Source organism: Saccopteryx leptura, chromosome 1 (assembly GCF_036850995.1).
Source record: "Saccopteryx leptura isolate mSacLep1 chromosome 1, mSacLep1_pri_phased_curated, whole genome shotgun sequence".
NCBI classification, from domain to species: Eukaryota; Metazoa; Chordata; class Mammalia; order Chiroptera; family Emballonuridae; genus Saccopteryx; species Saccopteryx leptura.
In genome coordinates, this window is record NC_089503.1 from 288,495,251 (window position 1) to 288,567,339 (window position 72,089).

At 36.6% G+C, this 72,089-nt stretch overlaps 6 protein-coding genes and 1 pseudogene across 6 annotated transcripts; 6 read left to right on the forward strand and 1 right to left on the reverse strand.

The window, feature by feature from the left end:
* Positions 1-27,602: 27,602 nt before the first annotated feature.
* TAS2R42 (taste 2 receptor member 42) lies at positions 27,603-28,550 on the forward strand. Its single transcript, XM_066361163.1, has one exon. It carries the CDS (start codon positions 27,603-27,605, stop codon positions 28,548-28,550), a length of 948 nt encoding a protein of 315 aa, XP_066217260.1.
* A 2,277-nt stretch (positions 28,551-30,827) lies between these two features.
* On the forward strand, positions 30,828-35,974 carry LOC136388349 (taste receptor type 2 member 42-like; annotated as a pseudogene).
* A 4,539-nt stretch (positions 35,975-40,513) lies between these two features.
* SMIM10L1 (small integral membrane protein 10 like 1) lies at positions 40,514-44,193 on the reverse strand. The gene has a single exon (XM_066355602.1). The coding sequence runs from the start codon at positions 43,769-43,771 to the stop codon at positions 43,565-43,567; it is 207 nt and encodes a 68-aa protein (XP_066211699.1). The 5' UTR covers positions 43,772-44,193; the 3' UTR covers positions 40,514-43,564.
* A 6,714-nt stretch (positions 44,194-50,907) lies between these two features.
* On the forward strand, positions 50,908-51,852 carry LOC136388350 (putative taste receptor type 2 member 33). Its single transcript, XM_066360249.1, is given in 1 exon segment — positions 50,908-51,852. A coding segment is annotated over 1 exon segment (945 nt).
* Positions 51,853-53,920: 2,068 nt separating this feature from the next.
* On the forward strand, positions 53,921-54,821 carry LOC136389357 (taste receptor type 2 member 19-like). Its single transcript, XM_066361164.1, is given in 2 exon segments — positions 53,921-54,103; positions 54,105-54,821. Coding segments are annotated over 2 exon segments (900 nt in total).
* Positions 54,822-63,880: 9,059 nt separating this feature from the next.
* On the forward strand, positions 63,881-64,875 carry LOC136388351 (taste receptor type 2 member 19-like). The gene is given in 2 exon segments (XM_066360250.1): positions 63,881-64,787; positions 64,790-64,875. Coding segments are annotated over 2 exon segments (993 nt in total).
* A 2,062-nt stretch (positions 64,876-66,937) lies between these two features.
* Positions 66,938-67,840, forward strand: LOC136389358 (taste receptor type 2 member 66-like). The gene has a single exon (XM_066361165.1). It carries the CDS (start codon positions 66,938-66,940, stop codon positions 67,838-67,840), a length of 903 nt encoding a protein of 300 aa, XP_066217262.1.
* Positions 67,841-72,089: the final 4,249 nt, after the last annotated feature.

Below are 72,089 nucleotides of genomic sequence, written 5' to 3' on the forward strand. Positions count from 1 at the left end.
CAAAATCAGGATCTGAAATACCCTCAGTTCCAACCCATAATAAACCATATGTGAAGTTCCGTATGTGATTTAAAAATTAGTTATTCATGTAGCAGTTTAAGCAAAATCTGTTTCAGCTAACTGCTAGCTCAGTATGAGTTCATAGTGTGGGCCGATCTGTAAGAAAATAAAAAATCACACTTAGTGTGGAATAACAGAGTATAGTAACTAGGCTATTGGAGTTTGGGTAAATCTGACTCCGAAGGAAGGTTCCATAGTTCCATCCTCTCTGCATGTTTGCAAATCTTTTCCTGAGATGATCATGAATGGACTCTGTGTCTTCACAGAGATTCACCTGGATAGGTTTTTATCATTCAATATCATTTCAAGATAATGGAAGGTGAAATCCAAATTTTCTTTTCCCACTTATGGTCAGCAACCTCACTGTGCAAGTTTCTTTTTTAATACTGATTCTGTGATGCCCATTGTTAAAATGTCATTTAACCCAGTGGTCCCCAACTCCTGGGGCTGCGACCGGTACTGGTTCTGGGCCATTTGGTACCAGTCTGCAGAGAAAGAATAAATAACTCACATTATTTCTGTTTTATTTATATTTAAGTCTGAATGATGTTTTATTTTTTAAAAATGACCAGATTCCCTCTTTACATCCATCTAAGACTCACTCTTGATGCTTGTCTTGGTCACATGATACATTTATCCGTCCCACCCTAGGGTGGGAATGATAAAAAGACCGGTCCGTGAAAATATTTTCTGACATTAAACCGGTCCATGGCCCAAAAAATGTTGGGGACCACTGATTTAACTCAAGAACCTTTCCTCACTTTTTCCAGTAATGGTAATGAGTAGTTACTAATGTACCATGACAGAATAAATATCAGAAACAGTAACCAGATAGAACAATATGAGCACCAGAAGAGGAGTTACATGAGCTTCCTGCCAAGGATGAAGGTCAAGGTTAAAGGAAAGTAGAAAACAGTTTATAGCTTGGAGCAACATAAATTCTTTAATCCCTGTTAAGACTCCCAAGCAATCCTTATTCTATTCATTTGTGACATTTTTTTTCTTCTTTGTTTTTTCATCTGAAATATTAAAATATGTTGACTGATACCTTTTTATCCCGAATGATCCTTCAATAATTTATTTTTGAAAGGGGTTTCTATTAAAATGAAGTACAGAGTTTTACTAAAATTATTCTAAAAGGAATTTCTATTAAAAATAAACACAAATTATTATTATTTTTTTGGTGGTTATTGAGAGGCAATGCAGTGAGGGTTTAAAACTTCAGCACAGTAATAGAGTCCTATTAATAAAGACTTGTAGGTTAATTAATTCAGAACATTTTGTTTGTATTAACATAACATATGAAATATATCTGAGCTTGTATTGAATATAACTGCATGGTAATGTCTTGTAATATTCTAACCAAATGCATTTTAACAACCAATTGATTATGTCATTTAATAAACTTTACTATTTAGGGTAAGAGATTGCTTGCTTGCTTTTTTCCCCCTGTAAGTTTCTTTTATTGTTATTATTCCATTTTTTTGTTGAAATGAATAATAATTTATTTGCAACCATCTGGAATTTATTTCTATGGCATGAGGTAGAAATTTAATTTTTTTATGCAGAGACAGATTGCTTAAGATATTTATATATCTATGAGTGTTGATAATTAGCCAACAGTTACTGACTTCTCCTCTAGACTCAACACAAATCCCCTGTGAGGGTGGTTTTTCCCTCTTTCCCTACCATTCCATTTCTCACTCATGTTTGATTACTATCAGCTAGAATTTTATTTCTATGTTTAAAAAATTATCTTTATAATCTTGGATATTATTTCAGATTTCTTTAAGTTTTACAGTCATTGTATTAGTAATTTTTGATTCAATTATTATTTTTACTGCTTTCTCTCCTTATGATTATTTTCTTAGTTCCTTTGTGTTTAAGGGAACAAATTCTTTCAAAAATTATTGCAAGTCTGAAATGTTCTTGTTAGCTTTAACAATTAAATGTTAGAAGTCTTAGTTTATGAAGTTATCCTTTTAGGCCCTGCCTGAGTGGCTCGGTGGATAAGGAGTTGTCCTGGCTCACCCGAGGTTGCAGGTTCGATTCCTGATCAGGGCATGTATGAGAAGCAATCAATGGCACAACTACGTGGAATAATGAACTGATCCTTCTCTCTCTTTTTCTCTATAAAACAAAAACAAAACAAAATGAGAAAACAAATTTCCAGGCTCTATTACAGACATATTAAATCATCAGTATCTATAGGACTAGAAGTTTTATTTTCAACAAATACCCAAATGATTTTATACACTTTAAAAATTAGAGTAACTATACAATTAAACTACTATAAAAAAAATCAAAACTAGTAAACTGCTTTCTTGCCCACCATGAAACCCAACTTATAATTTAGTAATTAATTATTGACAAACCTTTCTAACAACTTGAAAATGAAAAAAAAATTTCCAAAATATTCTTAGGTTTAAAAAAGAAGTGAAATCACTGACTATGCAAGCATTTACATAAATGGGAATCCTTTTGTTTTTTTATTTTTTAAAGATTTTTTAAATTAACTTTACAGAGAGAGGACTGAAAGAGGAGAAAAAAGTGAGCAGTATCCACTCACAGTTGCTTCACTTTAGTTGTTCATTGATTGCTTGTCATATATGCCTTGATCAGGCAAGCCTAGGGTTTCAAACTGGTGACCTCAGTGTTCCAAGTCGATGCTTTATCCATTGTGCCATAATAGGCCAGGTGGATTTTTTTTTTGTGTGTGTGTGACAGAGTCAGAGACAGAGAGAGGGACAGATCGGAACAGACAGACAGAAAGGGAGAGAAAGGAGAAGAATCAATTCTTTGTTGTGGCACCTTAGTTGTTCATTGATTGCTTTCTCATATGTGCCTTGACCCGGGGGGGGGGTGGTTTGAGCTATAGCAGAGCAAGTGACCCCTTGCTCAAACCAGCGACCTTGGGCTCAAGCTGGTGAGCCTTGCTCAAACCAGATGATCCTGCGCTCAAGCCAGCCACCTTGGGGTTTCGAACCTGGGACTTCGCATCCCAGTTTGATGCTCTATCTACTGTGCCACTGCCTGGTCAGGTAGGAATTCTCTCTTTTAAAATCTATGGATTATACCAACATTTTGCTCATAAAAATTCATAAAATCAAATATTTTTATTACCAAATTCAGTAATGTCAATATTAATTTCTAGGAAATAGCAAAAAAAAAAAAAAAAAAAAAAAAAAAAAAAGAACAAAATAAATCCAATAGTAACAGGCAAAAATATAAAGCTAAAATAAAAATAAAAAGAAAAACAAAAATTTAAATTGTTATTTGCAATAAATAAATAAATAAAATAATAAACCAACCTAATTAAGAAACCATGATTGATGAAATAAAAACAATTGAAAAATAATATCAATAGTAAAACCCTATACAACTCATTTAAAAATCTGAATAAAACAGACTATTAATAAAACATAATTTAACACAACTGAGTCAAGAATATATGATTGACTTAAATAGCCCTATATCCACAAATAAAATTAAATAAGTTGTTCAAAAATTTCCTTGGTTACAAAGGAGAATTCTACATAATTTAAATGTTAGTTCATTTTAATTTTCAAGGAATAGGCTATTTAAACTATTGTACAGCATAAATAAAAAGAAAAATGTATTTATCACTTTTTTTTTAGATTTTTATTTATTCATTTTAGAGAGAAGAGACAGAGAGAGAGAGAGAGAGAGAGAGAGAGAGAGAAGGGGGAGGAGCAGAAAGCATCAACTCCCATATGTGCCTTGACCAGGCAAGCTCAGGGTTTTGAACCAGCAACCTCAGCATTCCAGGTCATTGCTTTACCCACTGCACCACCACAGGTCAGGGAAAAAAAGGAAAATTTTATACTTGTTTCCATAAAGCTACCATTATTCCAACAATAACATATTCTGTATATGCAGAGGTATTTAAGTTATAAACATCATAACTAAAATAAACATTTTTTGTATATTTAGTAAATTCCTGAGTTTTTATAAATAGTTAACAATTAAACATAACCTTGTTGTTCTTTAGTCATCTGACATAACCATTAAAAATCATTGTGCAGCCTGACCAGGCAGAGGTGCAGTGGATAGAGCATCCGACTGGGATGCAAAGGACAGAGGTTCGAGACCTCGAGGTCGGCAGCTTGAGAGCAGGCTTATCTGGTTTGAGCAACGCTCACCAGATTGGACCCAAGCTCTCTGGCTCCAGCAAGGGGTTACTCAATCTGCTGAAGGCGCACAGTCAAGGCACATATGAGAAAGCAATCAATGAACAACTAAGGTGTCGCAACGAAAAACTAATGATTGATGCTTCTCATCTCTCTGAGCTCCTGTCTGTCTGTCCCTATCTATCCCTCTCTCTGACTCTTGCTATGTCTCTGTAAAAAAAAAAAAAAAATCATTGTGCATAAGATTTGATCAATAAAATGAAATATAACACGTGTTAATATTACCTTTTGATCTGAATTTTCTGAAATGATAGAAAGTACTTTTAGAAGAATAAATTATATAACATTTCTAAAAAATAACAGATTAGTTGTAGATTAGAAATTTATGAAGGTTTCCTAAAGGTAGAGAAAGCACAGGCTACAGAGTCACAGAGAAACAAGTTAGAGGAAAGCTCATTCTGAAAGCACATACAAAACAAAGTTAAGAGATGAGAATGGTTCTGAGTGTTCCAGGATTATAGCTGGAGTGGAAGGTGTCCCTGTAGAAAATGTCAGGATTATTGAGATAAACTGTATTGCTGAGAGTCTGAGTCTTCAACTCTCTTCCTTTCCCATGAATGCTGAGCAAAGGACCATAGTACACTTATCACCAATTTAAGACGCTTGAGTGTGTTTTCTGTCCTAACTCTTAAGAGGCAGCCTAGAGCCTAGGTCCCTAAGATTATAGCTCTAAAGACGGAGACAATTGTTTTGCAAACAATGATAATGCCTTTTGGAAATGTTTTGGAAGTAATAATCGGTGTACAGAAATGAGTATAGAAACTCCAAGGTCATTTCAGCTTTAGTCACAATCAGTGGGTGGTGGAAGACAATCTAAAAGGACTTCTAACCAAATCTTTTAGTTTTACAAATAAGAGAGCGAGCATTTTCAGAAGGTTTGGGAAGGAGATTGAAACCTTGTCAGAATTTTCTAAAGAGGTCTTTCTTTTTTTTTATGATTTATAAGAAAGCATCAGTAAAGAAAAGGTCATAGACAATGCTTTTTAAAAACACTCCTACATTAGATTCTAAAGTTCCTTAAAATATAGAATCTATTATGTGACATGAAGCACACTGTAGTCAATATTGTAGTACAACTGAGAATACAACTATCCTTTATTGTTCAAGCTTGGACATGCCAGATAGATCAGATTTCAACACTGAAGTTGATCAGCGGAAATTCATTCTGCCAATGATAATGAACATCAATTATGGGAAACAAGGGTGTTTCTAAGGCATGACATTTCCTTGTTGGGAAAAGATGGCATTAGACCCTGATTTCAGACCTGTGGTTGAAAGGCTGCAGGGCTGGTCAGTACCCACGACAAAGAAGTGAATGCCTGATGGCATGTCTTATGTATCTTAGACCTTGAGACTGTTAATGTCCTCAAAGTAAACCATGCAATAACTGTGGTGATTTTGGGCCTATTGAAAACTAGGAGCAAAAATTGCCCTTTAAAAATAAGCAATCAGATGACCATTTCAACACATCAAAAGTCCTAGAGGTCCTTCAAAGTCTTTTCTAGTTTAAGAACTATTACACAGCATTAACTATTACCATATTAGTTTCAGTGTCTTGCTTGTGCGAGATTTTTTATATGTCTGAGTGTATATGGATTCTTGACTTACTGAAAAATTAGAGGCACATAAGGGATGATGGAACATTCTCACATTACAGAAATGGTCTCAGAATAACAGTATAATACCACTACCAACAATACAATTTCTGGCAGCAGTTAAATTTTATCACTTTTAGCATATGCTTTCCCCATTTCCCCTGATATTATTAATAGTTTTCTTATATATACACTATCAGATCATATAATCATCACTTTCTGTCTTTTAACTTCCACTTATGTTTAGTTCTACAAGCAACTGTATGTTTAATGCTCTACGAATACTTGTCCTGATCTTTTCTAGGCATTTTGGTTGTCTGAGACTCATTCTTCAGGAGCACATGGAAAAAAAATCCCCTTAGCTAATATTCATTTATTTATGCATTTTACTGGAATGTTAATTTTGCAGAATAAAATTTATATTTTCCTTCTTTTTGCATAGTTAATATGTTACTTCATTTTCTTTTGGCAAAGAGTGTTATTGTTGAAAATTCTTAGGATGATCTACTTTTATTTCCATTATAAATTGTAGTTTTTCAAAGATGCACAAGGCATATTTTTCTTTTTCTTTAAAGTCTAATTCTTATACTAAGATATAACCTTGCATTGCTTGTTTTGGGTTAATATTCTCAAATAGGTAAGTTGTTCTTTCAATTTCTACTTTTAAACATTTTCTTAATTTCAGGAAAATTTATTGAGTTAGTGTTTTTAGAATTTGTTTTATTACCTTGCTGCTGTTTTGTTGTTGTTGTTTTTTTTTCCTTTAGGGACTCCTATTAACTATAGGATGCCTCTTTCTTGGCTATTTTAAAATATGTTATACTTTCTCTAAAATTCCTTTCTATTTTTTTCTTCAATCCTTTGTGACTTAACATTTTTTTCTTTTTATCTTTAATATCTTTTAAGGCATGAATTTTTATTTGTGTTCGTTTTTGTATTCCTTGTAGTTCAGACTTTCTTTATGAAGTTTTTTGTAATACTAATTCTTCTCTAAGTTCTGTTATTTCATTTATATTAGTAGGTTATGTTTTCTTTTTTTTAAAAAAATCTTTTCTATGGGCATGTCTTTTTGAAGTATTTTCATTGTCTGTAGGCATGGTATTCTGCTTCTTATCTTTTTTTTATAATAATTTTTGTGAGAGATTTGACTTACATTATTTAGCATCTTAATTAAATTTTGTATGAAATCACTTTCAGATACACCTAACCTTTTATAAGGAGGCACAGAGCAAGATAGCTTTTCTAACTTCACAAAGCTTCTTCTTCTGTAGCTTATAATATTAGAAAAGACAAGGGCTTATTTTATGAAGTTTCCTGGCTATGCCTCTGTCCTCCATTGTACTCGGGTATGCCCATCTCTTTTGTCCCTGTTCTATTCAGTTTTGATTTCTCTCTCATCAGTTTCTCCTTACTGTGGGGCTTTGTCTGTAAGGGAGCTGTAGGGGTTCAGTTTTGAGTGTTCATGGGGCACAGACTACTCCCACCCCTTGACACCTCACTCAGGACCCCTGCACCCAGCCATTAGTGGAGCAGGAAAAATCCCTCCACGTCAGCTCCTTTCACTTCTGTCCTCAGCTTGTTCTGTTCATTAACGGTTGGCTCTTGTCTCTAGGCTGGTCAGAAGCAGATTCCCTCTGCTTCCTACACTCAGCAGGGCCACAGAGTTCTTGAGGCTCTTGGTTGTTCGTGCTCACTCAGTTGTATTTTGTGTTCTTGGGGAGTCTTGCTACCTCGTTCCACTGTGAGTGTTTTCCAGGTTTTTTTTTTTGGCATGGTCTTCTAGTTGCTCAGGCAAGTTTTATATGGGAATTTGAAAATATACGAGAAATAAATCTCTGTTGCCACTATCTTTCCAAATTTTTAACAATTTTTTAATGAAATAAAGAATTGATTTTTTTCCAGCTTTATTGAGATATAATTGAAGTATAACATTGTAGAATTTAAGGTGTACACATATATTGCAAAATGATTACCACAGTAAGGTTAGTTTATATATCTTTCATCTCAAATATTCACAATTTTTTTTGGCTGTTGTTATTGTGAGAACATTTAAGATCTAATCTCTTAGCAACTTTCAAATATACAATACAGTATTGTTAACTATCATCATGTATATTAGATTCTCTGAACTTACTCTTCTTGTAACTGGGGGTTTTTACCCTTTGACCAACAACTCCTCATTCTCTATTCCCACAAGACCCTGGCAACCACCGATCTATTTCTGTGAGTTGGCTCTTTTAGAGTCCATACACAGGGTATGGCAAATGTAGGTTATAGTTGTTCATGTGGAAAATAACACAATAATTGATAAATGATAATACAAGAATAAACTCCGTGTTTCATGTACTCACAACTGTAAACTTACTTTTGCCTAACTCTGTATAAGTGAGATCATATAGTATTTATTCTTTTATGTCTAACTTATTTCACTTTGCATAATGCCCTCAAGGTTCATCCATGTCATTCCAAATGGCAAAGTTTTCTTCTTTTTTGTAGCTCAAAAATATTCCGTTGTATATGTGTGTGGATATATATATATAATCTCACAACTTCTTTATTCATCCTTCTACAAACTCTTAGATCATTTCCATGTCTTGGTTGCTGTGAATAATGTTACACTGAACATAGGGGTGCAGATATCTCTTTGAAATAGTGATTTTATTCCATTGGTGAGTCAGCTTAAAGCCTGTTACAGTGATATCCCATTAGTCACAGAGGATGTCACACCAGGGTCCTAGCAACTTTGCCCATTAAGGCTGTAGAAGTTCTCACATAAAGGATATATATATATATATATATATATATATATATATATATATATATTTGTAGAATCTTTAATTTTGTGACTTAGAATCTGTTTGTTCCATTTTAAAAAAATGTCCACAAAACCCAGCAGTCAGCTAAGTTCTAAATGCACTTTACCTTTCATAAGGGAAGAAACTGAGACTCAGAGAAACAGGTCAGTAGTGAGGAAGCTGGTTCCAATTGCAAGTACCACCCAGTGCTTTCCATGAAACTATACATTGTGTCCTGCTTTTTCACTCTTATGCTTTTGAATGGGGAAATGACATCAGAGTCCCCAGATGTGGAGTGAATAAATCAAAATGGGGCAGAGATCAAGATCTAGTGCCATTGAGGGAGACACAGTTCACTGGGTCTGATTCACCTGTGGGTGCCTGGATGATGTATTGATATCACTTGGAACACAAAACACAATAGAAAAGTGGCATTCAGGACAGAGAGAATGCTTGCTTCTCAGCTAAGAGGAAAGAAGTGAACACATTCAATTTAAAATATCTGCCTTAGGTCAAGATTCTAGATATCTGTGGAAGATAAAGCAAAAGATAATATGCAGAGGGTCGTGCTGAACAACGATAAGTGGCATAATGTGGGTGTTAAGAGTCCAGATCCTGGAGCGAGAGGGTCTGGGTTTGAAATCCATCCCATAATTACTAGCTTTGTGACTAATTTTTCTGATCACTAATTCCCGTATGTCAGGGTTTTTATTTTTCCACATCACCAAGCAGTTTCCCAACACCAGCTAGGTGTCCTACAATTCAACTGAGCTCTGACACTATCCACCCAGAGACAGTATCAGATGCCATAAGTTAGGGGTTCAAATTCACACAATAGCCCCCAGTTTAGAGGGTGTTACCGGACTAAGGGCTCAATAGGACATGAACAGGAGATTACAGCAAAGAAACTAGGGGTTTATTTTCAGAAGTGGCCCCCATCTGCAGTTTAAAACATAACCACAAGGCAACTAGTTTTTTACAAACATCACTTTGACATAATTGTAGTTGTTTTTAAATGTAAAAAATTACTATGTGATAAAAAACACCCTCTTATTTTGTTTAAGATTGAATCATGGCTTCTTTGAGTAGGCGTAAATGTAAGAATAGTCCTGACACCTTCTGTTATATATGTGGCTGTTACACACTTCAACGTCAAAGGCACAATATTTCATCATTTGTGACACGCGCATATATTGCCTATTTTCAAGTTCCCCTTGGCGATCAAGGCAAGAATTTGGCTCCTCATATTGTGTGTCATAATTGTGAGGAAATGCTTCGTGACTGGACAAAGAGAAACCGCAAAGGAATGCCTTTTGGTATTCCCATGGTTAGGCATGAACCTAAGGACCACAGCACTTAGTTAATAAACGGAGCCCTTAGTCCGGTAACACCCTCTAAACTGGGGGGCTATTGTGTGAATTTGAACCCCTAACTTATGGCATCTGATACTGTCTCTGGGTGGATAGTGTCAGAGCTCAGTTGAATTGTAGGACACCCAGCTGGTGTTGGAAAATTGCTTGGTGGTGTGAAAAAATAAAAACCCTGATTTATGGGAATTAGTGACTGTTATTTCTGTCTGATCTATACAAAGGGCATTGGCAAGAAAAAACGGCATATGATCGCATAGCCTAATATTCCTTCAGCAATACGACCTATCCCACACTCTGAGACATTCCTGGTTCCAGTTTTCAATGGTTTCATTTCTTCTAAGGATAAAGAAAGTGAACATGGTGATCAAGTGTATTTTGATAAGATGCATCAAGCAATTTTCCAACACTAGCTGGGTTGGAAATGGTTGTAGAATCTGAAGGGTCTTCTTCTTTTCTTTTATTAATTTATTTATTGTGTTTACATAGATTCTAGTGTCTCTCCAAAAGCATCCTCCCTCCCCTGTATTTCCTCCAACATCACCCTTACCTCCTCCTAATAGCTCCCTCCCCCCTTCCCTTCAGGTTTAATTCATTCCTCAGTTCACATTGTTCCTTGGATTGCTCAAATGAGTGAGGTCATATGATATTTTTTTTTCTCTGCTTGGCTTATTTCACTTTACATAATAGTTTCCAGGTCCATCCATCTTGCTGCAAAAGGTAATATTTCCTTCTTCCTCATAGCCTCATAGTATTCCATTGTATATATGAATCACAGCCTTTTAATCCACTAATCCACTGACGGACACTTGGGATGTTTCCATATCTTTGCTATTGTGGACAATGCTGCCATAAACATGGGTGTGCATTTCTTTTTTTCAGTTGGTGATTTGGTGTCCTTGGGATATATTCCTATAAATGGGATGGCTGGGTCAAAGGGAAGATCCATTTCTAATTTTTTGAGGAATCTCCATACTGTTTTCCACAGTGGCTGCACCAGTCTGCATTCCCACCAGCAGTGCAGGAGGGTTCCCCTTTCTCCACATCCTCGCCAGCACCAATCCTGTGTTGTTTTGTTAATGAGTGCCATTCTGACTGGTGTGAAGTGGTATCTCATTGTGGTTTTCATTTGCATTTCTTTAATGATTAGTGATGTTGATCATTTTTTCATCTGTCTATTGGCCATCTGTATGTCCTCTTTGGAGAAGTGTCTATTCATTTCTTGTGCCCATTTTTTGATTGGATTGTCTTCCTGGTGCTGAGTTTTACAAGTTCTTTATAAATTTTAGTTATTAAACTCTTATCAGATGTATTGTCGAATATGTTCTCCCATTGTGTGGTTTGTCTTTTTATTCTGTTCATATTGTCTTTAGCTGTGCAATAGCTTTTTAGTTTGATATAGTCCCATTTGTTTATCCTGTCTTTTATTTCATTTGCCTGTGGAGATAAATCAGCTAATATATTGCTGCGATAGATGTCGGTGAGCTTACTGCCTATGTTTTCTTCTAAGATGCTTACGGTTTCATGACTTACATTTAAGTCCTTTATCCATTTTGAGTTTATTTTTGTGCATGATGTAAGTTGGTGGTCTAGTTTCATTTTTTTGCAGGTAGCTGTCCAGTTTTTCCAACACCATTTGTAAAAGAAACTATCTTTACACCATTGTAAGCTCTTACCTCCTTTGTCAAATATCAGTTGTCCATAAAGGTGTGGGTTTATTTCTGGATTGTCTGTTCTGTTCCGTTGTTCTGTATGCCCGTTTTTATGCCAGTACCAAGCTGTTTTGAGTACAATGGCCTTGTAGTATAACTTGATATCAGGAAGTGTGATACCTCTCACTTTATTCTCCTTTTTCCAGATTGCTGAGGCTATTCGTGTTCTTTTTTGGTTCCATATAAATTTTTGGAATATGTGTTCTATATCTTTGAAGTATGTCATTGGTATTTTAATTGGTATTGCGTTGAATTTATAAATTGCTTTGGGTAATATAGACATTTTAATGAAGTTTATTCTTCCTAACTATGAACACGGTATATCCTTCCACTTGTTTGTGTCTTCTTTGATTTCTTTTATCAATGTTTTATAATTTTCTGTATACAAGTCTTTAACCTCCTTGATTAAATTTACTCCTAGGTACTTTATTTTTTTTGTTGCAATAGTGAAGGGGATTGTTTCTTTAATTTCTCTTTCTGACATTTCATTGTTCGTGTATAAAAATGCTTCTGATTTCTGTATATTAATTTTATATCCTGCCACCTTGCTGAATTCATTTATCAGGTCCAGTAGTTTTTTGACTGAGACTTTAGGGTTTTCTATATACAGTATCATATCATTTGCAAATAATGATAGTTTCACGTCTTTTCCAGTTTAGATGCCTTTTATTTCTTCTTCTTGTCTGATTGCTGTGGCTAGGACTTCCAGGACTATGTTGAATAAGAGTGGTAAAAGGGGGCACCCCTGCCTTATTCCTGATTTTAGGGGAATTGCTTTTAATTTTTGTGCATTAATTATGATGTTGGATTTGGGTTTGTCATAGATGACCTTTATCATGTTGAGGTATGTTCCCTGTATTCCCACTTTGCTAAGAGTTTTGATCATAAATGAGTGCTGGATTTTATCAAATGCTTTTTCTGCATCTATTGAAATTATGTAGTTTTTCTTCTTCCTTTTGTTTATGTGGTGAATCACATTGATTGATTTATGAATGTTGTACTATCCTTGCCTCCCCAGAATAAATCCCACTTGATCATGATGTATCATTTTTTTCATGTATTGCTGGATCCAGTTTGCTAATATCTTGTTGAGGATTTTAGCATCTAGATTCATCAGGGATATTGGCCTATAATTTTCTTTCTTTGTGTTGTCTTTGGAATTCTGATTCCTGGTTTTGGAATCAGAATTATGCTCGCCTCATAAAAGGAACTTGGAAGTGTCCCTTCCTCTTGAAGTTTTTGAAATAGCTTGAGAAGGATAGGAGTTAGTTCTTCTTTGAATATTTGGTAGAATCCACCAGTGAAGCCATCGGACCCCGGGGTTTTGTTTTTTTGGGAGCTTTTTGATAACTGTTTCAATCTCATTTGTTGTCATCGATCTGTTTAGGTTTTCTGATTCTTCCAGATTGATTTTAGGAAGATTATATGTTTCAAGGAATTTGTCCATTTCACCTAGGTTGTTTTATTTTTTGGCATACAGTTCTTCATAGTATTTTCTTACAATCCTTTGTATTTCTGTGTGTTAGTTGTTATTTCTCCACTCTCATTTCTAATTTTATTTATTTGAGTCCTCTCTCTTCTTTTCTTGGTGAGTCTCATTAAAGGTTCATCAATCTTGTTTACCCTTTCAAAGAACCAGCTCTTGGTTTCATTGATCCTCTGTATTGTTTCTTTAGCCTCTATGTCGTTTATTTCTGTTCTGATTTTTATTATTTTTTTCCTTTTACTACCTGTGGGCCTTACTTGCTGTTCTTTTTCTAATTTTCTTAGATGTAGGGTTAGGTTGTTTATTTGAACTTTTTCAAGCTTCTTAAGGAATTCCTGTAGTGCTATAAACTTCCCTCTCAGTACTGCTTTTGCTGTGTCCCATAAATTTTGAGTTGTTTTATGTTCATTATCATTTGTTTCTAGGAATTTTTTTTATTTCTTCTTTGATTTCATTAACTCATTCATTATTTAATAACATGCTATTTAGTTTGCATGTGTTTGAGTATTTTTCAGTTTTTCTGTTGTGGTTGATTTCTAGTTTCATGCTATGTGGTCAGAGAAAATGCTTGATATGATTTCAATCTTCTTAAATCTGTTGAGCCTGCTTTTGTGTCCTAACATGTGGTCTATCCTAGAGAATGTACCATGAGCACTTGAAAAGAATGTATATTCTGCTGCTTTAGGATAAGAGGTTCTAAAGATATCTATTAAATCAAGTTGATCTAGTGTATCCTTTAAATCTGCTGTTTCTTTGTTAATTTTCTTTCTTGAGGATCTATCTAGTAATGTTAGTAGGATATTGAAATCTCCTACTATTATGGTATTGCTGATCTTGCCTTTTATATCCATCAAAGTCTGTTTTATATAATTAGGAGCTCCTATATTAGGTGCGTAGATATTTATGATGGTTATATCTTTCTGTTGGATTGCTCCCTTTATCATTATGTAGTTGACTTTCTTTATCCCTTTGTTTTAAAGTCCATTTTGTCTGATATAAGTATTGCTACCCCAGCTTTCCTTTCATTTCCATTTGCATAAAATATTTTTTTCCATTTTTTTACCTTTAGTTTATGTGTATCTTTTGTTTTAAGGTGTGTCTCTTGTAGACAGCATGCGTATGGGTCCTGTTTTCTTATCCATGCAGCTACTCTATGTCTTTTGATTGGATCATTTAATCCATTTACATTTAAGGTTATTATTGATATGTAGCTGTTTATTGCCATTTTATTCTTTAAAATATATTCCTCTTTTGCTGTGTTCTTTCCCCCCTTTGTTCTGTTTACATCAGGCCCCTTAACATTTCTTGCAGCCTTGGTTTGGTTGTAATGAATTCCTTGAGTTGTTTTTTTTTTGTCTGGGAAGCTTTGTGTTTCTCCTTTGATTTTAAACAATAGCCTTGCTGGATAAAGTAGTCTTGGTTGTAGGCTCTTGTTCTGCATTACTTTGAATATTTCTTGCCATTCCCTTCTGGCCTCAAGTGTTTCTGTTGAGGAGTCGGATGTCATCCTTATGCGGGCCCCTTTGTAGGTGATAGCCTTTTTTTCTCTAGCAGCTTTAATATTTTCTCTTTATCTCTTAGCTTTGCTATTTTAATTGTGATGTGTCTTGGTGTGGATTTCTTTGTGTTTCTCTTTAATGGAGTTCTCTGTGCTTCTTGAATTTGTGTGACATTTTCCTGCCTCAACTTAGGGAAATTTTCTGCTATGATTTGATTGAACAAGGTTACTAACCCTTGTTCTTCTTCTTGAGGAACTCCTATGATGCAAATGTTGTTTCTCATTAGATTGTCACACAGCTCTCTTAGAGTTTCCTCAGATTTTTTCATTCTCTTTTCTTTTTGCTGCTCTGCTTCAGTGTTTTCAATTATCTTGTCTTCTAAATAGCTGATTCGATCCTCTGCTTCATCCAACCTGCTTTTAATTGCTTCTAGTGTAGTCAGTCTTCATTTCAGATATTGTATTTGTCATTTCTGATTGGTTCTTCTTTGTTATTTCAATGTCCTTTTTAATACTTGTTATTTCTTTATTTATGTGCTCACTGTAACCTTCCATTGTTGTTCTAAGATCTTTCAGCGTTCTAATAATCATTATTCTAAACTCTGCCTCTAGTAGTTTGCTTATATCCATCTCACTCAGCTCTTTTTCTGAGTTTCTCTTGTTGAGTCATTTAGATTGCATTTCTTTGTCTTCCATTTAGTTTGTGTTGTCCTGGACTTCCTTGGCTGGGACCTGGGGGAGATCAGTGGGGTCACTGCCTGTGACTGGTTCTTATCCACTATTTGGGAGCTACAAGTTATCCGGATCTTGTGGGTATTTCTCCTGGGTCCAGGTGGCATTGTAAATATCAGCTGCACTCTTAGGTTTACTTTTATCTACTCTTGGCCTGGGAGAAGTTACTTTAAAAGTTCAAGTTCCCCTAAACTCCGCTTTCTATTGGCTTTTATTGCTGGCTACTTGTTGGGCTCAGTACTGTAACTTAGTGATTAGGTACAGTATTAGATGTGGTCTACTTCTTCGCCTCAGGTGGTTTTCTATCCAGACATTTTAGCTCCTGTTTTGTGGTCTTTCTACCTGGCCAGTGCTGCTGTTGCTGCTGGGGCTTTTGGGTCCAGGTGCTGCTGGCTCCAGCCCACCTCCAAAACTGCCACTGCCGTGGTCAGCCAGCGCGACCACCTGGATCACCTCGGGGACTGCCTCTGTTTGCTCAGCTCTCAGTGGCTGCCCTGCCTCGGATGTCGCTGCACCCTCTTGGATCTCTGCCAAGGTCGCCCTTGCTGAAGTTACTGCTGAAAGCATGTCTGTACCCTAAGCAGGTTAGCACGCTGCCTGGATTCCTGCAGTAGCTGGTGCAACTTCCGCCGTTGCTGGAGGACTCCCGGTTGTGCACCCCCCGCGCTTCCCCACTCAGTTTCCACTGGGGCTCTGCCTCTGCTTGGATCACTGCTAAGGGCACGCACAACCTCAGGCGGGTTTGTTCGCCTGCCTGGCTCCCAGTGGCTGCCAGGTGACTTCCGCTGTTGCTGGCCCACTGTCCCACGTGTGCCCATGTTTGCCCACTCAGTTGCTACTGGGGCACGCTCAGCCCTGGGCTGGTTTGTGCACCTGCCAGGCTCCCCGTGGCTGCCAAGCGACTTCTGCCATCGCTGGAGGACTCGCGTACGCACCTGCGCTTCCCCACTCAGTTGCCACTGGGGCTCTGCCTCCGCTCCAATCACCGCCAAGGGCGCACCCAGCTCCAGGCCGTTTGCGCACAAGCCAGGCTCCCCTTGGCTTCCAGGCTAGCTCCACCCTTGCTGGCAGGCTTGCGCGTGCCCTCGCGCTACCCCTCCATTGATTCTCGGGCCTCCATGTCCACCTAGGGTGGGCCACTCAAACCTGCACTAGCCCAGGCTTCCCCAACAACTAGGGCGGTCCCGCTTGCTTGCTCAAACCGCAGCCACGCCCTGCCGCCTCAGGCCTGTCTGCCTGGAGGCGAGCACTCAGCAACGGGATGGGTGGCATAGCTTAGACCTCTGTACTCCCTATTTGTGTCCCTAATACGGCGCTTGGCTCTAAGTGCCTTTGTTTTAGTTAGGGTAGGGGAGCCTCCGGTGGACGGGGCACTTTTTCTCCTTTGCTGGTGATATTGGTTCACTTTAAATTTGGGGAGTGACTCAGCCCAGGGATTAGGGTGTCCTCCTGGGGCTTTGGAAAAGTGGCTGTGAGCGAGGTTCTCGGTGCAGTTACTTTAATACAGAGCCTGGGTCTAGGAGTCCTGCCTCCTTCTCTCAGACCGTATCCAGGCTTTTTTTCTCAGCCAAATATAGTCCCTTCAGCCCCTTCCCGGCTCCAGGGCTCTAGGTTGGGATTCCCGTTTTGGGGATAAGGACCTGCAACTCGCTGGACAGCCCTCCGCTTTGTGTAAAATCCTTCTGGGCACTGAGTGGGTCCCTGCTCCCGGGAGCGGGGTAGACTCTCCCCGTCTCCACCCCCTGAGTGGATTCATATTCAGTGTGGGTTCTTTGGTGGTCCTTGGTTGTAGAATCCTCCTAGTTCAGTCCAAAATTTGTCTTTCACGATGAGTGTTCTCAGATTTAAGTTGCAATCCACCTTGGCTCTGGGAAGTGGGAGTTGGTGTGTCTGCCTACTCCATGGCCATCTTGGCTCCCCTGAAGGGTCTTTTTTTGATGCCAAGCAGTCATTAACCCCTCAGCAGTTTAGCCAACCCAAATTGAATGACTTAGTAAGAGATCTGGGCCTATCAAAGAAAGCAGCTGAGTTATTAGTCTCCAGGCGTAAAGAAAAGAATGTACTTCACCAGTCAGCTAAAGTGTCCCATTTCAGGAAGTGTGAACAAATTTTTGTGGACTTTTTTTCCGAAGACAAACACTTTGTTTACTGTTATACTATCAGTAGTCTTCTCAGCCAGCTAGGTGTTACCACTTACAGTCCATCAGAATGGTGGCTATCTCTCGACAGCTCTAAATGGAGTCTGAAATGTGTTCTCCTACACAACGGTAATGTTTATGCAGCAGTTCCAATTGGTTATTCAACTCATCTGCCAGAAGATTATAATGACATAAAAATTGTCCTCGACTTTCTGAAGTATGAGGAGCATAACTGGATCATTTGTGTGGATCTTAAAATGGTAAATTTCCTGCTAGGACAACAGAGAGGTTTCACAAAGCATCCTTGCTTTCTGTGTTTGTGGGACAGCCAAGCTCGGGAGAAACACTGGACACAGAAGGAGTGGCCGAAACATGAAGCTCTGGAAGTAGGGATGCAAAATATTGTGAACGAACCTGTAGTTAATCAAGACAGGATCATTTTTTCCCCCACTTCACATCAAACTTGGCTTAATGAAGCAGTTTGTTCAGGCTTTGAATAGAGAAAGTGAATGCTTTCAACATATTATTTCTGCTTTTCCTGCCTTGTCTTTTGAGAAGATAAAAGAAGGTGTATTCGATGGACCTCAAATTCGAACCTTCATACATAATGAAGAATTTGCCAGGAAGATGAATAAAGAGGAGAAAGCAGCATGGCATTCTTTTGTGGCAGTTACAAAGAACTTCCTTGGCAACAAAAAAGCAGAAAACTATGAACTTCTGGTTCAAAGGATGCTGTTGACTTTCTGTGACATTGGATGTAATATGAGCATTAAGATTCACTTCCTGAACAGTCACCTTGATAAGTTTCCCAAAAATCTTGGAGCTGTTAGTGATGAGCAGAATATTGCTGGAGCATCAAATGAGATTGTCCTCAACAAGTACACAAACAAAAGAGCTACAAACGCAAGTTTTTGCCTGAATAGAATTTAAAGAAGTTTGCACAAATTTTATGATTAAAATAAATGTTTTAATATGTTCTATTTTAAAATTGTAGACAAATTCTGATGCAATGATATCTTTTAGTGTATTAGTGTATATACTGCATTATATAAATTATTATATTTTGCCTGACCAGGCAGTGGCGCAGTGGATAGAGCGTCGGACTGGGATGCAGAGGACCCAGGTTCGAGACCCTGAGGTCGCCAGCTTGAGCACACGCTCATCTGGTTTGAGCAAAAGCTCACCAGCTTGAACCCAAGGTCGCTGGTTCCAGCAAGGGGCTACTCGGTCTGCTGAAGGCCCGCGGTCAAGGCACATATGAGAAAGCAATCAATGAACAACTAAGGTGTTGCAACGCGCAATGAAAAACTAATGATTGATGCTTCTCATCTCTCTCCGTTCCTGTCTGTCTGTCCCTGTCTATCCCTCTCTCTGACTCACTCTCTGTCTCTGTAAAAAAATAAAATAAAAAAAAATTATTATATTTTCACAAAGATGATGCCTGAGAAGACATTCTACTTCATTATGTTAAACTAAATGTTGAAAATTTTACTATAAGATGAAAACCTAAAATCTTGAATTGCAAAACAACTGTAGCTTACAGAGAAAAACTAATGTCAGATTTGAGATCAGCACACTTGAATTAGGTAAGAACAAGTGTTTTTGTGGGTGCAACAAAAATTTTGTTCCCCAGTGTTATAGTCACCATGTTTCACATTAGGTCCTCAGCTCTTATTCATTTCATCTGAGGGTTTGTACTCTTTACCAACTGCTCCCTATTCCCTCCACCCCCGCCCCTGCCCCTGGCAACCACTTTTCTACTGTTTGAGGTTCTACTTTTGTTTTGATTCCACAAATAAGTGACACTATGCAGTTTCTGTCCTTGAAGTTCTTTGAGTTTAACATCAGTTTCTCCCTCTGCAGACTCAGTCAAAGCAATTTGCTACGGCAATCTTCCTAGTTTTGTGTACTTCAATCTTATTCCTGATTTCAGCTATTTAAACTTTGGGGTTTTATGTGATTTGAATTTTAATTAAATGCATCAGCAAATAAATGAGTCATAATGTAAAGAACAGTTAGTAGTAGTCTGGAATTAAATTCCAGATGTTTTCAACAAAATCTGAGAGCTAGGAAGGACTCAGAGAAAATAAATTGCAACAAGAGGGCTCCTCTATTTGGAGTATAAGCATTAGAATAGACCCTGTTAAAATTTTTTTTAAAGATTTTATTTATTCATTTTAGAGAAGAGAGAGAAAGAGAGAGAAGGGGGAGGAGCACAAAGCATCAATCCCCATATGTCCCTTGACCAGGAAAGCCTGGAGTTTTGAACCAGCAACCCCAGTATTCCAAGTTGTCACTTTATCCACTGTGCCACCACAGGTCAGGTGATCCCATTAAATCTCTATATGGCATATGACTCCAAAACCCATTGAAACATAAAATTCTGAGAAAATAATTTTAAATCATATAAGAAATAAAGCTTTCATACTCTTCATATATAAAAGGGCTTACAAATAAATAGAAAGAATGGGCATATTAAAATGGACAAAATGTATAGTTCACAACTACTCATGTATATGACATGCATTTTTGAGAAGTTTCAAATGATCATTAATGATCAATGAAAAATTTAAACATTAATAAAATTAGCAAGGATATAGGGTAACTGGTAATTTAAATTATTGACAATGAGAGCATAAATTCTTATAACCATTCAATTAATCACCAACTCCTGTCACTCTAATTGATCTCTACAGAGATTGTTACATGATTCATGGTCAGATTTTTAATTAAGCAATTGTAGAATAACATGTATAGTTCCTTATCATGATTTCTTAATTACAGTGATTTTCTTCTATTTATGAACAATGTTTAAAGTCATACTCTCCTTCCACCCACTACAACTGTGTTGTTGAATAGCGGTGTAGTTATTTTCTACAAACATTTTCAATCCCTTTCATCGGTGTAGAAGATATTTTGTGACTTAAAAAAAACAACTATCGTTACAGTATTAATTTTTTGCATGTGTGATAATGTAAGGCATGGTAATATCTTATTTACTAATTTGTAATTTAAGGAATAATACATACTCTTGAATATTTTCTGAGACAAACTTAGATCCATGTTTCTTGTTGTGAACTACGTGTGAGTCAAAGTCTTGAAGACTAGAAAATGAAGACAAGGCCTAACTTTAGAGGTGAAGCTTACACTTCTTTATGACCACAAACTTAGATCATTAAATCAAAGAAAGAAAGAAAAACAAGCAACAATAATAACACCAACAAACTCCACAGATCAGATCCATGCCTCACATTCTGGGGCAGGTGTGAGTATATGTTGAAATCCCATAGAGTAACTGCAGGGATATAGAACATCTCTTATGATAATTCCAACCTGCATTCACCTTGTGCATTCTTAACAACATACACATTGAAAACAACAACAACAACAACAACAACAACAAAACCCATATACTAGGTGTCTGAGGCAAATAGAAAAGAAAGAAAAATGACACTAAAGCTCAGACATCCAGTCTCCATCTCTGGCCTGACTCCCAGATCTGAGAGTCACTCTTGGATTAGATATAGTTTAAAGGTGACATAGTTTTAGCCTGACCAGGTGATGGCGTTGTGGATGGAGCATTGGACTGGGATGTGGAGGACCCAGGTTTCGAAACCCCGAGGTTGCTGGCTTGAGCACAGGTTCATCTGGTTTGAGCAAGGCTCACCAGCGTCAGCCCAAGGTCGCTGGCTTACGCATGGGGTCACTCAGTCTGCTGTAACCCCCCAGTCAAGGCACATATGAGAAAGCAATTGATGAACAACGAAGGTGCTGTAACAAGGAATTGATGCTTCTCATCTCTCTCCCTTCCTGTCTGTCTTGTCTGTCTCTATCTGCTCCTCTTTCTGTTTCTTTCACAAAAAAAAAAAGAAAAAAAAAAGAAAAAAAGAAAAAAAAGGTGACATAGTATTAAATGGATCCATGAAGACCATTAAAACTGGTTTTGGACCCATAGCTTTTTAATCTCTGAGAGAACCATAAAAGTAGGCTGGATATTAGAGTTTCATTCTAAGTAAATTGTTATAACATCAACTATGTTACATCAGGGAACAGGGCTCTTTCCACCCCCATTTGCTTCTGTTTATAGAAACCAAACCAACTTTTCTCTGGCCTCTTTGTCTATGGCATAAAGGAGGGGTCTAATTACTATTAGTTCAAGGAGCATATTTAACCAATCATTTGTTTTTCTCGTTGAGCCATACAACTAGCACTCAATTAATTTTAATTAAAAAAATTGAGCCAACTTATATCCATTATTTAAATCCAACTATTTTCAAAGCAAACCAAGGTACCGTAGAAGAAAATTCCAACTGTATAGGCTAACCTCTTCTTTACCTTTTTGTTATCCTAACCAAAATTTGACACCCATAAATAGAATTTTGAAAATGATCTTTACAAGTTTGAATAAAGAGCATAAAATTATATTCTGGGTACAGGAAATTAAAAAAGTCTTTATCAGCACTTATTTGGAAAATTCGTTCAGAACAAGGGCTCTTTAAAACAAGATTGGACGTGTTATTGAGCACTCAATATGTGCAAGGCACAGTGCTAGGCATTTTATTTTTATACATGATCTCAATCATCAGAACTAACCTTCAAAGTTGGTTTATTATAGCTGTTTTACAGAATAGAAATAGAAGTATGCCTGGACTCCAAAAGCTCACTTGACATCCTTTCCTAATCATTATCACTACTCATCGTCTCAAAGATAATTACTATCCTGATTTTTAACACCATAGTTAGTTTTGCCTCTTTATAAAGATGAATGTGTAACTAACTTTGTGTTTGTGAAATTCACCCACATACTACTTAATTGTAGTTTTTAATTTTAATTGTTTTAAAGTATGAACACTACTTTAAAACAATACATAAATATTCTTACATGTGTTATTAGGTAAATATGTGCATAAATGTAAATAAATCATTTTACCCACATATAGTAACTGAGTTCTAGAAATGCTACCTATTATTTTATGTTTGTTATGATTATTTTTTACAACTAGTAAAATATGTGACTAAAACTGTTTATAATTTCTGTACCAGATATTGTCTGAGTTCTTCTTAACTAATTTCCTGGCTCACTTTTAAAATCATTCCAGTATTTAAAAAAGACATACCTGGACAAGTGGACATACATATCAGTTACTACTTTAAATCTTGACAAGAACCACTCTAATAGTACAAATATTCTCCTTTTTAAAAATTCTTTTTCTAAAATTTATTGATTTCAGTGAGAGAGGAAAGGAGAGGGAGCAAGTGAGAGAGTGACACAAACATCTATCCATTCCTGTATGTTGTGCCTTGACTGGGGATCGAACCGGCAACCTTTGCACTTAGTGGTGATGCTAGTTACAAATATTCTCTATGCTAACATAAGAATTGCAAGTTCTGGGAAACTACATTTCCTTTGTGGTTCAGTTCTTAAATTTACAGATGAGACAGTAGTGTGCATTTTTATACCTTGACTCCAGTAATCTTCAGATATAGATGCTCCTGATACTTGTGGACAAAATGGAGATTCAGAACAGTAGATTGGTGCAATTAGGTACATTTGTAAATGGTGAAATAACTCTGTTTAATGGCAGATGATAGGGCATGACATGGACTTTGTTCTTATACTGGACCATCTTCTGATCAATATTTTTCTCTCATACTTGGATAAAGATATATTTAGGTTGACTTCTAAAATTTACAGTCTTCAAATTCTAGCTTTATCTTCCACAGCTGAAGATACAGACATTACTTTGTTAGGCAAAGAAAATGCAAAAAGAGTGATAGAATATCAGTCTGTATTTGCATATTAGCAAATAAGAAACTATCTTGTCATCTATTTCCTCACATGGAAAATTGGAGCAGATAGCCATGGCAAAAAACAAAACAAAACACAAAACAACCCCCCCCAAAACTCCCCCCCCCCCAAAAAAAACCCCCAAGTGGCTGGACTAGGTGAAAAGAACAGGGCTGGTATTCATGGAGATAAGGATGGCCAATATGTTAGAAGTGGTTGCTTTTAGACTTGAGACAAATCCATGATTTAGATATCAAGTAGAAAAATTTAGTATATTCAACAACACAGTTCGAGAATTTAATGTCTTTGGATAACATACCTAAAATGGAAAAATGTATTCAATAATGGTTTAAATTTTTTAAAAAATCTAGAGGGCTCTATTATATCCAGTATGTAACATATTAACAAACAAATCCTATAATTAGTCATATAATAGGGGTTGGGAACCATTTTGGCTGAGAGAGCCATGAATGCCACATATTTTAAAATGTAATTTCCATGAAAGCCATACAATGACCCGTGTATGTTATGCATTATCCAATAAAAATTTGGTGTTGTCCTGGAGGACAGCTGTGATTGGCTCCAGCCACCCACAACCATGAACATGAGCAGTAGGAAATGAATGGATTATAATACATGAGAATGGGCCCTGGCCAGTTGGCTCAGCGGTAGAGCATTGGCCTGGCGTGCGGGGGACCCGGGTTCGATTCCCAGCCAGGGCACATAGGAGAAGCGCCCATTTGCTTCTCCACCGCCCCCTCCTTCCTCTCTGTCTCTCTCTTCCCCTCCCGCAGCCGAGGCTCCACTGGAGCAAAGATGGCCCGGGCGCTGGGGATGGCTCCTTGGCCTCAGCCCCAGGCGCTAGAGTGGCTCTGGTCGCAGCAGAGTGACGCCCTGGAGGGGCAGAGCATCGCCCCCTGGTGGGCAGAGCATCGCCCCTGGTGGGCGTGCCGAGTGGATCCCGGTCGGGCGCATGCGGGAGTCTGTCTGACTGTCTCTCCCCATTTCCAGCTTCAGAAAAATACAAACAAACAAACAAACAAAAAAAACCATGAGAATGTTTTATATTTTTAATGTTATTACATTTTTATTAGAGATTTGTCTGTGAGCCAGATGCAGCCATCAAAAGAGCCACATCTGGCCCTGGCCGGTTGGCTCAGTGGTAGAGCGTCAGCCTGGCATGCAGGAGTCCTGGGTTTGATTCCCGGCCAGGGCACACAGGAGAAGAGTCCATCTGCTTCTCCACCCCTCCCCCTCTCCTTCCTCTCTGTCTCTCTCTTCCCCTCCTGCAGCCAAGGCTCCATTGGAGCAAATTGCCGGGGCACTGAGGATGGATCTGTGGCCTCTGCCTCAGGCGCTAGAATGGCTCTGATTGCGGCAGAGTGATGCCCCAAGATGGGCAGAGCATTGCCCCTTGGTGGGCATGCCGGGTGGATCCTGGTCGGGTGCATGCGGGAGTCTGTCTGACTGCCTCCCCGTTTCCAGCTTCGGAAAAATACAAACAAACAAACAAAAAAAAGAGCCACATCTGGCTCGCGAGCCATAGGTTCCCAACCTGTCATATAACAGTCATATAACTAAAAAATGCTAAAGCCATTTCAGACTTTTAAATATTTTCTATAAATGTTTTGCATACTTTCTCTGTGTGTGACTTAAATAGTCAATATTTGTTGAGGTTATATTAATTTCATATTTTAAAAGAACATTTCATTTTAAGAAATGAAACAGATTATGTACATTTACTTTGCATGTAGAAATCTTGCTAAATAATATTTTAATGTATTAAAAATACTTTTGGATTTTCTAATCTTAATCATAATCTGTGAATAATGACAGTTTTTTTTTATGCTTTACAATTTTATATCTTCTACATCATTTCCTTGCCTTACTGTATGTGTTAGTGAAAACATCCAAAAAATAAATGTCATAGGATGTTTATGGCTTACTTTCCCCAAACTCAGGGGTAATAATTTCAATATATCATTGATAAGTGTAGTATTTCCACTAGGTTTTTGTAGACAACTTTTTTTTTCAGGAAAAGGAATATTTCATTACATTTTCAGTTTGATAAGAACATTTATTATGAATAGACGTAGAATTGTATCAGACTTCTTTTCATTTAATCTGTTAATATGTTAATGTATTATTACATTAATTGGTTTTCTAATGCATCATTATTGGTGTCTTATTGACTATGTAATCTAAGGCAGTTTAGCTTCTATTTAGTTAACTATTCTTGCTATGGTAATGAAGAGCCTCCTTATACTTACTTGTAAGTGCCCTTTTATTAGTATCAGTAAGTATTGATTACTTTCTCTTTGTACCACTCCTTGCTCTTGGTTGCTTCAAAACCCTCATTTCTTGGTTTCCATCCTCCATCTGACTGCTTTTTAGTGTTTTCTTTGGTTTCTCCATTTGCTGATGTTCTTCAGAGCCCTTAGGGCTCATCACCTCTTATAGAATCAACTATGTGCTTGGCTTATAGCTCAAAGTCCTTTTCTGTCATATAATAAAAAATACCCAAGTGCCTAATCCATCTTTTCACTCAGATGATTTACAGACTTTTCAAAATGTTCAAAACAGAACTGACCACTTTTCAACTATTCTTCTCTCTCCTACCCCTGGGCTTCTAAACCTACTCTCTCTCCTGTGAGTCCCTCAGGTTATAGTACTTCATGCATCCAAGGTGCAAAAGAAGCCTCAATGCCATTGCTGGCTTCTCTTCATTCTTATAGCCCTCAACTAAGCCTTACTGCCTCTGCCTCCTGAACGCTCCTCATAGCCATAGATTTCTCTCCACCTCTAAACATTAATGTAGTCAAAGCTCTCATTCCCTTCTCCAAAACACTACCAAACTTCTTTATTTCATTCAGCTGGCTCTAAAAATTTCCTCCCTCCCTTCCTTCCATTTTTATTTTCTTCTTATAATTTCAAATATTTGTCCTAAATTAAAATACTTTTGTTAATATGAAACAATTTACCAATAGTTCATTACACATAATTGTTCTTGAAATATACACTTTAAAACATTAATTAATAGAATTTAATTGAGGAGTGTGACAGAAACATTGAAAAAGACCAAGTTTTTATTTTATTTTATTATTTCATTCATCTTTTTTGGATGTTACTTGGCAACACTTAAATTCTTAATACTAACAGTAGACAGTTGCTGACATACCAGGACTGAAAGTCTATAGCTCTGAGTTTATTAATGGCTTTTGTAAAAATCATTGTTCCTAGAATGTAGAACAGATACTTTTGTTTGCTGTTTCCTTATTTTATCTGAAATGACTTTTTACCTATTTTCTGTCTGTTAAGGGTAAATTGACAGCATTATGCCGCTGCCCCAAAGGAACAGCAAGTACAATGGTAAAGAGCAAAACTGGGGAATGCCGAGTTGTGAAGATGTTACTCTGAGATACCTGAGGAACACTGAGATTGAAATTACAGTCAATTATCAGAAGCCTTTCATTTCAGAAAAGTCGTTTGGGTTTTGGTGTGTTTTTGTATATTATATGATGAATCCAAAATATGACTTGCCAGTTTCCTCATGAAATTCCAAGTAACTTCAAAATCCAAGTTGAATATCATCTCCCTCTCTCTCCTTGATAATAATGTTGTAATTATCTTTTCTGTGGTCATGGTATCTTTCTGTGTTTTCACTATTTTATAGATTTATTAATACTTTGTTTTTTTATTTGTTTGTTTCTGTAGTAACCTATATTGCATTAGAAAAAAGTTTCCATGCAGAGCAGGCACTTACAATTTATATTTATTGAATAATAACTAAATTATTTAGATGATCTCTAGAGCTTTTTTTGAAAAACAACTGAAATATTTGGATCCAAATAGTCCAGTATTTCAGCTGAGGAGTAAAATACAAATCAATGAAAAAGAATCTGACCAATATTTGCATGCTAACATATTTGACTTTAACCTTTTAATCATTGCCATGAGTGAAAAATTTTCATCTGTGCCAATGACAGACGGACACTCAAAGCGTTTGGTTTGGAAATTAGCAGCTCTTTCAAAGAAATAAAAACATTTTTAAGAAAGTATATGGACTGTATCCAACAGCAAGAAGTTCAATTTAAGACTGAAATTGCAAAAAATAAGCAATGAAGAGAAGTATTAGAAGTGGATGCTATTTTGCAACAGTTTGATTATAATTTTGTCTCTGAGATGTAGTATCAGAAAGTTGGATTTTTTTTCCTGTGGAAATGCTTTCTGGATTGGATATAATCTTTCTGATACTGTCAATAGCAGAATTCATAATTGGAGTGCTGGGGAATGTGTTCATTGAACTGGTAAACTGCTATGAATGTGTCAAGAACCAAAACATCTCTTTAGCCAACTTCATCTTCACTTGCTTGGCTATCTCCAGAATCAGCCATTTGTTGGCTTCACTGCTGCAATCACTTTCAGTGGTACTACCTATACACTTAGATTCCTCTTATAATCTAGCAAAACCTACCACTTTACTTTGGAGAATAACTAATCACTTGATTAATTGGCTTGCTGCCTGCCTAAGCATTTTCTACCTCTTTAAGATAGCTCACTTCTCCCATCCCCTTTTCTTCTGGCTGAAATGGAGGATAAACAGAGTGGTTCTTGTGATTCTTGTATTTTCTTTGTTCTTTTTGATTTTTGACTTACTATTATTAGAAACCTTTAATGATTACTTTTTGAGTTTCCATTTACAAGACAAACGTAATTGGACTTTATATGCAGATGAAAGGAAAACTCTGTATTTTGAAACCATGCTTCTTCTTAGCTTGAACTATTTGTTTCCTACTGTTCTGTCTCTGACCTCATTGCTCCTTTTATTTCTGTCCTTGGTAAGACATACCAGAAATTTGCAGCTCAACTGCATGGGCTCAATAGACTTCAACACAGTAGCCCATAAAAGGGCCATAAAAATGGTGATGTGCTTCCTCTTCCTCTTCACAGTTCATTTTTTTTCCACACAAGTGGCAAATTGGATACTTTTTATATTTGCAAAAAACAGGTTTGTCAAATTTGTCTTGTTAGCGGTATACATCTTTCCCTCAGGCCACCCGTTTCTTTTGCTTCTGGGAAACAGCAAGTTAAGAAAGACTGCCTTGAAGGTACTGCAACACCTTGAAATCTCCTTGAGAAGGAAAAATCTGTTCCAGCTTTACAGGTAGACTTTCCAAAGTCTTTTCAAATATAATAACTTAATGAGAGACTTTGAGGATCAATTTTCGCTTCTACAGGTTTTTTTTTCCTACTGGATTCCTATTGTTAAGCATAATTAAAATTTCCCCTAGCATAGGTTGCTTTTGATGATTATTCACACATAGCCAGCCAAAATAATTTTAAAAGTAATAACTTTTGTTTAAAACATTGGTTACCAATATTTTTAAATCTCCAATATTATTTTAAAAGAGAATCTAAATTATTTAATTTTATATGCTAGAGATGCATAATTCAACTCATATGGGAGGAAAGAAGCATGTAGTTATTTAGAAATCAAGAAAAATGATAAACTTGACTATGTAGAAGATGTATAAAATGTTGATAAAAAAGTTAATTGAGCAACTAAAGTCAGAGATGGGAAAAACATGACCTCATAGCTTAAAGGTTTTTTTTTTTATCAAATATAGAAGCATTGCATTCTTGAAAGGACTTCATGATGCAAGGGAATGAGATGTTTAAGAATAATATTTGTAGTGCCAAATGAAATGATCTTTAAGTAGAAACTGGAAATATATACTTATAATGCTAATCTTAATTTGAAGATTATTATTATGAAACTACCATCATAAATATTTTTGATGTATCTAGGCATTTATTAATTTTGCTAAATTCCAAGATATGCAATTTACATTTTCAGAGTGGCAGAAATTGATATCTCTACCATGTTATATAAAAGACTTAAAGTTATATAAAAGAATTATTCAATTCAAAATCGCACTCATATTTACTATAAAAACATCATAACTATACTTTAAGATTATGTTTGTGTCTGTGCATATACATTTTGTTGTAACCTGATCACTAGAGTTTTTAAGAAACAAATAGACACAGGTCAATAGGGAAGGCATTGGAAGTAAAATTTATAACAAAACCACAACGTACATTTTGGATATGCATAAGTATATACAGTGATGTTTTTAATACTCTAAATTCACATTGTAAATAAGGTTAAGGATGAGAAAGTGTACTACAGAATTTTAAATATGATTGTATGGATTATAATATTGTATAGATGATATACATGTATAAATAATGCAATTCTTTAAAAATGAATTCTTTTTTATGGTTTAACTTTGATATGGTCTTTAAATTGTGTTAGAGTAAACAAAGAAAAAGCTGTAATTAAATAGTGATAAATATGTAGGTTGTAAATTAATACTAATGGAGCCATTGGCAAGGATACTGCTCTAGGGCTGCTCCTTGGAGCAGGAAATGATGTTAGAATGAACATTTCCCCATCCTCCTACACCATATTTAATAAACTAAACTGCAAGCACCTCTAGGTTATGTGGTACTTCTGTGTATCAATAACAATACTGATGTTGATAATAGTTTTAATGATAAGAAAGAATTTCTATTTAATTTTATATGCAAGAGATGCACATAATTTCAACTCATATGTGAGGGAAGAAGCATGTAGTTCTTTAGAAATCAAGATGAATTATAAACTTGACTATGTAGAAGATGTATAAAATGTTGATAAAAAAGCCTGACCAGGCGGTGGAGCAGTGGATAGAGCAGCGGACTGGGATGCGGATGTCTCAGGTTCAAAACCCCGAGGTTGCCAGGGCTCATCAGCTTGAGCATGGGGTCAATGGCTTGAGCGTGGGATCATAGACATGACCCCATGGTCGCTGGCTTGAGCCCAAAGGTTGCTGGCTTGAGCAAGGGGTCACTCGTTTTGCTGTAGCCCCCTGGTCAAGGCACATATGGGAAATCAATCAATGAACATCTAAGGAGACTTAAGGAGCCACAATGAAGAATTGATGCTTCTCATCTCTCTCCCTTTCTTCTCATCTCTCTTCCTTTCTGTCTGTCCTTATCTATCCCTCTCTCTGTCTCTGTCAAAAAAAAAATGTTGATAAAAAAGTTAATTGAGCAACTAAAGTTTAGTAAATTATAAATTACTAAATAATTTATATTTAAAAAATAAAAGGTACATATATTATTTTGGACACCACTTAGTGTTTTACCAAAGATTACCACTGGATTGATCTTGACCTGGTAGAAGATAATATACAAATCAAGCCAAATACATTTCGATTCATATACTCAGTTCGCTAAATATTCTTTCATGTAAATGACTTAAGGATAATCTTGTACTCTTTATAAGATGATAACCAAAAATATCTTTAATGTTTAACTAAACATTTCTAAATATAGCAGGTAAGTCACCTGAGACATTGAAGAAAATGTAATGTCTCTTTTGAGAGATCAGTATAAGTATGGGTTTCTATCTGATAGGGTTCAAGAAGATATGCCTTGCTATAAAATTTTTAGCAGGTAAGCTAGATAGAGTAATTGAGCCAACTTACAAGTAACCCTTCTTTCTGTTAAGTAGGCTTTTGGGATAAATAAGTTACTTTGAAACTAGGAGTAAATCCATACTTATTACAGGGCTTTATTTCTGACAAAAAAGTATAGTGATGGACTAATAAGAGAAGACTAAGTCACAGGCTGGGCTTATTGCAATTGATGTACTGTAATCTGCATAAATGAATGGCACCTGAGATCAAGTTCTGCACCTACACTTTCTCCATAACAAGAGCCTTTGTGGAGGACCCAACAGCAGCCAAGCCACAATTCAAGAAAAGCTACTCCCAACACATGCATTGCCAGTCCAATACAACCTGGAGAATAAAGACTGGAGGAAAGACTGACATGACTATATCCCACTCTGGGACCAAAGAGTTGGGGGAAGAAAGATATTATCATTGATTTCTTGTTAACTACCCTCTATCACTCACCAAATAAATGTTCATTTTAAGAATCTGGGTATAATCCACTGTTTGTTTCCATTTGTCCACACAAGTGATTTATAGGAGAGAAACAAATAGCTCATTACTACTGATGAAACAGTTGTATCTCTGATCCATAGGTCTAGTGCTGAAGGCATCAGATAAGACATAGATCAAGCATATAGCAAGGCACATTTTCTTGAACCCTAGTGATTGTATATATCAGATAGAAACACATACTTATACTGATCTCTCAGAAGAGACATGACATTTTCTTCAATGTCTCAGGTGACTTACCTGCTATCAATTTGTAGGTGGCTTCTCCTTGGCAAGATCTTGATTAGACCCCATCTCCTCTGAGCCAAGGAAACCCTGTAAGGGGTATTTGCATCATCACACAATCATTCTCAATTCTGTCATTCAAGTCAGTGGATATGTTGTTTAGAGTAATCTATGTCCTATTCAGGACCACCCTTCACGAGAACAAATTGATCTGAAAAGTTTAATGAATTTGAGGAACAGATAGAGGCAAACTTTTTTGTCTTTTTGTATACCAAATCCCATATCACAGACTATAGATTTTCAAATTTTCCTTCTTAAAAAAATAGCAATACAGATGCAGACTTTGAAGACCAAATAAATACCAAACCATTCTTATTTTGAGCATGAAATTCTAATGCTTGTCAGTGTGGAGGTTGGTGTTAGTAAGTTGGACTGGCCCTGTCTTGGGTTTGTCATGAGGAAGAGCCAGTGGGGATATGCTTTCCCTCTAAAGATTTTGAGGGGGAAAAAAAGGAGCTCCCTGTTTTGAAAATTAAAAGAGTATGCTAGATGAAACAAAAATCTACAATGAAATATGAAAGGATGTTCAGGGATAGCAGTGATTAAGCCAGGCAAATATCTTCCATTTGTGAAAGATGAAATCTCTGTCCCTTCGAACTATGGCCCTGACTCCAGCTAATTCTTGTTTTGGGGCTGGGGTACAGCCAAAGAAACAGTAAGTGTCTCTCTTACCTAAATAAACACAAAGACCAGTACTTCAATTTAGTGATTATCAAAGGAGTTATTGCTAAGTTCAATGTATGGAAGTTCCACGTTGTGGTTCAAAAAGAAATAGAAGCCTACTTCTTTGCTGGCAGATAAATAGAAAAGCTTGCTATTTATAGGATCAGATGGATCATCACAGCTAGGGGAGCATGTGTTGCTGGCTTCTCTGTGAGTACTGGGAGATCTATAAATGTCGGCTTGGGAAGGGGAAAGACAATAGAAAAAGTCAAATAGAAAAGCTCATGCATGTTATTTCACTGGAGATGTCATAGATACAGGGAGGAAACAGGTCAAAGAAGACTTCTGTATGTATTTTCTCACTATTCCTTGGAGGAAATAACATTCTTTTACTGATCAAATCAATGTTCACAAATTTTCTGATTTTAATTCTGGCCCTTATAGGTCTAGACTAATTATTTTGGACTTTCACTATAACATATACATAAACTTAATTGTTACCTGTCCAAACATTTTGTAACAATCTACCTTATATTTATATATACAATAACACTTTTTCATGATAAATATATAACACAACCATTTTAAGAATGAAGCATGTAAAGACAGTGCAACCCAGGAGCTGAGACAGGTCTGTAGTTACTGTAAAAATTAAAAAATGTGATTCTTACCCTGGACTTTGAATTTAATTCTCATAGTGTACGGTGCTTGTGATTTTTAAACTTGTCCTTACATGCTTTAGATTGGGTTGCTTCTTTAATGTCACTATGAACTCAAGTATTCTTTAATGACTAAGCATCTCTTGGCTGACTTGTTGCTATCTGGCTTTTGTCAACTGCTAAAACATGCCTACCAGTGGAGTTGTCTTCTTCAATAATCTTCTATACCATTTCAGAGCATTTATAAAAACATCAGAGATCTCTAGGGCCTCCTTGCCCCACTGTCATGAAATCTAAAGTATCCTACCCCTCTCCAACTCCCTGGGCTTGAAAGTAGTTCTCTTTCATGAGGAAAAGTATAAAGGCCTCCACATCCTGGGTGCTAGACCAGAACTACAAGGATTAGAGAGCAGTGTTGGTTATTTCAGTAATCATTCATGAGTTCATATATTATATAAGTTGTAAATTTTCTCTAGTTTTAAAGAGTTGCTTTCTTTTCTTGCATTTATACTAGTTTCACAGTCAAGTCTTATTTTCTCTTTTTCTGTGTTCCCAATAGAATTATCAACTAAGTTAGCACTCATTCCTTCAACAAATAGTTATTGAGGAACTGACCAGATGGTGCCACAGTGGATAGAGAGTCAGCCTGGGATGCTGAGGACCCAGGTTTGAAACCCTGAGGTTACCCGCTTTTTTAATTTAACTTAATTTTTGTTTTGAGTGTGGGCTCATCTGTCTTGAGCACAGGATCACTAGGTTGAGTGTGGGATCATAGCCATGACCCCATGGTTGCTGGCTTGAGCCCAAGGTCGCTGGCTTGGCTGGAGCCTCCCAGTCAAGGCATATATGAGAAAGCAATCAATGAACAATTAAGGTGCCACAACTATGAGTTGATGCTTCTCATTTCTCTCCCATTCTGTCATCTCTCTCTCTCTCTCTCTCAAAACAAACAAACAATCAAGGACATAGTATTTGCCAAGCCCTCCCTGTTCTAGGAATTGGATATAGATCAGTAGTCAACAACAAAATGGACCCTTCCCTCCAGAAGCTTTCATGGTTGCCATGGTTATGTAGTGGTTAAGGTTATGTGGTGTAAATGCCTGACATTAAGCTTTTGATTGCCAACTGTATGACACAGCTTCTAGTAAAACACTTAGATAAGAAACTAGGTCGCTCCAACCCACGGAGTTCCCCATTTAGAAAATCCTGGGTAATCTAGACCACTGACCACTTGAGTGATTCCACTTTTCTCTTCCTGGGCCCTAATTTCCACTTACATGTTTTGCAAAAGTTTGTGGGCAAATTTTTGTCACATGAAATAGTAATAATTCATCTAATGTTGCTTTTCCCACCACTCTGTGAGCTGCTTTATGTTGCTTCCACTTATTACACTTATTTAATCTGTAATAGTGTCTAAAATATGGATTTTATTATGTGAAATTAACAAATAATGCCTGTATAATAGAGATTATTTTTAGAGAAAGCTATTAAAATTAAGAAACTTGAATCCAAGTAGTGCTGAGTTTCAACTGCAAAGGAAAGTACAAATCAGTGTAAAGGAATGTCTCCTATCTGCATGCTTGCTTACCTGACACCACTCTTCTGGATGTCCTCACAAGTGGAAAACTGCTGCCAGTGCCAATGATGAGTGGGCACATTTACTGTTTAATTTGGAAAGAAGTAGCTGATTAAAAGTAATGTTAATGTTTCTCAGTAAGACCTGTGAGACTGGATCTCCTTGCTCATAGTTCAGACCTACGGCTGGAATAAAAGAGAAATCCTTCAGAGGATAAGTGAGACAGTACCTGAGTTTTTTGGAGCATTTTTAGCATAAAAGTAAAAAGTATCAAATTGAGTATTATTCTACATTTTGACAGCAAAGAAATCAGTGAAAGATAATATTAGCTCTCTGGATACTTTCTATAGAAATGCCATGTTTAACTTAGAATACTTTTCTGATAGCTGCAATAACTGGAAATACTTTTCTGATAGCTGCAATAACTGGAAATACTTTTCTGATAGCTGCAATAACTGGAAAGTTGAGAGATGGGTTCCTGGGCTTAGTTAACTGCATTGACTGGGTGAAGAGTCACTCTCATCAGCTGACTGCATCCTTACCAGCCTGACTCTCTCCAGAATCACTCTTCTTTGGATAACACTATTTTGATTCATTTCTAATGGTGTTGTGGCCACATCTATATGCCATTGATAAACTAACAAAATTTACTGGTATTCTTTGGACACTGTCCAATCACCTACCTGGTTTGCCACCAGTCTAAGCATTTCCTATTTCTTTAAGATAGTCCATTTCTCCCAACCTGCTTTGCCTGGCTGAGGTAGATAATCAGCAAAGTGCTATTCGTGCTTCCACTGGGGTCTTTGTTCTTCCTGATTTTCAACTTTGTGTTAATAGATACACTCAGTGATTTCTGGATGAATGACTATAAAATACATAAAGAAAACTTAATATGGTCTTTACCTGTAAGTAAAACTGTGTTGTAAGAGCTTGATTGTTTCTAATTTTACCTACTTCTGTTTCTTCTGTCCTTGACTTCACTGCTCCTTTTTCTTCTCTCCTAGATGAGACATACCAGGAATCTGCAGATGAATTCCAGCTCTAGGGACTTCAGCACAGAGGTCTGTAAAAGGTCCATGAGAGTGGTGACATCTTTCCTCCTCCTCTTCATACTTTGTGTTTCTTTCCTCCTACTAACAGGTTGGAGTTTCCTCATAGTGAAGAAACAGACAGCCAGTTTGGTTTCCCTGTTAACATCAATTATTTTTCCTTTGGGCCACTCATTTATCCTAATTTTGGGAAAAAGGAAGCTGAGACAAATTGCCTTGGCACTACTGTGGCATCTTAATTGCCACGCGAAAAAGGTGGAAAGTTTTAGGTTCATAGACTTTTCCAGAACTTTTTATATTCCAAGAGAATTAAACCAATGGGGAGACATTGAAGATCCATTTTAACTTCTGTCTCACTGGATTCTTTTAGATAGTACTGTACATAACAAACATTCCCTAGAATGACCTATAAACTAACAACCTACTGAACATGTTTTAAAAAGCAAGTATTGTCATTATAACACTTGCTAATAACAAAACATGAGACAATATGAAAATATATATTAATTATATATGTATTAATTTTATATGCCCTTGTGAATGTTTATTTATATGTGAAAAAACTACATGAGTTTTTAGAAGTAAAAATCCCTTCCAAGCTGGAGCAAGTGAAGTATTTTACAATATTAAGTTAAAAATAAATCAAGGAATAGAAATGCTAGAAACACATAATCTCATAAAAGCAGATATAACTTTTAAAACAAAGAAAGCAGACTATTATAAGGAATTTATGCTAGAATAGATACTATCTTTGCAGAATAAGATAAAATCTACTGAATTTATAAAAGGAAATTGAAAATTATTGCTATGTGCATAATAACACTTATATATCTACTCTACAAGGATCAAAATCATACCTAGACACTGAATTTTTGTGTAGGGTCTGTGTGCACGTACAAATTGTATAAACACTACTGTCCCTTGTCAGAGAGGATAAACCGACCAACTCCTCAGGGATAAAAACAGTGAGGAAAGTTTATAAGAAAATTCACATATTTGTTTTAGAAATGTTTGGGTGCTGAGTTGACTTTCATTATAAAACAGTTGAAATGAAATCAAAGTAGCTGAAAATGTATACAGTCTGAAGGCCAGCAGGTAGTCAAATTGTGCTTGCTAATAATATTACAACTTTGAATATAACAGTTTGAAAATATAGTAATTTTAGAGATGATAATCGTAAACATAAAAAACTATCAATAATGAAGAAATCTTTGTTACGGTTACAATCACCATACTTTTTCAGTGGTAGAGGAAAACAAAAACAATCGAGAAAATAAATGTTGACTATATGTGGGTTATAAATTAATTTTGGTGGGGCAGTGGGTCAAGTGTGATGCTGGAAAGAATATAAAAACCCTAAGGACTTGTAAAGTGTATTCATGGAACTGTGCTATAGGATGCTCTGATGTATCTATGATGATAATGATGATGATGAGACATGTATATCCAGACCTACGTATAGATTTAGGTTTTTAAACTGTATTCATTATGTTGGACACTATATAAGAAATTACTTGCATGGGAGTGGGGGGAATTGGATGAAGATGGTCTAAATGTATTAGCTGTCAGTCCTAAGATAAATAAGTACTGGGAATATAATATACATCAGGGGTAGTCAACCTTCTTATATCAATACCTACCGCCCATTTTTGTATCTCTGTCAGTAGTAAAATTTTCTAACCGCCCACCAGTTCCACAGTAATGGTGATTTATAAAGTAGGGATTTATAAAATTTATAAAGCAGAGTTACAGCAAGTTAAAGCATATAATAATGATTATTACCAAGTACTTTATGTCGGATTTTTGCTAAGTTTGGCAGAATAAATCTTTACAAAACAACTTACTATAGTTAAATCTATCTTTTCATTTATACTTTGGTTGCTCCACTACCACCCACCATGAAAGCTGGAATGCCCACTAGTGGGCAGTAGGGACCAGGTTGACTACCACTGATATAGATGATATTATATTTAAATATGATTATAATTAAATATAATTAACACTGTTTTATGGTATATTTGAAAGTTTCTAACAAAGTGGATCCTAAAAGTTTTCATCATAAGGAAAAGGACATTTTTTGGCATCTATATGAGATTATATATAGAAGTCAACTAAACTTAGTCAAGTCATTATGCTGTATACCTTAAACATACAGTGCTGTATGTTAATTATATTTCAACTGAAAGAAAAAATAAAAAGATCTCCTAATGATTAAAGAAATATGAAATTCTAATCATACTGGCTATACCTTAGGTTCAGATGTGAAGAATAGTTTGGCTTAGAAATAGTATCTTCCAGAAAAAAGTTAAAGATTATCTTGTACTTATTAGAAGCAAGCATATTTAGTTTTAGTTTTTAGATTTACACTTTAATGTTCCTAAACTTTTCTTTAATGACTAAGATAAAAAAAAATATTTAAACAACTAAGTAAAACCCTTGTTTCTTCTGAGTTGGATTTAGCAGTAAACATCTCATTAGAAGTAAGGCCTCACTTCTTGTGTACTAAACTTTGGAGAGATGAGGCTCAAAGAAGCAGAGGTCTATTCCTGGTAACAGTGGCACAGAAAAAGGCTATTAAAAGATAAAGCCTGGGTAACAGGCTGAGTAGTCCCTACTGCTTGACTGCATTCTCTCTACTAAACTGGCATTTTGAGATTAAGCCCTGTGCCTCCTCTTTCCAAAGAGCCTTTATTAGATACCTTAACCATGACACAAGAAAACCTTCTATTGCATCTATAGCTAGTCCCATACAATCTGGAGAGAACCGTATCCTATTCTGAGACCAAATTATTGTAAAAATGATGGTCATTGCTTTTTTATATTGGTACCTCTACTTCTTAGTCCCATGTTTAAGTGATTTAGTTTTAAAAATAATTTCTTTATCCTTGCATGTAGAGGTAATCTGCCCTTTGAATTTTAAAGCTTCTATTAATTATATTCCTCTCTGACTTCAGTTTAAGATGCTCTCAAAGTTTTCTTTCTATCAATGACAAAGCTAAAACAGTCTCTTGACAAACAACAGCTCTATTTGAAAGTGAAAGGGGTACTCTCGGATGTATTGCAATTAAACTACTAAGAATTCCAGTTTCATTTGTTATAGACACTCATGAATGTTCTTTGGCTTTCCAGTTGTCCCAAGAGCATTGCTGAAATTTGTATTTGTGGGGTTTGGGAGTGAGGAGGCATTGACTTCAACTGCAAAGGTTCATGACCTGGCTCCGTGGTAATCCTGCTAGGCAATAAACTATCAATTGTTGTAAAAATTGCCAAGGAAATTCCACACCAATGGTAATCCAAGCAGTAGACCAATGTGACGCAATCCTACCCAACTATGGGGATTCTGATAGTTATTACAGGGGTTCTTTTCTTGATCCACTTGCATGGAAACTTTCTTTCCAAGTTTCTGGCATTAGAATTTCCCTCTCCCTCTCCTTTTGTCTCTACATTCCTAAACCTTACGTTCCCATTCCTTTAATGGGTAATTCCTTTCTCCATGTGTAGGTCCTATTTTCTTTCTGACTCTATCAAGGGCTATGGTTGCTCCTCCACCAGGACAAGCCTCCATTAAAATAATAAGTTAGTTAGGTCTCCTCAGGGTAGTGATGGGCATAGCTTCAAAATTCATGATTACCTGTTCACTAGCCCTTTCCATCCTAGGGGTAATGTCCTTTCCCACCTGCCTCTATCCCCTCCCTTCCTCTCCCATAAATAGGCCAAATGGCTTTAGGCAACAGAGTATAAAATAACTTGAACTTACACATCAAATCATATTAAATATTTATATTCTAATACATAAAACGCTCAATAATTATATTTTTAAAAAATGTTTGAAAATTTGAGAAAACAAGATTATTCAGAATTACTTAAATATTAAAAAAAAATTGAACCCCTGATCAAATGTATCTTTAAGAATAAATGAGATTCAGTTGCAGTTTGGACAGTTACTATGACCTTGTGAAAAGTTACCCTCTTTAAGTCCCCATTTCCTTATCTGTGGTCTGGAAAGTAACTATGACCGTGTGAGAAGTTACTTAAACTCTAAGTCCATTTCCTTGTATGAAAACTAGTAACAAAAATGTTTTCCTCACAGGGTACACATGAGAATTATGGAATATATATGGAATTATATTTAAATATAAATAACTTTTCATAGTTCTTGGTATTAAAAACTCAATAAAGTTTAAAAAATGCTTGATAGTGATATGCTCTTTTAGCCAAATAATTACATGTGTTCTCTCAATTTTAAATTCTTGTTCCCTAAGCTTTAAGTTATATGTTACTATAATCACTATTTCTCTTTTATGGTTCAACTCTGTCACCATTCCCAATCATTATCAGTCATACCTCATAAACAAGCTTTTTTAATTTATTTTTTATTTCAGTGAGAGGAAGGAAGCAGATACTCTTGCATGTGCCCCAACCAGGATCCAGCCAGCAAGCTCACTAGGGGGCGATACTCTGCCCATTTGGGGCATTGCTGTTGCTCTGCAACCAAGCTCTTTTTAGAACCTGAGGTGGAGGCCATGGATCCATCCTCAGCGCCCAGAGCCATGGCTGCAGGAGAGAAAGAGAAAGAGAGCAAGAAAGAGAGAGAAAGAGAGAGAGAGTGTGTGTGTGTGTGTATAGAGGGGGAAGGGGCAGGGTGGAGAAGCAGATGGGTGCTTCTCCTGTGTGCCCTGACTGGGAATAGAACCCAGGACATCCACACACCTGGCCAATACTCTACTATTGAGCCAACTGGCCAGGGCCAACAAGTTTTGTTTATTTGGCCAGAACTACACTATCTCTTAGCTTTACCATGCTTAAATACTCTCTGGACCAATCAATATTCATGGTGGACTGAAAAAGCTCAATTTATGCATAATAAAGTAGATCACCTTAATATCAAGGGCAAATATATCTTTATTTACACTAGTTTGGCATTCATTCAACAATATTTATTATGTACTTTATATTAGGCAATGCTCTAGGGTTGGGACAGAGCAACGAACAAACAAAATCTTTGGCTTCATGGATGTTGCCTGAAAGGATACCAAGAGGAATAAAATTACTCATAAATTCAAACTGGTTTAGTCAGGGCAAAAATATTATTTCCTCCCCTGAAAAACTGCATCGAGTTGCATCATGTGGAAAGAAAAATACACACCTTTTTGAAGAATAAATGTTAAATGAAGGGGCTTTCATTCAGTTCCTACTATATATTTGCTGACACTCCAGGCTTTAAAATACAGTATCTTCCCTCACAGTGCTCAAATCTAGTTGAAAGATGATAAATAATACGTTTGCTAAAGTGCCTTCGTTTCTTCAGTGTAACAAAAGACTGATCTGAAGGGAAAAGGTTGAAGAGGGTACACATTCATATTGCCTCCCAGAGCATCTCTGTATCTCACCATTCCAGGGTTAATGGCAATCACATTCTTTTATGTTACAAACTGAGACATTAGTGCTTCTAGAGAATAGGGATGCCCGCTATTTGCATCAAATTATATTTATATTTTAGACTAAAGTATCTTAGTTTCTGCACTCTATCACAGTCATATGTAATTACCAAGAAGAGATTAAAGCAATTTGTCTTACTTGATATTAAAGAAACCTGATAACTAATGAATTAGGCAACAACAATAAGGCAGCCTATGAGAAAGCCATAGATTGGTATTAACACAGCCCTGGATGGAGTCAAAAAAACAAACAAAAAAATGAACTCTCTAATCTGGTCTGAGGAATCTGGGGAAAATTTGATGGAAAAAGTTACAGCTAAATTTAGGCATAAAACACAGGCAGAGTAACTACAGGGGAGGGGTGGGAAGGCAGGAGAAAGTGTAAGTAGAAAGAGGAGGCTGTGCTCAAGTTTCGCTGGAGACAAGGAATAAAGGGTAGGAACAATTACCAAATCCAGACATGGTGCTGGATGGGGTGCTTATCTTGCATGCCTAGAGTATACTTGTTTGTTGAACATAATTTGTGGAAATATAGAACACTGCAAATATTTAATAGTTTTAAACCTTGCTTCTTCAGCTCCAATGTTCACCTAAAACCTTGCAGGCTCTTTCTCACCCCCCTCAGGTTACTACCCTACATTTCTTTAAGACTGAAAATCTCCATTGGAAAAGCAGGCATCCCATGAGTTTTAAGTTTTTTCATATGTTGAGATATTGTTATAACAAACACCACTTATTGTGCATATATCAAGCACTAAAGCAGGCTTATTTTTAATTCTCAGACTGATGGGTTAAGCTGAACACTTGATCATCATTTAATAATTGAGGAAACTGGGGCTTAGAAGGATTAATGGACTCACCCAAGGCCACAAAATTATAGTTTGCATCTTAACAAAGGTCTGCCTGATTTAAAAACCCAATCCTTTTACTGGTGGCTCTTAGCCAGCGGTGATCATTTCAATTTCCTGAACAATCTTAAAAATAGTTTATTTCATTTTTAATCAAGCAAGTAAATATAGTTAAGAAAACTCAAAATCATGTTAGATTGGTAGTGGAAAACTGCAATCCTCCACCTTTTTTCTACCCATCCCTGATGTTTTTTCTGCAACCACACTTTTAACTCTTAGCTATTTTTTATTGCCCAGTTTTTGAATAACATTTTCAATACTGCTTTTTTATTGACTGCTTCTCCCCCATTACATACACCTCTCCTCTCCAACCCCCCAATGTTAATCATATTATATCCATATTGTATTTACATAATTATGACCGACTTTATGACTAATATTATTCACAGTTGAGCTATGCAGTGTAGTTCTTGAACAACTTATTTTCCCTGGGGTTCATAATTGCCTCAGCTGTTTTCTTATTTTTTAAAAACCTGCAGACTGCTAATTAATCTCCAGACTCCCTGAAATGCTACAAATCTTGATTCTGTATTTGAACACACCAAGTATTCTCAGTCTTTCTTTCTGAGACATTCCACTGGACTCTCCATCTTTAGACCCTGCTAATTGACCTCCTGTTCTCTTCTCTCCTCCCTGTTTAATAAAGCTACATCCATATTTTAGCAACTTTACAGCTATTCTCTAATAAAATGTCTTTCCCCCCTCTCTATGACACTGTAACTTTCAACTTCCTACTTTAATAAAGATATAGCTAACTATTCCATTTACCTTCTCCTCCCTTCAACATCCCCAATTGAAAACTGTATTTTTAATTTTACTTTGTAATCATAATTATCTTGAAAGAAAAAAACCATCAACAGCATTTACGTAAATTGAGCATTTAAATGTTATTCATTAAATAGTCAAGCTCTGTATTATAACTGGATTTCCTTTTCTTTGGCATCAAGGTCTTGAACCGTGCTACTCACAGGGGCACTGAAATAGTCCTTAAACTTCAACGCTCTGTTCAAAATCCTGCAGCATTTTACATTGTTTGGTATTAGAAGGATGCTCTTCCCTGTAGTTTTTATTCCCCACTGAAAATCGATGATTGTCATTGTTCCTTTTGTGGCACGAAGAAAAATATATGCCTTCCACATCATATATTTAAGATCTTTAGGGTCATCCTCATTCGATATTTTGCTTACAATACAATCCAATATTCCCGAAATTTAGGACTTATTTTAATTCGAACCATAAACTTGTTGTATTTTACATTTTTTCCTGAAAAATATAGTAGTCTTCCTTTTTCCTAATGCTTGCTGTTCGTTCTAATTTTGTTTTAAGGACGCACAGCTTCTTCACTGCTGTGGGCCTTAATGAAATTCTTCACAGTTCCTGTAACATATTGAACGTTCTGTCTAGCTAGCCACAGCAGGAATATCAAAGCCCGTCTGAGAGAGAACTCGGCTCGGAGCGGTGAGCGCAGCCGCGGAGGGTGCCGACGTCCTCTCGCGAGACTGAGTGGTCCTTTTTCACTCTGCACCGCCGCCAGGCCTCCTGGGAGTCCGCCATTGTGCTGGCCCGAGACCGTTAGGTTAATCACGGCTCTAAAAATGTACCTGCAAACGGATGTTGAGGATCACAGAGCCCGCGACGTAGAAGTACGGGAAATTCATGCGTAGCTGCCAGGCCAGCTCGAAGAAGGCGAGCAGGGTGCGGGAGAGCCCCTTGCAGAATACCCCGTACGAGCTGGGGGCTACCGCCGGGCTGGAGACTCCGAGGGCCAAGGAAAACGGAACAGTCGCGATGGCCATGGCCGTGGCCCCGGTGTCGCCGTTCGCCCAGCGCTTGGTGCCGAGGATCACCGCTGGGCCGGCTGACTCCCGACCGATAGCCGGGACGGCGACGGGCGGAGGCACTAAGCGGGTGATGCTCCCTCTTGCGCCTTGGTCTGCCGCGTCTCCTCTGAACTGCCGGGCCTGGCGCTGCGGGCGCCCCGCCCCTTCCGGTCTGCGTCTGCGCAGGTCATTAGCAGTCAGAGTTTAACGCGTGGTGGGCGCGGCATGGTTGTTTATGTGTACGTGCCGCATGCATTACTTCATAGAGCCTGTATGAGCAGTCATACAGATATAATTTTCACTTTAAAATGAAACTAAGCTTAAAAGAGGAGATAGAAGAAAATAAGTATGTTAAGAAGGTATGGGGAGTTAAAAATATCTATTTGTATTCTCCCTTTGGACTTTCTTGTATTCTAAAACGTATCCCTGGAGTCAAATTTTTCCTGTATGTCTAGAAATAATTATATACATAGTTTACAATGAGTTTATAATTTTACAATGTTATAATAAAATCAGTGCAGGTTTTTTTGTGGGTTTTTTTGGTGTCCCTCCCCCCCCCCCCCCAAGTTGGAAGCAGGGAGTCAGACAGACTCCGGCATGCGCCCCACTGGGATCTACCTGGCATGCCCACCAGGGGGCGATGCTCTGCCCATCTGAGGCGTCGCTCTGCTGCAACCGAGCCATTCTAGCGCCTGAGGCAGAGGCCACAGAGCCATCCTCAGCGCCCTGGCAAACTTTGCTCCAATGGAGCCTTGGCTGCGGGAGGGGAAGAGAGAGACAGAGAGGAAGGAGAGGGGGAGGGGTGGAGAAGCAGATGGGCGCTTCTCCTGTGTGCCCTGGCCGGGAATCGAACCCAGGACTTCCACACTCTGGGCTATGCTCTACCACTGAGCCAACCTGCCAGGGCCAGTACAGTTTTAAATGTGCTGAATGCCCCCTGAAAATATCAAACTATGTTCAAGAATTGTCCATTTGCTGTGCTTATTACTTATTGTTATTTACAGAAAACTTTGCTTCTAAATGAGGAAAACGTTAAAAGTAGGCTAATCCAGGTGGGGCAGGGGAGGGAACTGAGGACCATAAGGCAAAATTTCTCAGCTGCAAAATATTTTTGTTTTTAGAATCTCCCCCTACCCCCCTCCCTGCCTTCCTCCCTCCCTCCCTCCCTCCCTCCCTCCCTTCCTCCTTTCTTCTTTCCTTCCTTCCTTCAATCCTCCCTCCCTTCCACTTTTGAAATTTTTTTATTAATTTTAATTTATTATGTTAACATGGATTCAAGTGTCCCACTGAATGCAACACCCTCCTCCACCCCTGCATTCCCACCCACACCCCTTTTCCTCTCCTAACTTCCTCCCCCTTCCTGTTATCTGTATCTCTGTGTTATATATCATATACATAATCTCACTAATCCCTTTACCTCTTACCCCATCGCCTCATCCCCCTTCCCTCTGACAGCTGTCCCTCTGCTCCCTGTGACCCCACCTCTGCCTCTATTCTGTTCCTCAGTTCACTTCATTAGATTCCACATATAATTGTTCATTAGATTTCATATAATTGAGGTCATCCTTCCTTTTTCACTAGAGGTGAACTTCCTATAGTAAGATATGAAACCTATAACGTGTAGATTGTTTTCCCCTGCAGAAAGTTAATGAAATATTTCTGTTAATTTCATTTGCAGTTATAAAGAAGCATTCCTCTACTTTGACCTAGAGAATGTTAAAGGGGAGGTGCATTGCCTTTAAAGTTATGTGGATGGATATAGTAACATTATAGAGAAAAATAAAAATGGAAGATATAATCTAAAGATTCAAATCAAGGCCATTCTGTGGACAATTCTATCAGGAAATATTTTAAATAAGGTGACCAATCGTCCTCCTTTAGGTAGGACAGTCCTTCTTTTATAAGTTTCATCCTTCCTCGGAAAGTGTCCTACCTAACATGTCCTCCTTTTTGATAATGGAAGACTAATCAGTAAATGTCTGTATTTGATTGATGCAGAGTTGATCCATTGTGTGTGATGTGATGTATTTGTATCTAAATGAGCACTTTTTCCTTACAATTATTATTAAAAATTAATAGGCATGTAAGCATAATTATAATATAAAATATTACAAATATTTTCATTATGCATTTATCATATTATAGTGTATTGCAATGAATAAAATGTTTCTTTTATTTATGATATTGTTTTCTTCAATTTATTTTTGTCCTCCTTTTCATTGTCAAAAAGTTGGTCACCTTATTTTAAGGGTAGTATTTAAAGGTATTTTTCCCATATGTTTAATCCAAATCCATCTTCTCAGAAAACTTTTGCCACAGTTTTTACTCCAGTTGTATGGCAAAACAAAGATAACATATTGTACATACATAATTGTATGGGTAGCTGATTAATGTTTTTCTGCAAGATTGTCTAATGTTTGAGCCCAAAGCTAGCAGTCTGGCAGTTAGGAAAAGAAGATCATGAGTATGCTGGAACCCTACAAGCATGAGCTAGAGCCCCATGAGGATGCACTGAATCATGCCTGTCCTTGTTGCTGCTGACCTCGGTGACTAGTGTGTCCTGCAGAAGCCATAGCCATTTGTCATGAAACAACATACACAGCTGGCCAATAGTTACAAAAATAGCCGAGCCAGAAGCCATGGAGAGCAGTTGCAGTCACAGCCTCTGCTTTATGTCAGTGAGACGAGTCAACAGATCAAGGACAGAGTGCTGAAGTTCCAAATGTAGAAATATTTCACACGTTTCTGTTTACTTTTGCTTGGTGTCTCAACCACAGGGAGGGCCCAGTATTTCCTTAAAGTGCTTTTACCTGTTTAAGTCGGGCCCATTTTGAATAACCTCTTTTCTGATTCACTCAAAATCAACTGATTTGAGACCTTAATTACATCTGAAAAACCCTTTCCAGCAGTACTTCAACTAGTGTTAGAACAGATAACTTGGAAAAGGTGTATCAAATTGGCTGCCACTTCCCTTCTGCCGTCCAGCTAGCTTGAGAGAATCTTCCCTGTAGGACACCTTAACCAGGAACATACTAGAAAAAGAATTCTAGAGAATGCAGCTCATCCTAGCCTAATTGGCACTCCAGTAGCTTCTATAATTTCACAGGAGGCTGGGGAAATCTTTCAATTTAGTGTTCTAAAATGAAAGCATTAATAAAGCATGGTTTCGCCTGACCAGGCGGTGGCGCAGTTGATAGAGCATCGGACTGGAATGTGGAGGACCCAGGTTCGAGACCCCGAGGTCGCCAGCTTGAGCGCGGGCTCATCTGGTTTGAGCAAAAGCCCACCAGCTTAAGCCCAAGGTAGCTGGCTCCAGGAAGGGGTTGCTCGGTCTGCTGAAGGCCTGCGGTCAAGGCACATATGAGAAAGCAATCAATGAACAACTGAGGTGTTGCAACGCGCAGTGAAAAACTAATGATTGATGCTTCTCATCTCTCTCTGTTCTTGTCTGTCTGTCCCTGTCTATCCCTCTCTCTGACTCACCCTCTGTCTCTGTAAAATAAATAAATAAATAAATAAATAAATAAATAAATAAATAAAAATTAAAAAAAATATATAAAAAAAATAAAGCATGGTTTCAAGATTCGGTTCCTGGGTGACTAAAAAGAATAACAATTGTCTGACATAGCCTACTTCTTCACTCCAACATTCATCCTTTACTCCACATTTTAAATTTATAAAAAAATCCCTGCTCCTGTCTAACAAAGGAAGCTATCCACCACCATATTAAGTGTCTGTTTTGCAGTACAAATCATCTCAAGATTTAGTAATTTCAAACAGCAGTAATCACTAATCTCATGGTTCCTAGAGCCAGGAATTCAGTAATGACTCATTTGGAGGGTTTGACTCTGAATCTCTTAGAGGCTGCAGTCAAACAGTGGTTGGGGGCATCCTGAAGGTTTCTAGTGCAGACACTTGGAAATACTTGAACAGCCGGGAACTGGAAGACCTTAGGCATCTCAAGTCTCTATTTCTATTTGGTTTCTCTGGTATCTCCAGCATGGTGACTCAGGGTTCCAAAGGCAGATATCCCAAGAAGAATCAGCTTTTCATTCTAGTTAGGAAGTTGCCCAGTGTCACTTCTATGACAAATTATTTATTAAAATGAATCACTATGGCCCATACTGGATGGTAGGGAAATTAGAGTCCACCTATTTATGTTGGCTGTGTCAAAGTATTCGGGCATATTTCCAACCACCAAAGTCACAGATCCAAAAAATACTTTTCCTATTTCATCCTGTGATCTCTGGACAATACCAATTTGTCCACTATTTCTGTCCTGATTTTTCTTCCATAATTTATAATCTATAGACTATACTGTGAAACTAGTGATTACTAATCTAGCCTACGTGAAAACATTGGACAACAAGGAAAACATGAAAAACAGTAAAAATGTATATACAATATATTTTACTTAAAGTAATGACCACATATGTTATCTATAAACTCGGTAATAAATACAAACAACTATTTGCCTGACTGGTGGTGGCGCAGTTGATAGAACGTCGACTTGGGATGCTGAGGTCTCAGATTAGAAACCCTGAGGTCGCTGGCTTGAGCATGATATCACTGAAATGATCCCATGGTTGCTTGCTTGAGCCCAAAGGTCACTGTCTTGAAGCTCAAGGTCTCTGGCTTGAGCAAGGGGTCACTGGCTTGGTTTGAACCCTTCTGTCAAGGCACATACGAGAATCAATCAATGAACAATTAAAGTGATGCAACTATGAGTTGATGCTTCTCTTCTTTCTCCTTGTCTGTCTCTTTTTCTCACTCTTGCTCTTTCTCGCTCCAAATAAATAAATAAATAAATAAATAAACAAACAGATAAATAAATAAATTGAAAAGTACTCGAGTGTCAACTCAGAATGGGTTGCTGGGTGGATCCTGGTCAGGCGCATGCGGGAGTCTGCCTCACTATCTCTCTTCCTCTCACCTAAAAGCAAAAGAATTCTTTTGGCTATTCTGGGTGCTTTGTATTTTCTTTCTTTCTTTTTCTTTTTCCTCCCACCCTCCCTCTTTCTTTCTTTCTTCCTTCCTTCCTTCCTTCCTTCCTTCCTTCCTTCCTTCCTTCCTTCCTTTCTTTCTTTCTTTCTTTCTTTCTTTCTTTCTTTCTTTCTTTCTTTCTTTCTTTCATTCTTTCTTTCTTTCTTTCGGGAGAGGAAGGAAGATAGTGAGACAGATTCCTGCATGAGCCCCAACCAGGATCCACCTGGCAACCCATTCTGGGCCAATGCTCTTGAGTACCAAGCTATTTTTAGCAACTGAGTCTGATACGCTCCAATGAAGTTATCCTCAGCACCCAGGGCCATACTCAAACCAAATCGAGCCACTGGCTGCAGGAGTGGAAGAGGAAGAGAAGGAGGAGAAAAAGGAGGGGAGAAGCAGATGTTCATTTCTCCTGTGTGCCCTGACTGGGAATTGAACACTGGATGTCCATATGCCAGGCTGATGATCTATCCACTGAGTCACTGGCCAGGGCCACTTCATATTTTCATATATATTTTAGGAATAGTTATTCACTCATAGCATATAAAGCCTGCTGGGATTTGATAAGAAATTCAGTGAATAGACAGATCATCTCTTTATCTGAAAAGACTCTTCTCACTCCAGATTTTAGTTCAATTGATCCAGCTTCCTAGTTCAGCTCTCTGATGAATTTAAAATATAATTTTGGAAATTTACTACCTTTATATTGGTTGTTGTAGAAAGAAATTTTACCTTTCCCTAGTGCTACGTTATACTCATACACCCAGGTTCTCCCAGGTAAACTTTGTAGTATAAAATGTGTAACAATCCTGTTGCCTGCTGTCTGTAATCAGACAGGCACAATTGAAAGCATTCTATACTAATAGTATACCTATTCTTCACAAGAACAACGCAAAGAGGATATCATTGTTACCTGACTTTTTACTGATAATTACATTGAGACAAAGAGTAGTTCCAGAACAAAGTCCGAATTCAGAGATATACAAAGCAAAGAAGAGTTTTCCATCCTGGCAGTCAGGCTCCAAGACCCTCTGCTGAAATCCTTTATGTTATGATATAAAATTAAAGCTGCATAAAACACAGGGCAGAGGTTGACTTTAACATCTATTAATCTTAAAATACATGTATTTAAGTAGTCAAACATGAATTAAACAGAGTAAAATAAAACTAAATATACATATATTGTATGGAAATCTGGAACCTGCATTAAAAATACCACAAGAAAACACAAAATTACTAAATATTTAAATTAAATATTAATATTTAAATATTAAATTAACTCAAAGGGGAAAGTTATTCACAGACTTAAGCAGAAACAGTATGTATGGGAACTGTTAACAATAGGTTGAGAAGTCAGAATGGGACAAAAGTGCGGTTTAAACCTAACTGACATCCTGACACTGAATTAATATTTTGGAAGGTATAAGACAATAATTTTATCCCTAAGAAGTAAGTGTGTTTGTGTGTGTCTGTATATGAGCTTGTAGACAATGAAATTATACAAAAGTGTTTGTTATCAGCAGCCAGCTCTTAGAGTATATTGGCTTTCCAGGGTTCCCAAGAAAATCTTGGATGCTTTTAATAGGAAAAGCTGGAATTCTTTCTATGCAATTCTGGCATTAAAGAAACATTCATGGTGATGATCATTCTAGTTATTATGACCAAGATCCACCTAATAGTTTAGACATTCACTGTATATTGGGTGTTTTAATTTTACTAACAAACAACTAGTGTTGATGAACACAAATTATGGAGAGGTCAAACAAGAAAAAAAACTGCAAAACAATATGTCTTTATTTGCATGTTAGCAAATGAGAATTCAGCTTTCATTTCAGCATGAGTTATGAAATAATCGAGCCCATGGCAGGGACACACACTGTTTGAAAGGAAGTCAATTTGAGGTATTAGGGAATAACAATATTTTCCATAAACATAGCATTGAGCTCATCTATTAGCATACACTGATTCTTTCCTGCTTTGCATTGGTCACAGTATTGAAAAGAAATCAGAGCTTCACTGCAAATTCAGAAATCAGCTGCACATAAAAATTAAGGTCAGATTATTAAAGGAATCACAACCACTGATATTAGACTTAGTTTATTGTTTTTTTTTTTTTTTTAGACATCATGAAGTTACTAGTGAGAATTTTTTCCATCCTAGTAATGACAGAATTTGCTTTAGGAAATATTGCCAATGGCTTCATAGCACTGGTGAACTGCATTGACTGGGTGAAGACACGGAAGATCTCCTGCACTGATCAAATCCTCACTGCTCTGGCGGCCTCCAGAATTGGTTTACTCTGGACAACAGGATTACATTGGTACGGAACTCTGCTTAATTCAGCTTTATATAGTCCAGAAGTAAGAACTATTGCTTATATTGCCTGGGCAGTAAGTGGCCATTTCAGCATCTGGCTTGCTACTAGCCTCTGCATACTATATTTGCTCAAGATAGCCAATTTCTCCAGTGCTTTTTTTCTTCGCCTAAAATGGAAAGCTGAAAGAGTAGTTCTCATTACATTGTTGGGGAGTTTCGTCTTCTTGGTTTGTTATGTTGTAGCGATAGGCATAGATGAAAAGATGCATAATGGTGAATATGAAGGAAACATTACTGGAGAGACCAACTCGATCGGCACTGATCGCCTTTCAAGTCTAACTGTTTTCATGCTTACAAACTTCATATGCTTTATTGTAAACGTGTCAGCTATTCTGTTGCTAATCTTTTACCTGTGGAAACATTTTAGGAAGATGCAGCTCAGTAGCACAGGATCCCAAGATCTCAGCACCAAGGTCCACGTAAGAGCCATACAAAGTGTGATCTTCTCTTTGTTTCTATTTATCTTCTATATCCTGACACAAAACATCTTATTGTGCAATTCTATAAAGAACAATTCAGTTTTTATGGTTTACCACTTTCTTAATATCCTATATCCTTCAAACCATGCATTAATTCTGATCTGGGGGAACAAGAAGCTCCGACAGGCCTTTCTGTCATTTCTGTGGCAGCTGAAATGCTGGTGAAAGAAAGGAAGTAATTGGGTGCCATGTGTCTTCTGGCAGAAAACAGACTGATGGAGTCTGTAAAGTTTTTTACTTCCCACTACATTTCTTTATGTGCATAGAATTGGGTAAGATATACCTAGACACACATAAAAAATGTGTATGTGTGCATGTTCATAAAAAATACAAGAAATATTATAAGATTAACACATTATTTCTTTCCAGGCAAGCAATCTAATTTTACAAAATGGTATAAGAAATTCCACTGGATTATGGATCCATAAATATTTCACATACATATTCTAGTTATAAGTTATAATCTTGAAATTGAGAATTTATGATCTATATTTATGCATTTTTAAGAACTGACAACTCATCCCAGAAAATCATCGCTATTTTCTATTAACTAGTACCAGAAATATTTACCACAGTGAGTTAGATTTTCTTTGTTTGAACCTGCAATCTTTTAGATGGTACAGATATTGTATTCTAAATCACATGTTGAGGATGGATGTTTGGAATAGATATTATTTCATCACGAAGTATTATTTTTTGTTAATAGAGGAAAAGATGCACATAATTAAAGAGTGACAAATATATTTAGAATATATTTTGTATACATGTACAATAAACAGTACCAAAGATTATTAGATTTAAACCATGTAAGTAAAAGCTTCGTTAAAAGTTCTACAGTATGGATGAAGAAGAAAGCAAAATGATCATGACTATTTTCTTGAGAGAGAGAGAGACAGAGACAGACAGGGACAGACAGATAGTAAGGGAGAGAGATGAGAAGCATCCTCAACTCATTGTTGCGGCACCTTAGTTGTTCATTGATTGCTGTTCCAGCCAGCAACCTTGGGCTCAAGCCAGCGACCTTGGGCTTTAAGACAGCAATGTTTGGGCTCAAGCCAGTGACCATAGGGTCATGGCTATGATCTCACACTCAAGCCGGTGCCCCCTTGTTCAAGATGGTGAGCCCGCACTCAAGGTGGTGACCTCAAGGTTTCAAACCTGGGTCCTCAGAGTCCCAGGACAACGCTTTATCCACTGCACCTCCACTTGGTCAAACACCAAATTTTTTTTTTAACTTTTTGACAGTTTTAATTAAGTAAATAATATTTAAATATTAAATAGATACAAAAGAGAAACTTTATCAATGCCGTAACATGAGAGATATGTTTGTTATCCATTAATAAGCTGAAAATGCTGAATGAAATAAAAGAGATTTAAACCTGAATGACCTTACTGAGAATTACTTTTTCCATTTTGAAAACTATGTGACAATAATTCCTTCCAACCATGAGGTGTGTGTGTGTGTGTGTGTGTGTGTGTGTTTGTATGTTTATGAATCTATAAGCTTAAAATTATACTTAAATGTTAGTTATCAGCAATCAGCACTTACTGAGTATTGGCCTTTCTGGGGTACTCAAGGAAACCTCGATGCTTTAATAAGAAAAGCTTGGATTCTTTCTATATACATTTGACATTAAATACAAAAATAAAAAAACAAGGATAAAATATGATGGAAGGTGGCTTGATTTTGGGTGATGAAGAAACAATTCAATATAAAGGTGATATATTATAAAATTCTAGACTTGAAACATATAATTTTATTAACAAATGTTATCCCAATGAGTTCAATAAAAATAAAAAAATATCTGTAGTCATATTGATCTTATCTATGGTCAAGCTTCATAGCATTCATTATATATTCAATGTATTGGGTTTCTAAATTTTACTAATGACAAAGTTGATGAAGAGAAATTATGGAGAGGTTAACTAAAGAAAAGTGCAAAACAATGAAAGAGAATATGTGTATATTTGCATGTGAACAAATGAGAATTCAGCTTAGAAAACATCAGTTATAAAATACTCCAGCCTACAGCAAAGACAAAGTATTTGAATAGAAGATAATTTAAGCTGTTTGAAGAATAGCAATATTTTTGATAAAGAAAGGACTGAGCTCTTATATTGGCACACCCTAAAGCTTTCTTACTTTGCATTGATTTTAGGATTAAAAGAACAACCAAGAATTTCATGCACATTCAAATCAGTTGCAAATAAGACTTAAGTTCAAAATATTAAAGAAATCACAACCAGCAATATTAGAATTGGGTTTTTTTCTTTTTCTCTAGACATGATAAGTTCAATACTGAGCATTCTTTTCATCCTAATAATAGGAGAATTTGTTCTAGGAAATTTTTTCAATGGCTTCATAGCACTGGTGAACTGCATTGACTGGGTGAAGACACAAAAGATCTCCTGCACTGATCAAATCCTCACTGCTCTGGCGGCCTCCAAAATTGGTTTGCTCTGGACAACAGGATTACATTGTATGGAATCTGATTAACCCAGCTTTACATAGTCCAGAAGTAAGAACTATTGCTTATATTGCCTGGGCAGTAAGCAGCCATTTCAGCGTCTGGCTTGCTACTAGTCTCTGCATACTATATTTGCTCAAGATAGCCAATTTCTCCAGCCCTTTTTCCCTTCGCCTAAAATGGAAAGCTAAAAGAGTGGTTCTCATTATACTGTTGGGGAGTTTCGTCTTCTTGGTTTGTCATATTGCAGTGGTAATCATAGATGAAAAAGTGTATATGAATGAATATAAAGGAAACTTTACTTGGGAGACCAACTTCATGGACATGGTACACCTTTCAAATATTACTATTTTTATTCTTGCAAACTTCATATCCTTTACTATGTCCATGACAGCTTTTCTGTTGTTAATCTTTTCCCTGTGGAAACATCTCAGGAAGATGCTGCTCAGTGGTAAAGGATCTCAAGATCCCAGCACCAAGGTCCACATAAGAGCCCTGCAAACTGTGATCTCCTTCCTCTTTCTATCTGTCATTTACTTTGTGACTCAAATCACCTTAACATGGAATTCTAATACCCTGAAGAATAGGTCAGTTTTCATGCTCTGCCAGGTTCTTGCAGTCTTGTATGCTTCAAGCCACTCATTTATTCTGATTTGGGGGAACAAGAAGCTCCGACAAGCCTTTCTGTCATTTCTGTGGCAGCTGAGGTGCTGGTGAAAGAAAATAAGTGGGCACCATGTGTCTCCTGGCAAAAAACAGAAGATGGAGTCTGTAAAGTTTTGTTCTTCTTAAGACTTTTCTTTATGTGTATAGAATTAGGTAGGTTATATCTAGAAAAACTTTGACCTAAGCTTATCACAAAATGCATACTTGCATGTTTATGACAAGAATAAGAAAGATTATAACTACATTATTTTTCAGGCAAACAAGCTAAAGTTACAAAATAGTGTAAGAAATTCCTCTTGATTATAGAAACATAAATTTTTCACATTTAAAGTTTCTCATTATTTTACAGTTGAAGAATTTATGATCTGAATTTATTCATTTTTAAAGATTGATGACTCATCTCAAGAAACCACTGCCATTTCCCCTTGTAATTAATACCACACATATGTACCACAATGTGTTTAGATTTTTAGTTTGAATTTCTAATCTTTTGGGTGGTAAGGATATTGAATTCTAAATCACACATTAAGGATGGATATTTGGGATAAATATGATTTCATTGTGATTTCTTACTTTGTTTAATAGTGAACAATTCAAACATTGTTAAGAAAAGATGCAGATAATGAAACTAAAGAGTGATAAACATTTAGAATATAATTTATGGAAATGTACAATAAACTGTACTAAAGATTAATAGATGTAATATAAGTAAGAAAAAGATTTGAAAACACTTAAGTTCTACAACAGAGATGAGGAAGAAAGCAAAATTATGATGTTTGTAATGTTGCTATTGGTTTATATCCAGTTAGGAAAGTAATTTCTTAAAGGCTTTGAATGCAGAAGACCTTTTTTGAAGGTGAAAACTGATGTCAATTTATTCAGTTTTCCTCTAAACCACCATTTGGTCTCTGAATTGCCGGTCATCTTCTCCATCTTGCTACTAAAATTTCTTTTAATCTTCAGAAAGAAGATTCAAATCTTTCCCATTTTAAACACATGTTCAATATAAGAATAGTAAAAAATTATAGTACAGAAATCAATTACTTAATGCATTTATGAAAATTGTTATCTAAGACATCTATGTAATAATAAAAATGTCTTTAAGATCTGTTTTTATGATAAATTATTAGAGAATAATAATATAGAAACTGTTACCATAAGTTTGTAACAAGTTCTCTCACAGAAAATAAATATAATATTGTTCAAGAACTGAAAATTTACCCATGTATATTAAATCTTAGTATTAGGAAATTTTAACAACATTATCTATACCTTAAGATAAATCTTCCCTACATCCAACTTATTCATTTGTTTTTAATCATCTGTCTGTCCCAATAGAATATAAGCAGTATAATGCAGGATGATATCTATCCTGTTTCCTGCTGACTCCACAGGACACAAAAGCCAGCCTATGGTCTCAATAAATGGATTAATAAACTACCAATAAATTGATCTGAAAACTAATGAAAATCACACCCAACATAAAATATGTAGGTGGCATAGATTTCTTGGTTCTATTTCTTCACTATTCAAATGCCTCTATATCACTCTGCACATGCTCAATTCCAATACACGCCTTAGACTGGGTAAATCAACTGCTGTCACACATAGAGTCATCATACAAAAAGTACCTCATACATAATCTAAATTTATTTTGCTTTTAAAACAATACTGATGTGTTTGAGGAGCTCCCTATAAGCTGTTATCCAGGGAATGAGGCTGATCACAATACACTATCTTAAATAAGTGGCTTCCAAGATGGCCTATGAGTCATGTTCATTCTAGACAGCAGAAAGCAAAGCTGCACGGAGGAACATGTGTGGGGAGATTATTTTAGGAAAAGCCATTAAATGGTGCACATGATTTTCCCTCATAAGACATTGATCAGATTTAGTCACAGTTCTCACCATCTGTAAGGGAGACTGGAAAAGACAGTCACTCTATAGCCCAGAGAGAAGATGAAAACACTTAATACAGTACATGATTGTTGGAGGACATTTTGCAACATTTCAATAGAAAAACCAGTAAGTTTTTGTAAAACAAAAAGTTCCTCTGTTTAGCTAATTTGACATGCCCTTATACCAGTCTTGAATTTGTTTCTGTATTTCTTTATAGATTCAAAATCATTCAAATTCACACTAAATATTCCTATCTTCCTAAAACCATACTTGATTCTGCATTGTAGCATTTATAGCTGCCTCATGTATATTCCCAGTATACTTTGCTTATAATTTCTGATTTAGCATTTATAAATATTTTTACTAATCATTTTTAGATATTTATTTTTGATATCGGTGTGGTCTTTGAAATAAAAATAATTACAATAAATTATATCTATAAAATAAATTGTATCAACAAAATACTTGCAGGTAGAAGGATCTTATTGATGAGTAACAAATGTTGACTGAATTTTATAAAGTTTTTTTCATAGCAATTACTATTCAAATTTTCCATATTTGCTTTTAAATGTGTGGCTCATGGAGATGCAAGTACAAATTGGTGGAAAATCATCATGATCATATTTGCATGCTTACATACTTTACTTCACCATTTTAGGCAGTGACACAAATAGAAATTTGCAGCTGATGCCAGAGGGATGGTCATCATTTGCCTTTATTCTGGAAATTTTGTGGTGGCTGACTGTAAGTAATAGGATAGGCATTCAAAAACTGTTTTGTTTAGCACTAGGATTATAATATAAGTAGGATGAACTATTCTTTTGTAAAGATCTGAAAGTATCACAAAGCAGAATTTTGGTTATACTTTCCAAAATTATGATGAAAATATTGACAGAAAGCATCATAAATAGATATCCTTCTGCAACAGTATCACTATAAAGCTGTCCATGAGGCACAACATTAGAAATGTTTATATACAGATGTCAGCTGGAATGAAGGTCCGTTTTCTGGTAGTGGCAACAGGAGAACTCATTTTAGGAATACTGGGAAATGGGTTCATTGGACTGGTGAACTGCATCGAATGGGTCAAGAATGGGAAGATTTCCTCATCTGATTTCATCCTCACCAGCTTGGCTATGGCCAGAACCATTCAATGTGGGTAACACTATTGGATTCATTTATAATGAGACTATCTCCACATCTCTATGCCGACGGGAAACTAGCAAAAGTGGTTACTATTCTGTGGACACTAACTAATCACTTAACTACCTGGCTTGCTACCTGCCTTAGCATTTTCTACTTCCTTAAGATAGCCAATTTCTCTCATTTGTTTTTCATCTGGCTGAAACGGAGAGTCAACAGAGTGGTTCTTGTGTTTTTCCTGGGGTCTTACTTTGTTGTGCGTTAACCTCTTGATGCAGGAAGCTCTCAATGATTTGTGGATGAATACCTACAGAGTACATGAAAGAAATATGAAAGAAATACGACTTTGCATTTAGATGCAAATAAAATTTTCTATTTAAAAGTCTTCTTTTTCTGAGTTTGACCAATGTTATCTCATCTCATTTCTCCTGTCCCTGATCTCTTTGGTCCTTTTATTTCTGTCGTTGATGAGACACACCAAGAATTTGCAGCTCAACCTGACAGGCTCCAGGGACTCTAGCACAGAGGCCTATAGAAGGACCATGGAAATGGTGACCACCTTTCTCATCATTTATTTTATTTGCACTCTGATAGCAAGTTGGATCTTCATTAAGGTACAGAGATATCAAGCCATGATGCTTGTCATGGTGATTTCAACTCTCTTTCCCTCAGGACATTCTTTCTTGATAATATTGGGAAACAGCAAGCTAACACATCGTCTTGAGACTGCTCTGGTATCTTAAATTCTCTGAGACAATCAAAATCTCTAAAGAGAGAATTTAAAGTAACTTCTTGTATTTCATGGGAAAATACCTTAATAGAAGGTATTTTGTACTTTCTATTAGGTACAAAATAGAAGCAACCCTGTAGGTTCCTTTTCAAGTTCTGCATTCTTTTTACTGTTCCTTTCAGGTTTTGTTAAACAGCAGTAAAACTTCCCTCACAACATGCTTTTAAGTAATTATATTTTCTCAAAGTGATTTGACATTATACTTGATTAAATGAAATATCTCTGCTAAAATAACACTTCCTGGCAACAAAAGAATATTTGAGACATGGAGAAGATAGTTCATAAAAGTACAGAATGAAATCCATGTCAATACAATAAATTAAAAAAAAATTAAAAAAAGTATTCTGTATCAAGAGCCAAAGAAAATGTATATAATGTAATATTGATAAATGTAGAAACAATGAACTATATACATGTATAATTATATATGTATAAACAATGAAATATATAAAATTATAGTCACTGAAAGGGAACAAGCAATGCAAATTTTTCTAACTAAAGATAATTTTGAAATTAGAATAAATATTGTAAGATTAAGTGTGATAATATTGTATAAAAATATTAAAGTGTAAATATTAGTTGGATGCTTCTAATTTGGGAAACACCTGAAATAATGGGATTTTTTTTACTATATTCCTGGGATTATGAATTGGTAACATGACTTTGTACTACAGTATGGTGTTAAGTTGGAGATGCACATCCCAAGACCCATTAACTGTACTCTTACTTTTTGTACTAGAGAATTTTTGGTGCACGTGCACTAGGCTATAGATAAAAAATGAGTAGAGGATTGTATGTAAAGATAAATAGTGATGATTGCCTGACCGGGCAGCGGCGCAGTGGATAGCATCGGACTAGGATGCGGATGACCCAGGTTTGAGACTCCGAGATTGCCAGCTTGAGCGCGGGCTCATCTGGTTTGAGCAAAAGCCCACCAGCTTAAACCCAAGGTCGCTGGCTCGAGCAAGGGGTTACTCAGTCTGCTGAAGGTACGTGGTCAAGGTACATATGAGAAAGCAATCAATGAACAACTTAGGTGTTGCAACGCACAGTGAAAAACTAATGATTGAGGCTTCTCATCTCTCTCCGTTCTTGTCTGTCTGTCCCTGTCTATCCCTCTCTCTGATTCACTCTCTGTCTCTGTAAAAAATAAATAAATAAATAAAAATTAGAAAAATATTAAGGCCCTGGCGGGTTGGCTCAGTGGTAGAGCATCGGCCTGGCGTGCAGAAGTCCTGGGTTCGATTCTTGGCCAGGGCACACAGGAGAAGCGCCCATCTGCTTCTCCACTCCTCCTCCTCTCCTTCCTCTCTGACTCTCTCTTCCCCTTCCGCAGCGAGGCTCCATTGGAGCAAGAATGGCCCGGGGACTGGGGATGGCTCCTTGGCCTCTGTCCCAGGCGCTGGAGTGGCTCTGATCGCAACAGAGCGAGGCCCCAGAGGGGCAGAGCATCGCCCCCTGGTGGGCAGAGCATCTCCCCAGGTGGGCGTGCCCGGTGGATCCCGGTCGGGTGCATGCGGGAGTCTGTCTGACTGTCTCTCCCCGTTTCCAGCTTCAGAAAAATACAAAAAAAAAAAAAATAAATAAATAAATAAATAAATAAATAAATAAAATAAATAAATAAAAAAATAAAAAATATATAAAGCATGGTTTCAAGATTTGGTTCCTGGGTGACTAAAAAGAATAACAATTGTCTGACATAGCCTACTTCTTCACTCCAACATTCATCTTTTACTCCACATTTTAAATTTACAAAAAATCCCTGCTCCTAACAAAGGAAGCTCTCCACCACCATATGAAGTGTCTGTTTTGCAGTACAAATCATCTCAAAATTTAGTAATTTCAAACTGCAGTAATCAGTGTACACTAACAGTTCCTAGAGCCAGGAATTCAGTAATGACTCATTTGGAGGGTTTGACTCTGAATCTCTTAGAGGCTGCAGTCAAACAGTGGTTGGGGGCATCCTGAAGGTTTCTAGTGCAGACACTTGGAAATACTTGAACAGCCGGGAACTGGAAGACCTTAGGCATCTCAAGTCTCTATTTCTATTTGGTTTCTCTGGTATCTCCAGCATGGTGACTCAGGGTTCCAAAGGCAGATATCCCAAGAAGAATCAGCTTTTCATTCTAGTTAGGAAGTTGCCCAGTGTCACTTATATGACAAATTATTTATTAAAATAAAATGAATCACTATGGCCCATACTGGATGGTAGGGAAATTAGAGTCCACCTATTTATGTTGGCTGTGTCAAAGTATTCGGTCATATTTCCAACCACCAAAGTCACAGATCCAAAAAATACTTTTCTTATTTCATCCTGTGATCTCTGGACAATGCCAATTTTCCCACTATTTCTGTCCTGAGTTTTCTTCCATAATTTATAATCTATAGACTATACTGTGAAACTAGTGATCACTAATCTAGCCTAGATAGAAACATTGGACAAATAAAGAAAACATGAAAAGGAGTAAAAATGTATATACAACACATTTTACTTAAAGTAATGACCACATATGTTATCTATAAACTCGGTAATAAATACAAACAACTATTTGCCTGACTGGTGGTGGTGCAGTTGATAGAACATCGACCTGGGATGCTGAGGTCCCAGGTTAGAAACCCTGACTTGAGCATGATATCACTGAAATGATCCCATGGTTTCTGGCTTGAGCCCAAAGGTCACTGTCTTGAAGCTCAAGGTCTCTGGCTTCAGCAAGGCATCACTGGCTTGGTTTGAACCCTTCTGTCAAGGCACATATGAGAATCAATCAATGAACAATTAAAGTGATGCAACTATGAGTTGATGCTTCTCTTCTCTCTCCTTGTCTGTCTCTTTTCTTCACTCTTGCTCTTATTCTCTCCAAATAAATAAATAAATAAATAAATAAATAAATAAATTGAAAAATACTGGAGCGTCAACTCAGAATGGGTTGCTGGGTGGATCCTGGTCAGGCGCATGCGGGAGTCTGCCTCACTATCTCTCTTCCTCTCACCTAAAAGCAAAAGAATTCTTATGGCTATTCTGGGTGCTTTGTATTTTCTTTCTTTCTTCTTCTTTTCCCTCTCTCCTTCCCTCCCTCCCTCCCTCCCTCCCTCTATCCTTCCCTCCCTTCCTTTCTTTCTTTCTTTCTTTCTTTCTTTCTTTCTTTCTTTCTTTCTTTCTTTCTTTCTTTCTTTCTTTCTTTCTTTCTTTCTTTCTGTCTTTCTTTCTTTCCTTCCTTCCTTCCTTCCTTCCTTCCTTCCTTCTTTCTTTCTTTCTTTCTTTCTTTCTTTCTTTCTTTCTTTCTTTCTTTCTTTCTTTCTTTCATTCTTTCTTTCTTTCTTTCGGGAGAGGAAGGAAGATAGTGAGACAGATTCCTGCATGAGCCCCAACCAGGATCCACCTGGCAACCCATTCTGGGCCAATGCTCTTGAGTACCAAGCTATTTTTAGCAACTGAGTCTGATACGCTCCAATGAAGTTATCCTCAGCACCCAGGGCCATACTCAAACCAAATCGAGCCACTGGCTGCAGGAGTGGAAGAGGAAGAGAAGGAGGAGAAAAAGGAGGGGAGAAGCAGATGTTCATTTCTCCTGTGTGCCCTGACTGGGAATTGAACACTGGATGTCCATATGCCAGGCTGATGATCTATCCACTGAGTCACTGGCCAGGGCCACTTCATATTTTCATATATATTTTAGGAATAGTTATTCACTCATAGCATATAAAGCCTGCTGGGATTTGATAAGAAATTCAGTGAATAGACAGATCATCTCTTTATCTGAAAAGACTCTTCTCACTCCAGATTTTAGTTCAATTGATCCAGCTTCCTAGTTCAGCTCTCTGATGAATTTAAAATATAATTTTGGAAATTTACTACCTTTATATTGGTTGTTGTAGAAAGAAATTTTACCTTTCCCTAGTGCTACGTTATACTCATACACCCAGGTTCTCCCAGGTAAACTTTGTAGTATAAAATGTGTAACAATCCTGTTGCCTGCTGTCTGTAATCAGACAGGCACAATTGAAAGCATTCTATACTAATAGTATACCTATTCTTCACAAGAACAACGCAAAGAGGATATCATTGTTACCTGACTTTTTACTGATAATTACATTGAGACAAAGAGTAGTTCCAGAACAAAGTCCGAATTCAGAGATATACAAAGCAAAGAAGAGTTTTCCATCCTGGCAGTCAGGCTCCAAGACCCTCTGCTGAAATCCTTTATGTTATGATATAAAATTAAAGCTGCATAAAACACAGGGCAGAGGTTGACTTTAACATCTATTAATCTTAAAATACATGTATTTAAGTAGTCAAACATGAATTAAACAGAGTAAAATAAAACTAAATATACATATATTGTATGGAAATCTGGAACCTGCATTAAAAATACCACAAGAAAACACAAAATTACTAAATATTTAAATTAAATATTAATATTTAAATATTAAATTAACTCAAAAGGGAAACTTTATCACAGACTTAAGCATAAACGGTATGTATGAGAACTGTTAACAATAGGTTGAAAAATCAGCATGGGAGAGAAGTGGGATTTAAACCTAACTGACTTCCTGACACTGAATTAATATTTTGGAAGGTATAAGACAATAATTTTATCCCTAAGATGTATGTGTGTTTGTGTGTGTCTGTATATGAGCTTGTAGACAATGAAATTATACAAAAGTGTTTGTTATCAGCAGCCAGCTCTTAGGGTGTATTGGCTTCCCAGGGTTCCCAAAAAAATCTTGGATGCTTTTAATAGGAAAAGCTGGAATTCTTTCTATGCAATTCTGGCATTAAAGAAACATTCATGGTGATGATCATTCTAGTTATTATGACCAAGATCCACCTAATAGTTTAGACATTCACTGTATATTGGGTGTTTTAATTTTACTAACAAACAACTAGTGTTGATGAACACAAATTATGGAGAGGTCAAACAAGAAAAAAAACTGCAAAACAATATGTCTTTATTTGCATGTTAGCAAATGAGAATTCAGCTTTCATTTCAGCATGGGTTATGAAATAATAGATCCCATAGCAGGGTCACACACTGTTTGAAAGGAAGTCAATTTGAGGTATTAGGGAATAACAATATTTTCCATAAACATAGCATTGAGCTCATCTATTAGCATACACTGATTCTTTCCTGCTTTGCATTGGTCACAGTATTGAAAAGAAATCAGAGCTTCACTGCAAATTCAGAAATCAGCTGCACATAAAAATTAAGGTCAGATTATTAAAGGAATCACAACCACTGATATTAGACTTAGCTTATTGTTTTGTCTTTTTAGACATCATGAACTTACTATTGAGAATTTTTTCCATCCTAGTAATGATAGAATTTGCCTTAGGAAATATTGCCAATGGCTTCATAGCACTGGTGAACTGCATTGACTGGGTGAAGACACGGAAGATCTCCTGCACTGATCAAATCCTCACTGCTCTGGCGGCCTCCAGAATTGGTTTACTCTGGACAACCGGATTACATTGGTACGGAACTCTGCTTAACTCAGCTATTTATAGTCCAGAAGTAAGAACTATTGCTTATATTGCCTGGGCAGTAAGCAGCCATTTCAGCATCTGGCTTGCTACTAGCCTCTGCATACTATATTTGCTCAAGATAGCCAATTTCTCCAGCCCTTTTTTCCTTCGTCTAAAATGGAAAGCTGAAAGAGTGGTTCTCATTATATTGTTGGGGAGTTTTGTCTTCTTGGTTTGTTATGTTGTAGTGATAGGCATAGATGAAAAGATGCATAATGGTGAATATGAAGGAAACATTACTGGAGACACCAACTCAATGGGCATTGAACGCCTTTCAAGTATGACTGTTTTCGTGCTTACAACCTTCATATGCTTTACTGTGAACATGACAGCTTTTCTGTTGCTAATCTTTTCCCTGTGGAAACATCTCAGGAAGATGAAGCTCAGTAGCACAGGATCCCAAGATCCCAGCACCAAGGTCCACATAAGAGCCATACAAAGTGTGATCTCCTTTTTGTTGCTATTTATCTTCTATATCCTGGCACAAAGCATCTTATTGTGCAGTTCTATAAAGAACAACTTAATTTTTATGGTTTGCCACTTTCTTATTATCCTATATCCTTCAAACCATGCATTAGTTCTGATCTGGGGGAACAAGAAGCTCCGACAGGCTTTTCTATCATTTCTGTGGCAGCAGAGACGCTGGTGAAAGAAAGGAAGTAAGTGGGTGCCATGTGTCTTCTGGCAGAAAACAGACTGATGGAGTCTGTAAAGTTTTCTACTTCCCACTACATTTCTTTATGTGCATAGAATTGGGTAAGGTATACCTAGACACACACAAAAATATGGATGTGTGCATGTTTATAAAAAATACAAGAAATATTATAAGATTAACACATTATATCTTTCCAGGCAAGCAATCTAATTTTACAAAATGGTATAAGAAATTCCACTGGATTATGGAGCCATAAATATTTCACATACATATTCTAGTTATAAGTTACAATCTTGAAATTGAGAATTTATGATCTATATTTATGCATTTTTAAGAACTGACAACTCATCTCAGAAAATCATTGCTATTTTCTATTAAATAGTACCAGAAATATTTACCACAGTGTGTTAGATTTTCTTTGTTTGAACCTGCAATCTTTTAGATGGTACAGATATTGTATTCTAAATCACATGTTGAGCATGGATGTTTGGAATCGATATTATTTCATCATGAACTATTTTTTTTTGTTTAATAGAGGAAAAGATGCACATAATTAAATTAAAGAATGCTAAACATATTTAGAATGTATTTTGTATATATGTACCATATACAGTACCAAAGATTATTAGATTTAAAACATGTAAGTAAAAGCTTCGTAAAAAGTTCTACAGTATGGATGAAGAAGAAAGCAAAATAATCATGACTTTTTTCTTGAGAGAGAGAGACAGAGAGAGACAGAGAGAGACAGAGACAGAGACAGACAGGGACAGACAGATAGTAAGGGAGAGAGATGAGAAGCATCATCAACTCATAGTTGCGGCACGTTAGTTGTTCATTGATTGCTGTTCCAGCCAGCAACCTTGGGCTCAAGCCAGCGACCTTGGGCTTTAAGACAGCAATGTTTGGGCTCAAGCCAGTGACCATAAGGTCATGGCTATGATCTCACACTCAAGCCGGTGCCCCCTTGCTCAAGATGGTGAGCCCGCACTCAAGCTGGTGACCTCAAGGTTTCAAACCTGGGTCCTCAGAGTCCCAGGACAACACTTTATCCACTGCACCTCCACTTGGTCAAACACCAAGGAAAATTTTTAACATTTCTAACAGTTTAAATTAAGTAAATAATATTTAAATATTAAATAGATACAAAAGAGAAACTTTATCAATGCCGTAACATGAGAGATATGTTTGTCATCTATTAATAAGCTGAAAATGCTGAATGAAATAAAAGATAGATTTAAACCTGAATGACTTTACTGAGAATTACTTTTTCCATTTTGAAAACTATGTGACAATAATTCCTTCCAACCATGAGGTGTGTGTGTGTGTGTGTGTGTGTGTGTGTGTGTATTTGTATGTTTATGAGTCTATAAGCTTAAAATTTATACTTAAATGTTAGTTATCAGCAATCAGCACTTACTGAGTATTGGCCTTTCTGGGGTACTCAAGGAAACCTCGATGCTTTAATAAGAAAAGCTTGGATTCTTTTTATATACATTTGACATTAAATACAAAAATCCAAAATCAGGGATAAATGATGATAGAAGGAGGCTTGATTTTGGGTGATGAAGAAACAATTCAATATAAAGGTGATATATTATAAAATTCTACACTTTAAACTTATATAATTTTATTAACAAATGTTATTGCAATGAATTCAATAAAAATAAAAAAATACTCGTAGTCATATTGATCTTATCTATGGTCAAGCTTCATAGCATTCATTATATATTCAATGTATTGGGTTTCTAAATTTTACTAATGACAAAGTTGATGAAGAGAAATTATGGAGAGGTTAACTAAAGAAAAGTGCAAAACAATGAAAGAGAATATGTGTATATTTGCATGTGAACAAATGAGAATTCAGCTTAGAAAACATCAGTTATAAAATACTCCAGCCTACAGCAAAGACATAAAGTATTTGAATAGGAGATAATTTAAGCTCTTTGAAGAATAGCAATATTTTTGATAAATAAAGGACTGAGCCCTTATATTAGAACACCCTGAAGCTTTCTTAATTTGCATTGATTATAGGATTAAAAAAACAACCCAGAATTTTATGCACATTCAAGATCAGCTGCAAATAGGACTTAAGTTCAAAATATTAAAGAAATCACAACCAGCAATATTAGAATTGGGTTTTTTTCTTTTTCTCTAGACATGATAAGTTCAATACTGAGCATTCTTTTCATCCTAATAATAGGAGAATTTGTTCTAGGAAATTTTTTCAATGGCTTCATAGCACTGGTGAACTGCATTGACTGGGTGAAGACACAAAAGATCTCCTGCACTGATCAAATCCTCACTGCTCTGGCGGCCTCCAGAATTGGTTTGCTCTGGACAACAGGATTACATTGGTATGGAACTCTGATTAACCCAGCTTTACATAGTCCAGAAGTAAGAACTATTGCTTATATTGCCTGGGCAGTAAGCAGCCATTTCAGCGTCTGGCTTGCTACTAGTCTCTGCATACTATATTTGCTCAAGATAGCCAATTTCTCCAGCCCTTTTTTCCTTCGCCTAAAATGGAAAGCTAAAAGAGTGGTTCTCATTATACTGTTGGGGAGTTTTGTCTTCTTGGTTTGTCATGTTGCAGTGGTAAGCATAGATGAAAAAGTGTATATGAATGAATATAAAGGAAACTTTACTTGGGAGGCCAACTTCATGGACATGGTACACCTTTCAAATATTACTATTTTTATTCTTGCAAACTTCATATCCTTTACTATGTCCATGACAGCTTTTCTGTTGTTAATTTTTTCCCTGTGGAAACATCTCAGGAAGATGCAGCTCAGTGGTAAAGGATCTCAAGATCCCAGCACCAAGGTCCACATAAGAGCCCTGCAAACTGTGATCTCCTTCCTCTTTCTATCTGTCATTTACTTTGTGACTCAAATCACCTTAACATGGAATTCTAATACCCTGAAGAATAGGTCAGTTTTCATGCTCTGCCAGGTTCTTGCAGTCTTGTATGCTTCAAGCCACTCATTTATTCTGATTTGGGGGAACAAGAAGCTCCGACAAGCCTTTCTGTCATTTCTGTGGCAGCTGAGGTGCTGGTGAAAGAAAGGAAGTAAGTGGGCATCATGTGTCTCATGGCAAAAAAGAGAATATGGAGTCTATGAAGTTTTGTACTTCTTCTTATGACTTTTCTTTATGTGTATAGAATTAGGTAAGTTATATCTAGAAAAACTTTGACCTAAGCTTATCACAAAAATGTATATTTGCATGTTTATGACAAGAACAAGAAAGATTATAAGATTACTACATTATTTTTTCAGGCAAATAATCTAAAGTTACAAAATAGTGTAAGAAATTCCTCTTGATTATAGAAACATAAATTTTTCACATTTAAGGTTTCTCATCATCTTACAGTTGAAGAATTTATGATCTGAATTTATTCATTTTTAAAGACTGATGACTCATCTCAAGAAACCACTGCCATTTCCCCTTGTAATTAATACCACACATATGTACCACAGTGTGTTTAGATTTTTAGTTTGAATTTCTATCTTTTGGCTGGTAAGAATATTGAATTCTAAATCACACATTAAGGATGGATATTTGGGATAAATATGATTTCATTGTGATTTCTTACTTTGTTTAATAGTGAACAATTCAAATGTTGTTAAGAAAAGATGCAGATAATGAAACTAAAGAGTGGTAAACATTTAGAATATATTTTATGTAAATGTACAATAAACTGTACTAAAGATTAATAGATGTAATATAAATAAGAAAAAGCTTTGAAAACAATCAAGTTCTACAACAGAGATGAGGAAGAAAGCAAAATTATGATGTTAGTAATGTTACTATTGGTTTATATCCAGTTAGGAAAGTAATTTCTTAGAGGTTTTGAATGCAGAAGAGCTTTTTTGAAGGTGAAAACTGATGTCAATTTATTCAGTTTTCCCCTAAACCAACATTTGGTCTCTGAATTGCCAGTCATCTTCTTTGTCTTGCTACCTAAAATTTATTTTAATCTTCAGAAAAGAAGATTCAAATCTTTCCATTTTAAACACATGTTCAACATAAGAATAGTAAAAAATTATAGTACAGAAAGCAATTACTTAATGCATATATGAAAATTGTTATCTAAGACATCTATGTAATAATAAAAATGTCTTTAAGATCTGTTTTTATGATAAATTATTAGGGAATAATTAGAGAATAATAATATAGAAACTGTTACCATAAGTTTGTAACAAGTTCTCTCACAGAAAAGAAATATAATATTGTTCAAGAACTGAAAATTTACCCATGTATATTAAATCTTAGTATTAGGAAATTTTAACAACATTATCTATACCTTAAGATAAATCTTCCCTACATCCGACTTATTCATTTGTTTTTAATCATCTGTCTGTCCCAATAGAATATAAGCAGTATAATGCAGGATGATATCTATCCTGTTTTTTGCTGACTCTACAGGACACAAAAACCAGCTTATGGTCTCAATAAATGGATTAATAAACTACCAGTTAATTGGTCTGAAAACTAATGAAAATCAAACCCAACATAAAATATATAGGTGGCATAGATTTCTTGGTTCTATTTCTTCACTATTGAAATGCCTCTATATCACTCTGCACATGCTCAGTTCCAATACATGCCTTAGACTGGGTAAATCAACTGCTGACACAAATAGGCTCCTCATACAAAAAATACCTCATACATAATCTAAATTTATATTGCTTTTTTTTTTTTTTTTTTTGGTATTTTTCTGTAGCTGGAAATGGGGAGAGATAGTCAGACAGACTCCCGCATGCGCCCAACCGGGATCCACCCGGCACGCCCACCAGGGGCGACGCTCTGCTGCAACCAGAGCCACTCTAGCGCCTGGGGCAGAGGCCAAGGAACCATCCCCAGCGCCCGGGCCATCTTTGCTCCAATGGAGCCTCGGCTTCGGGAAGGGAAGAGAGAGACAGAGAGGAAGGAGGAGGGGTGGAGAAGCAAATGGGCGCCTCTTCTATGTGCCCTGGCCGGGAATCGAACCCTGGTCCCCCGCACGCCAGGCTACATTGCTTTTAAAACAATACTGATGTGTTTGAGGAGCCCCCTATAAGCTATTATCCAGGGAATGAGGCTGATCACAATACACCATCTTAAATAAGTGGCTTCCAAGATGGCCTATGAGTCATCTTCATTCTAGGCAGCAGAAAGGAAAGATGCATGGAGGAACATGTGTGTGGAGATTGTTTTAGGAAAGGCCATTAAATGGTGCACATGATTTTCACTCACAAGACATTGATCAGATTTAGTCACAGTGCCCACCATCTGTAAGGGAGACTGGAAAAGACAGTCACTCTATAGCCCAGAGAGAAGATGAAAACACTTAATACAGTACATGTGATTGTTGGAGGGCATTTTGCAACATTTCAATAGAAAAACCAGTAAGTTTTTGTAAAACAAAAAGTTCCTCTGTTTAGCTAATTTGACATGCCCTTATACTAGTCTTGAATTTGTTTCTGTATTTCTTTAAAAATTCAAAATCATTCAAATTCACACTAAATATTCCTATCTTCCTAAAACCATACTTGATTCTGCATTGTAGCATTTATAGCTGCCTCATGTATAGTCCCAGTATACTTTGCTTATAAGTTCTGATTTAGCATTTATAAATATTTTTACTAATTATTTTTAGATATTTATTTTTGATTTGGGTGAGGTCTTTGAAATAAAAATAATTACAATAAATTATATCTATAAAATAAATTGTATCAACAAAATACTTGCAGGTAGAAGGATCTTATTGATGAGTAACAAATGTTGACTGAATTTTATAAAGTTTTTTTCATAGCAATTACTATTCAAATTTTCCATATTTGCTTTTAAATGTGTGGCTCATGGAGATGCAAGTACAAATTGGTGGAAAATCATCATGATCATATTTGCATGCTTACATACTTTACTTCACCATTTTAGTCAGTGACACAAATGGAAATTTGCAGCTGATGCCAGAGGGATGGTCATCATTTGCCTTTTTCTGGAAACTTTGTGGTGGCTGACTGTAAGTAATAGGATAGGCATTCAAAAACTGTTTTGTTTAGCACTAGGATTACAATATACGTAGGATGAACTATTCTTTTGTAAAGATCTCTGAAAGTATCACAAAGCAGAATTTTGGTTCTACTTTCCAAAATTATGATGAAAATATTGACAGAAAGCATCATAAATAGATATCCTTCTGCAACAGTATCACTATAAAGCTGTCCATGAGGCACAACATTAGAAACGTTTATATACAGATGTCAGCTGGAATGAAGGTCCCTTTTCTGGTAGTGGCAACAGGAGAACTCATTTTAGGAATACTGGGAAATGGGTTCATTGGACTGATGAACTGCATCGAATGGGTCAAGAATGGGAAGATTTCCTCATCTGATTTCATCCTCACCAGCTTGGCTATGGCCAGAACCATTCAATGTGGGTAACACTATTGGATTCATTTATAATGAGACTATCTCCACATCTCTATGCCGATGGGAAACTAGCAAAAGTGGTTACTATTCTTTGGACACTAACTAATCACTTAACTACCTGGCTTGCTACCTGCCTTAGCATTTTCTACTTCCTTAAGATAGCCAATTTCTCCCATTTGTTTTTCATTTGGCTGAAATGGAGAGTCAACAGAGTGGTTCTTGTGTTTTCCCTGGGGTCTTTCTTTGTTGTGCGTTAAACTCTTGATGCAGGAAGCTCTCAATGATTTGTGGATGAATACCTACAGAGTACATGAAAGAAATATGAAAGAAATACGACTTTGCATTTAGATGCAAATAAAATTTTCTATCTTAAAAGTCTTCTTTGTCTGAGTTTGACCTATGTTATCCCATTTCTCCTGTCCCTGATCTCTTTGGTCCTTTTATTTCTGTCGTTGATGAGACACACCAAGAATTTGCAGCTCAACCTGACAGGCTCCAGGGACTCACTCTAGCACAGAGGCCCATAGAAGGGCCATGGAAATGGTGACCACCTTTCTCATCATTTATTTTATTTGCACTCTGATAGCAAGTTGGATCTTCATTAAGGTACAGAGATATCAGGCCATGATGCTTGTCATGGTGATTTCAACTCTCTTTCCCTCAGGACATTCTTTCTTGATAATTTTGGGAAACAGCAAGCTACAACACATCGCCTTGAGACTGCTCTGACATCTTAAATTCTCTGAGACAAGCAAAATCTCTAACTTTAAAGAGAGAATTTAAAGTAACTTCTTGTATTTCATGGGAAAATACCTTAATAGAAGGTATTTTGTACTTTCTATTAGGTACAAAATAGAAGCAACCCTGTAGGTTCCTTTTCAAGTTCTGCATTC

Coding starts and splice junctions, on each gene's coding strand:
- SMIM10L1 (XM_066355602.1), bottom strand. CDS start 43,771: ATGGCCATCGCGACTGTTCCGTTTTCCTTGGCCCTCGGAGTCTCCAGC.
- LOC136389358 (XM_066361165.1), top strand. CDS start 66,938: ATGATAAGTTCAATACTGAGCATTCTTTTCATCCTAATAATAGGAGAA.
- TAS2R42 (XM_066361163.1), top strand. CDS start 27,603: ATGCTTTCTGGATTGGATATAATCTTTCTGATACTGTCAATAGCAGAA.